General features: G+C 45.0%; 1 protein-coding gene and 1 pseudogene across 4 annotated transcripts; one reads left to right on the top strand and one right to left on the bottom strand.

Annotated features, from left to right (window-relative positions):
* Nucleotides 1-20,131: 20,131 nt before the first annotated feature.
* On the top strand, nt 20,132-52,820 carry LOC135378856 (zinc finger protein 1 homolog). Of its 4 annotated transcripts, none has more exons than XM_064611999.1 (7): nt 20,132-20,254; nt 20,760-20,814; nt 23,998-24,229; nt 25,705-25,840; nt 31,687-31,810; nt 36,985-37,107; nt 48,714-52,820. In XM_064611999.1, the coding sequence occupies exons 6-7, from the start codon at nt 36,993-36,995 to the stop codon at nt 49,574-49,576; spliced, it is 978 nt and encodes a 325-aa protein (XP_064468069.1). In that variant the 5' UTR covers nt 20,132-20,254; nt 20,760-20,814; nt 23,998-24,229; nt 25,705-25,840; nt 31,687-31,810; nt 36,985-36,992; the 3' UTR covers nt 49,577-52,820. The 4 variants fall into 4 exon arrangements, with proteins under 4 accessions (XP_064468069.1, XP_064468072.1, XP_064468070.1 ...); XM_064612000.1 differs by lacking the exon at nt 20,132-20,254 and adding an exon at nt 20,565-20,669; XM_064612001.1 differs by lacking the exon at nt 20,132-20,254 and adding an exon at nt 20,572-20,685.
* Nucleotides 29,262-29,951, bottom strand: LOC135391473 (tigger transposable element-derived protein 6-like; annotated as a pseudogene).
* Nucleotides 52,821-54,230: the final 1,410 nt, after the last annotated feature.

The following is a 54,230-nucleotide window of genomic DNA, read 5'->3' as shown; positions in this document are numbered from 1 at the left end:
AAATTGCGTGTGATAGGATTGGTGGAATAATCAAGCACCATGCTACGACACCTAACTTGCGTTCACTCGAGCAATACGTCATCTTAGTCACAAGATATGATAACGTGCTTGCCAAAACACCTAACGCGCGTCCCTTTACTCCATGTACGAGCTGAGGACGTGCCTTCTTTTAGAATGCAAAAGAAAAAGGAATGGGTAAACGTATACCGCATCAAAGTGGCATACAAGGTTCGCATGCGTGGAAAAGCAAGACATCGGAAAGTCGAGGTCGAGAAACATTCATAGCTAGTATCATGGACAGTAAATGCAGAAGAGTGACGTTTTCATAGGGAGTGAAATCATTTGTCGCTGTCATTGCAAAATACTGCTTTTTCGCAGTCTTGTAAATATATCGACATAAACTACCACTTTTGATTACACAAAGTTGTCCCTTTCTTGTACGACATCGACAGGAGGCCTGCCATCCCGCGGTACCGGCAGCCGGAGACTAGGGCCGCGTTTTAACGCGATAATCGCCAGTGTACGCCTTTTGAAGCCTGCAAACACGGCAAAACTGAAACACTCGAATTCAGGGCCGGATTTTCTCCGACTTTTTTATTTTGTATTTTTTGCGCGAAAACTATTCCGTAGAAATTATTCATTTTACCGCTATTGGTCTATGAGCTTCTAAATATAAAAAATAATGAAAATCCAGGAGGTCGATGGAACCTCCCTGCCTGAAGTGACATGAAACCGGTCACTAATATACATACATACTATTCGCGTTCAGTGCACTTATTTTGCAGGTGTTGTATAGCATAAACCGAGCAGTGACATAAACAGGCAAACTGGCGCGCAATGTACACCCATATAGTGCCGAGTCCGACTAATCCAGGAGGCGTGTTCGGACTTGTGTAATCGGACTGTCTAGTTATCACCTGTTTTATCTTAACACCCAAGTTGGAATATGAGTAACATCCGGCATGGTTCCGACAACTATCAGTGATCCTTAGTTACGCTTTATGATTCCTGTTATTTTGTACTTGTGCTTTTATTAAGAATTATCATGCTGTATTCTTAACTGGGGCAACAAAATTACGAAACACACGAGAATTGTGTCAAAACTGAGGACATTGCTTATTTTGAGTGATTTCAGATTATCAAGCACACAATAAATCATTTTACAGGTGGGTCATTTTGATTTTGATGTGGGTGTTTTTACATTTACACAGGTGGGTCATTCTATGTGATAGTTGTCTACTGCCAGTTCACACGTTTTGGGTAATGGCTCAGGTGAAACGCTTTACAACAATGGATGCTCTCCTGCATTCTGACTTTTCAACTGAAGACCATATCCTACATTTTGAGCTTGGTCTGGGGGATATTACAGCACCCCACCCCACCCCAGGCCATAGTCATGATTTAGTTGTTGTTGTTGTTGTTGTTACAGCAGGTAAATATATCTAAGTGTGCATACATACATACACATAACCAATAATAATACCCTTAGTAACCTTACTCAATAAACATTATTATTATTATTATAACACACATAAATGCCAATTTGTAAATCCTATATAAAGTGCTCTGACCTGAGAAATCTCGTAGAAAAAAGAATGGTGTTGATATCCTGCCAGTAAGAAGTAAGCTTGGCACTCACTGCACTAGGCAGGTTATACTTTATTCTGTGTGTTTATTTCTCTCCAGTACCAGGTGTCGGAGCGAACCGAAAACCAGAACCGAAAACCGAAAAAAAACCGCTATTTTGGTACGAACCGGAACGGAATCGAAACCGTATACGTTTTTTCGCTCAGGAGGGAAACCGAAAAATTTATTTAACGGTTTTCGGTCAAAGAAAAACTTCGCCGGTTTGGACTACGAATAGGCAATGAAACTGACGTCGTGTGTTCTGAAGTCATGTCATGGATACTTTACGAGGGATACGGTTGCGGTGGAATGTACGTCTGTGTACTATGACCCTTAGGCTCCCTTTGTAACGTTTTATCATTCGCGCACATAGACTTAGAGGTACACACGTGACCGGTTGTGACTCTACCAACGTGCTGTAGTGTTCGTTTTAATTTCATCCGCCCAAACTCTCCTCAACTAAAAAGCGACCCAGGGGGGCTGCGTATAACGGCTTCTCTATCGGTAATGTCGCGCAACGAATCCCTTGTTTGAGAGCAGCGAAGTTGAATACATTTACGTATCCGCGAGGGCAAGCGCGTGCGAAGTGGCGCCTCTATTGTGGACAGGACACGAAGAAAAGAAAAAGAAGTCGTCGAGCGAAGGCACGGTCCTTTGATACTCTCTCTGGTCACGAAACTCCGCCGGAAAGTTAGCCTAGGGACCAGAGCTGCCGCGCGGCGGCGCGCGCATAAGCAGCAGGTTAGTGCACTAGTGCTCTACAGCAGGTGGTGACGGTCGCGTCTGACGCATCGTAGCCATATGTTCGCGCGTGGGCTGAGCTGGCCGTTTTGGGTGGTTTTGAGCACAACAAACCAAATAATGTTGTTCAACGTATTTGGATTTTGTTTTATTTTACACGTGCACGGGTGTGCAGCGATATATAGCTCTCTGAGCAGTATAATCGGCTGCGGACGGAGGAGAACTTTCAGCGAGAAATGGCTTTCACATACCGACGTCCAAATGGGGCTGATCGCTAATTTGCAGCGGCACCTTGTCACTTAAAAACGCTGTGTTTAGGCAGTTATCTCATCGCTACGCTTTACTGTAAGTGTTTCGATCGCGTTTGATGTCTGAAAAAATGAAGACTCCAGCAATGAACCCAATCATCATTTATTGCAGATTTACTATTTTAGGTAGCAGAACTCCACAATACTGCTATTGCAGCGTGTTTCCCACACCATGGAGGTTTTAATTAACTACATTTTATGATTGTATTATACATTTTATGATTCGCGAAACAACAGTGATCACAATTAGTGGCATTGGCAATGAGGACTTCATATCACAGAACATCAATGGCCGTGAGTGACATGGCTTTACATAATCAATTATGATAATCGGCAAAAACAATGTTCCAGGGCAACTCGTGAAATGACCAAATGCCTTACGGCCTTCGATGGCCAGACTTATTTGCACCGTTCACCGACAGTGGTGAATCTTTCTTGCCACCTGCAGCAGGGCGTGATCTGGGTGTAGCCAGGTTAAGCTTCTTGTTTTTCTTTCCTTTCTTTTTTCCGGTTTTCTCTTTCTTTTTTTTTGCGGGAAAAGAAGTGCAGCCGACATCTAAAAAGAAATTAAGCTCTTCAGCTGTTTACTGGATTTAGTGCGCACTGCATCCAACGCTAGGACCCGGACATATGACATATATGTGAGGTACATGTGACACCTTGAAGGTTGCACGGACATGTGCCAACTTTCTCAGCAGGGTGTACTGCTTCTATTGGTGTGTCCCACAGCCTCCGCTTTATTCGGTCAAGTTCTGCTTTTATGCAGACATGTGAATCAGTCCGACAGGAATTGTTGCAAGTTTTACTGCGGGCTAGAAAAGATAAATTAATTAATGCGTGTTATTATGGCCTCGTGTTGGCTGCATTGCAGTCATATGTTACAACAGACAAGTTTCAAAGGGCTTCTACGAATATTAACGCACATTCTACTCTGATGCGCAAAGCTGTCTGTCTTGAACGCAGGGTTCTCCTGTTCCAACGTCGATGAGAGGCGCCGAGCTTCTACCACCACTACTCATCCGTTTTCTTTTCGAGGACGGTTTCGCTGCTGGCAGCCTCGTCGTTGCGCGACTTTTAGGCTTTGGGGTGCTCAAATATTGCGGACACCCGTCAAAAATTCGTGGCACGGCCTCAGGACGCAGCCTTGACCTGTCGCGAGGCATGGTGACCTTCTCTTTGCTTGCGGTGTCATTCAGAGCTTCGCGTGTCACGAGGAATTCGTCCGCTCTGACACTGTCGGATGCGTCAAAGTGCTTCTCGCACACACGTGTCCACTTTGACTCAAAGCTGAAACGCGTGTCCTCTTTCTGAGGTATCGAACGCTTCCACTTGTCTCGCTTGATGGCATCAGTCGGCAACGCGAAAAACGATACCTTTTCAGCAGAATTATCATATCCCTAGCGACACGCTGGGATACAACACGTCTGCGGCATGCATAGATTAGCCGAAATCTATTCACAGTCTAAGGATGCACGTGGATTTCAGGAAGAAGCGTCTACACTGGTCAAAACGCAGGCAAAAGAAGAGGCATTTACCCGTATCAGGTGGCGTTTTCTCCCCAAGTAGCGACGCGCGCGTCTCCGCGCGGCGGCGGTTCTCCCTAGGCAAACCTGACCTATTGTTCTCCGGCGGAGTTTCGTGACCAGAGAGAGTATCAATGAACCGTGGTGAAGGTGTTCGTCGATTTGCGTCGTACTCGTGCGGTGGTGCTTGCTGGCTAGAAAGCAGCAACAGACATTCGGATGGGACGCGGTCGCACCAATCCAGCAAGAAAGTACTTTACTTATGACATCACGACAAACAAGTCCGTCTGTATCACGCGCTTCAAGAAAGGAGGAAATCTATTTGAGCAAACAGTCACCTACAGGAACTAGCAGCTACCAACTTGACAGCTGCCTATTAACATTAAAAACAATGTATGCGGAATAAACGAGTTTACATTTCGCTACATTTATTTTTTTTTCTCGGAATGAACTACGTCCACCAGAAGCGGAACTGGTTAAAACCGGTATGAACTGTTATTTTTTTTGCTCCGGAACAGAACCGGTACCGGACCGTTTATGATAGAACCGGAACGAAAACCGGAACGAAAAACGTTTCGGTTCGACACCCTGTCCAGTACTGAGTACTCTCCTGCAATATAACGAGACAACTGCCCCCGTGGCGGCGCCCCTGATTCACGGTATTGTTTTTTTATGCTGCAGCGGATACTTGTTACCATCAAACTACTAGCATCAGTTTGCATTGCACACATGAAGCCTTTGCAAGCTCAACAGTCTGTTACGCGTGGGTGTCGTCTATCTCACCGTACCTCATCGACATCCGCTGAACTTTATGCTATCTTGTTATTTTTGACATATGCGGAAGACTGTGAACCGCGGCACTGGGTAATTTACACAGACTCCAAAGCAGCTCTCCTGTGCATTAAAAACATGGGCATCCGCGGTTCCCTTGCCTCAGTGGTGATAGACATCCTGTGCGCCCTGAAGTCCTTACAAGATCGCTCCCACTACGTTGCCTTTCAGTGGGTTCCAGGGCATTGCGGAATAACTGGGAACCACGAGGCCGACGCTGCCGCTGCCGCTGCACACCAGCAACGACCTTCTATGCCCATTATACTCTCGAGAGGAGACAGAAGATCCCTCCTCAGGCATTTGTCCGATTCCTGGTCTACCCTACAGTGGCAACACGACATTCCAACTATGTCCTCTTTGGGGAATGTAGACCCAACGCTGTCATACCGACTGCCTGCAAAGCTTCCTCGCCCTCTGAAGTCACTCATCCACAGGCTACGTCTGAATGTGGCCTTCACTCCGTCCTATCGATACCAGCTAGGCTGTGAGGCTAGCCCTATGTGCAACGAGTGTGGCGTACTTGCCAACGTTGAGCACATAGTCCTCCGCTGCCGGACCTATGTCAACGAGAGGCGTGCACTGCAGTCGCAGCTTGCCACCCTTGGCTGCCGCCCCTTCAACTTGTCGACCATCCTCGGCCCTTGGGACACCGCGGCCGACTCCAGGGCGGCCTTACGTCACGTAGTTGACTTCTTTGAGGCGACAGGCCTAAAGGACTCACTATGACCCCAGCAGCGCCCTCGGACACTCCCACCACCACGATCACGTCCAGCATCGTCATCGTCACTTCGATCATTCCCGTCATCTCTCATCGTCATCACTGATCATTGTCACCACTCATATTAGACCCCTAGCTATGGGGTAGCGTTCCACTCCTAGAGTGGAAAACCTCTCCACTTCATCATCACAATATATATGTTGTTGTTGTTGTTGCAAGCTCAAAGCTGTTTTGTGTATTCTTGTGAATGATGTACCTTATGAAATGTACACCCTTCTAACAAGCATTAGCAAACACTTTATGGACGTATATAACGCGTAATTATTTAATTAGATTAAAGGAAAAATATATTACCATCACACCAGCCCAGTTGCCTTCTTTTGTTATTATCAAAAACATGGTGGCCGGGGTACATGACTCTCATCAACATTCTGATAATCTAATTCACATCCAATGCTCAGTCATTTTAAAAATTTTCATGCACATCAGAACACCTTGTATATTCAAGTTTGCTTCTATCTTGTCTCGTGCTAGTGTTTGCTATCAGTGTGGTAGCGAGAAAATATTTCGGGGGCAGGGGTTCTATGGGGACTTCACATGCGGAAGGAGGATTCTGCCCTCCTTTCCCTCCCAAATGCACAACCAAAGGACTTCCTGGGCGAGGGGTTGAACCGCCTAAACCCTCCGGCTACGCCCCTGTTGGCTATGCTATGCTAAACCTGCTGTGACACCACTGAACAAAAAATCCTTTGTCTCAACTAAGATGCACGGAGTTAACACGGGTGCAGCCATGTCAACAGAAATGCAAAGCAGCAGAAATGCAAATAAGGACAACATTTCTGGAACCTGATGTTTGAACAGCTACTGGAAATTCAGAAGATCATAGATATGTGAAAATAACTCGCACGATTACAAATGTTTGGATGCTCATGTGTCTTGCCTCGGTAACTGAGTTCCAATGTACGCTTGATGCATTTGTTTAGCATTTGTTACAAGAGGCGAAAGTCATCAAGATATTGCAAATCTGTATTGTAAATCTACTCAATACAGGCCAGTTAGATCACACAACCTTGCGTTTTATAAGGCGTTTCACACCTCAAGGAAATGTAGCTCTTCGGTAACCTCAGTGAACGAAAACTTGTGCAATCTCAAACAAATTGGTGAGTATTACCAGACTTGTATCTATGCTTCACTAGGAATGTTCTTATGCTCTGGCCACACGAACTCACTCGCTTATCACCTCTACGGTTTCTGGGCATTACGCTCCATGAAAATATCAGGTGGCAGCATCACACTCACTTCTTGAAAAGCAGAACTACGTCTGGTCTCTTCACACCTGCTAAGCTCAGGTGCTGTTAACGTTCTTACTGTGTACTACGCCCTATCCACTGAATATATCACATGTGTCCTCAAGATTTATGACCTCACATATACTAGCAACCTTAAAGGTACTATAAAGCAGTCGAGGTCGAACCTATGCAGTCAGCATGACGTGAGAGTGCTAGACTCAAAGGTTCAGCACAACAAGTAGTATGCGCAGGAGTTTACTCTAAGTATTTTTAATTGGTAAATAAAAACGCAGTGAAGAATGTCGGGGCGACGCCTGGTGTGGAAGAAGTCCTCAATTTGTCAAGCAACCCTGTAAACAAGGAGACCGATAAGCAGATGGCTTTCCTGTTGGGATTTGCAAATACTACCTTTTGAGAAAATGTAATTTGTGTGAATAAAAAAAAGCAGAATCTTGCACTCAGTAGCTAAACGTCTATACCTGGGCCTTGTTTCAGCACCGTGGCGCTGCCATCGTACGTCGCTCTATTTGGCCCAGAGTCATGCGCATGAGACATTTTCGCCGCCATACTTGGAGGAGTTGACGTTTCGTCGATCTGCTTCGCCACAGTGTTGCCGGTAGATTTAAATTTGCATTTTTTCGGGAGCTATAACGTCTATGTGAGAAACTTTTGCGGCATTTTACTCCTGAGGACGTACACAATTCAGGGCACACGAAACATGAGGTTGCACCTCGACTGCTTTATAGTACCTTTAGACTCCTTCTTCTGACCCAGAAGCACACACTGCAGATTCTCTTTTTAGATCCTGACTCAATCTCAATAGCTTTGGCAGTGCACTGAGCGCGCGCTCGCCGCTCGCGCAGGAAGCACAGCCAAGGCTATTGAGAATGAGTCGTGAGACTCATACTCAACTTTTTTGCAAATGGGCCCAGCTTGTGAGGTAAGCTCAGGTTATGTACCAGCTATTTTACACACCTTCTACTCAACTTCAGCTAGACATACACAACTACGCCACACACTATTCTCTCATGCATGAGAGCAATTAATTCTGGTTCCCTACTTACCACACTAATTTCGGTCCATTCTCCCTTTCGTCCTTGGGTAGTCAAATTTGGAACGACATTCCTCTACGCCAGTGTTTCTTAAACTTTCTCAGTACGTGGCCCCTTCGAATAGTACCAAACCTACCATGACTGCCCCACCTGTAGCTTCACCCTACCTTCCGAAAATTTACTTTTTTTCAATGATGCAGATACATTTAAATTGTAATTTATTTACAACATTAACCGCAGAGAGAGCTACCAAAAATGCTTATTAATGTTTTTAGAAGGATACATTTAATCATGTATCTTAATGAGAGGGATGTTTTTGCCTTCTTGATAGAAGCAAATTAATACGTCAGTCTGTGTGGCTCAAGGCATATCGCATATGTTTGCTTGTACCCTCCATGACCCCTCGAAAAAGGCTCATTTGGGCCGTCCTTTCTGGCTGACTTTTCCTGTGAAAATAAATAGATTCCCCCCCCCCCCCCCCCCGAGGGTCATGACTGTTTGAGAAACATTGCTCTACACGTTTGTTTCGACAATAATTTTGCATTCTTCAAGGTGAGAAGTAATTACTTTTTGATTACTTGCATTTCTCTGCTGTGCAATATCTTTGCTATTTTCTTTCTTGTAATTTACCTTTGTTCTTGGTATTTCTGTTCCCCAAAAAATATTGTAGACATTTGCATTGACTGTGTCTTGGACTGTTCAACTAGGCTTGCCCTCTCAGTCCTCTTATCACTAATCAGTCTACACTGTGATGGAATAGCAATAAAAATCTGAAAATAACAAAAAAAACACACATCTGAAACACATGACGCATTGCTGTTACGTATCACGTCACAGTAAACGTCATCGCACACGTGACTTTAAAGATGGCCGCGACCGTGATCGGAGGCAAATTCGTGTATGAATAAAGCGTTTACAGTTTGTGTGCGCCGTTTTGGACGTGTCTCGACTCTCCTCGAACGGGTGTCTCGACTCCGGTAAATATTTTTATCCGATAATCTCGCATTAAACGCGCAGTTTTGTACATGAGGCTTCGTACTGTGGAGGACTTTCAAAGATGCGATGACGGCCCGGTTTTATGACACACTGCGCCGATGCGACGAGAAATGAGCTACCATGTCACGGAAGCTGCACCGTGTAGTTTACGCTGGCAAAATACATTCGCTCTTGGCTTTATGCCGTCGGGAATATCATGGAAAGTGCTAGAAAGACATGTAAACAAAGTCACATACACATGTCAAAAATACACGCACACACACAAAGTCAACTTCTTCCTCGGGTTCCGGGGTAAAGAGTTGTGGTTGGACGACGCGAGTCCGGCCCGCGGAGAGAGCCAGGCCAGTCCAGGTCACAGCGGAAGATGTTCATTTACGTCTACATACAGCAAGACGATTTCCGACGAGAAAGTCCGAAAAAGATCCGATCAAAGACGTCTATAGATGGACGACGGGCCTTTTTGTTTAAAATCAGGGCGCCGCCCACAAATTGCACAAACAAAATCAAACATGCATATTTCTCACTTCTCAGCCCCAGGATTGGTCCGTTACCGAAAGTCTCCAAAATGTTTCAATCCTCAAGCCGGCACATTACAAGAGACCAGTTCCCGTAATAAGTGTCACAAATGAATAATGTTACAAATCTAAAACCCATTAGTGGCACAAAACGAGATGCATACAATTAGTATATGAAAGGGCTCACAGGAAGTGAGTTCCCCACAGGTGGCAAGTTTGGCCCCAATTCATGTTCCTGGAGTCCCCGAAGGGAGTTAAATGCTCGTATTCTGTGTGACACAATGCGCATTCATACGCAAGACATCTGTAGCTAATCCAGCTAATCCGCGACTATTCACAGAGGAATGTACCACAGAAAGTGACTCTAAACAAAATCCTCTGGTAAGAAAGAGGTGACCAAGTATACCAGCTCCGGTGGCGCAGCGGTAACGCGTGCGCTTGGAGACTGGGAGGTCCGCGGTTCGAATCCGCGGGCCGGCTGTGCCGTCTGGGGTTTTTCCTGGGTTTCCCTCAGATGTGTATGCCGGCACAGTTCCCCTGAAGTCGGCCCATGGACGCAGCTATCCTCCCCCCGAGCGGATTCCGCTCGGTCTTCCACTTCACCCTTTCCTCTCCTCCTCTCCACCACCTTTCCCTTCCCGAGAAACATGCCGCCTAATCAGTCAGGCAGGTTCCTCCCAACGACACTCCTCCTCCTCCTCTGACCAAGTATACATAGGGAGTGACTTTTTCGGGTTAAATGCCTTTCTCAGATCCGGGGGGTAAAAATCGGGCGCTATTTTTAAAGCTGTAATTCGGGGAGAAATCGGGCGATAATTGTGCCTTCGGGTATTATCGGGTGTTTTTGTTTCTCCTCTTGTCTATTAAGTCCTTTCCTAATCTCTCTTTTTTGTTCTTTTGTTGTTGTTTTTGCGAGATCGTGACCTTTCAGCGGTAATCACCGAAGGCATAGACAGTGTTGACACACCTGGGTGTATTGCTTGGAAAGTAAGTGACCCATTCTTACATGTGTTACACGTGACGACCTTTGTTCGTCTTCAGTGGAAACGTCGCTTGAGGATTTCATAGTGACTGGAATTCGGGGAGAAATCGGGTTTAACCCGAATTGGTCGGAGGTCAGTTCGGGGGGGAATAACCGGGCGGAATCGGGTTTAACCCGAAAAAGTCACTCCCTAAGTATACATAGGGTTCTTCGTTTCCGGGTTAAAGCCCGATTTTTCACGATAGTTCCACCCCGAACAAATTTTCAAGAATTCGGGTAAAACCCGATATCTACCCGAAATCCTTGCGGCCCTTCAAATTGTCGTTCTCGGTAAACCGGCGGTAAAATGGATCATAATATCAGCAAAGAGAGCTATTTGTGACAACCTATTTGTCCTCCTTTTATGATCCCCTCCTGCAGGAGTCAAAGACGAGCTTTTGTGGAGCTCGGGCAAGTGTTTGAATACCGCGGTCATTCACAGCCCCAGTTCCCCAAGCGGAAATATAACGATTCTTGTTTCTCGTTCCACTGTCACAGCAGTGGCTTGTTTCATATGCCTTTCTTTTCACCCGCGAATTTCCTGGTGACATATCCAACAGAAGTCATAGCGCCCGATTTCTGCCCGAATTCTCGTGTGTAAATAGCGCCCGATTTTCCCCTTCCGAATTTGAAAAATCATAAAACCCGAAAACGAAGAACCCTAAGTATACAGTTGTATACTGGCAAACAAATATAACGCAAACTAGAGTCCAAAAACGCTCCTTACTTAGTGACGGTAAAAGAAATTGAACACGGAGGTGCTCTGAATGCTCATAGAAACGTAACACACAAAGTCACATATATGTAAGCAAGGTCACATTTACAAGACCTGGACAAGTCGAACATCGTCTGAAAACTAGTCTGTCGCACCAAAAGAGAAGACATTTTAGCGGCCGCAAAAAAGAAACGTCCTATACAGCCGCAACGCTAGAACTAAAACTATCTAGCCCTATATTTATTAACGACCATCTTTGTCCTTATTACAAAACGTTTCTGGTACAAGCGATCCAAAAGAAACGACAATGTAACTGGAAGTATGTTTGGCTCAGCCGTGCCACAATTTTTGCAAGGAAGGTTGATAACTCGAGGGTAGTGACTATCGGAACTGAAGCCGACCTTGCACTGATAAGATAGACGGGTTGCTATGCATATTAAAAAAAAAAAAAGAAACGCACGTGAAGGCTGTATGACAGGCAAACTTTCATTGCTTCATGTCAGCAGACCTCTCCCTGTTTGTAAAAAATGACGTCATAGTGTTCGACAGCGCCACAAATTTGGTAGAGTCGAACTACGCTCGAAGCTAGAGTTGAACAAGGTCTGCCCGAAAGCCAGGGTCTTGAGGGGATTACGATGGTCCCTGAAAGGAACGCGACCTTCGGTCCTACTTTTCTTTCAATGGGAGGCAGTGAACAAGTGACAATTCGTGGAACCCAGCCCTCTCCTTCCGATTTGTTTGGGTTTCAGTCTGTCTACCAACGTCATGATGACGTTTCTCTGGTAGAGGTCCATATACGAAGCTTGAGGAAACATTTTGATTGCTGTAATGTTTTCCAAGCTGATCTTCTATGATATAGTGTGTTTATTCGAAACATGGCTATACGAGAACGAAATATGTCCAGTACCCGGATACGAATATGTTGGTGTTTGTCGGAAAACACGTGCAGCAGGGATGTACGTAAACTCGAACTACGACTTCCGCGTACGTACAGACTTGAATGTGATCATTGAATGTAGCTGCGAATCGTTATTTATTGAATTGAGCGGCCACATAATTGTTGGAGTTGTTCCAAAGTGTGTTCCTCACAAAATCGCATTGATATACGATGTCTGTCCAGAAAGTTTGTGCAGTGATCTGCGGAGCGATAGTAGGTGAACTGGTGGCACCCTTCTCCGGCTCTCCACATTCGACGATATGTATTTGACATTCGCTAGTGCTTTAGCGTCTCTAGGAGAAGACCTGGCTTTGTGCGTCCTCGTTTTGTAGAAACGGTTCTTGCTTATTGTCAAAATGAAGATAAACCCACAGCTCGAACTACGAGTTTCTTTTAAAGGAGTACAGAGGGCCTTCCAAAAATTTTCAGATTAAGACGTCTGATGAAAGTGTGTGTCATTTTACCGAATGGCGCTACAGGTTTTGATGTGTGCAGTTTGTTTACCAGAAAAAAAAATCACATAAACATAGGTCCGCGCCTTCACCCTTAACTCGCTACTCCCGGTATTACGAGGAGGAGAATACTGTTATATAACATGTTGGAAAGCAAGGGGGAAAGAGACTGAAAAGAGAAACTTTCCAAAAGGATATTCACTGAAAATATGTACATAGTTCGTCCCGGAAAGCACTCGCATTAACAATGTCTACAATGCGCTGTGGAAGACCATTCCAATCTGATATTGCAGATGGAACAAAAGAATGAAGAAAATTATTTGTGCGGCAAGGAACTTGTTTTATTTTTTTCGGAGTGGTCGATGCGGTTAGAAACATAGTCTGGGTTAAGAAACAACCCGTGAGAAAGTGTGGGATGGTGGTACATCTTGTGTATTAAGCGCAACCTAGCAATTCTACGTCTATTGCTGAGAAGTGGCACGTTGAAACTAGCTTTCAATGAGGACACACTGGTGGACCGTGAATATGAGGAAGAGATGAAGCGCACTGCCCTGTTCTGGATGGCTTCAATGGAGGATCCCCAAGAACACACACGGTCCTCAGGATGTCCCCACAGTGTCATCGTGTCTTCGTCCTTCGATGTCTGTCCCCAGAGCGTCATGAGGATGACACTCGCGGATTGTCCGTGAAGAGTCATTCAGGTACATTCTGTGCCCGCCCGTAGTGGACGCTAGACGGACGGGAATATTACTTTATTTTCAGTTTACCTGCTAAGACTCCCCAAATATTGAGTGACACATTTGTTTTGTTTTTCGGGCCAATCCTAGGGGTTGAATGACATTTTCCAGAAAAAGAAATGGAATGAAAACATTTGTCCACCAAAAAGGGTGACTGTCCATGACATGGAGCATTTATCGTGGAAAAGGCAAAAGCGCGATCCTGACGCATTGTTTCTGACTTTCGAATGCCATACCCCTATGCCTCAAACCAACAGCAGTAAAAAACATGGACTTCGCTGTAAGGTAGAGTTGATACTTCACGCAATTCCCCTCTTCAATATTGTTTGTTTCTGTAATCGAATTAAACTATGACAGCTCAGCGTTTGTGTTGAGTGCGAGGCTAGCAAGACTATCGGATTCACAGATGGTCGCGTAAAAAGTAATAAATAGTATCTGTTTTCTTTTCGGAAAGGAGCTTCGGTACCTTCCGAAGTGAATTTCTCGGACTTTGTGACTTGGTGTGCCTGGCAAGGTTTTTTGTTGATCTTTTATATTTCTTCTCTTGCTTTTTATTGAGCCCTGCACATTGTCCGTTGGGGAAAGACGAACAGCTATAGACATCATAGCGGCAGCTTATCACACTGATCTCTATAGTAATAGGCTGAATAGCGGATTGAGAGTGTAACCGTACGGTCACCGGCCGCCCCATCTTGGGAAGCTCAAAACTTTGCCGTCCGCGACTCAGCTGCATTATCTGCATGCGCCTTTGCCTAGCATTTTTGTAGTGTCATGCCCGCCTGCTGTGGTTATGGGTGTGGTGACCGTACTGGCAAGGCACCGGGGACGACATTTCACAAGTAAGTGACTTGGTTTTACAAATAAATGTGATTTATTAGTCCACGAGCGGGGTGACAAAACGTTGTTGTTGAAGCATGTGCGCGGCACTTTGTGAATCGTATCTCAAGATCTAAACGTTAAAGTTTAAGCCGTACGTTATCTGGATAGTCATTGTGATAGTCTAGACTTCCTGCAGTTCACGGATATGGTCTCGGCACGCAGCAGGCGTTGAAGTGCGCTTGTCAGGTGTGGTATCTACGGCTCAGTTTGTTGGTCACGGTATCGACAATTGCTTGCTTGGGTTAGCCTTGTCATCCCTTCCGTAATTGATGGCATAAATTGTTCAATGCAGGTTCCCTCACGGCCGCCCAGAACATTAAAAAAAAGTGTGCGGTAAATGTCAGGCGAAAGGACTGGACGCCGTCGACATCACTGGTCTGCAGCAAACATTTTAAAAACAAATGCTTCGACAGAACGGGCCAAACCGTTCGACTGAGGCCTGACGCTGTGCCCAACAAGTTCGACTTCCCTTAAGACCTCCAGAAAGTAATAATGCATGTGTCATATGTAGAGGCCGTATTTATATGCACTAAAAGCTGGTTGAACACACATGCATGAAAAATTCATTAATCTTGCTCAAAATATGCACCTCTAGGAATTCACTTGCATGCATTTAAAACACGCAACAAGTTCACTGGGGCAAGAGTATCTTACTTTATGTAGTGTACAAAAGGCATGCAGAGTTGAAAGCATAGATCGAGAAGTTGCCCGTCAAAAGGAACTCGTTACAAAGTTACCGTGTGAAAAATGTAACTAAGTTAATAACTAAGTTATTCAGCCCGAAACGTAGCTCGCAGTTACAGAGTTACTTAAACAAAAGAACGAGTTACTCCCAAGTTACTTTTACAAGAACGCTTTACATCTTATTGCCTGTGGGCACACGATGGTAAAGCTTCATTTCAATAGCAGCAGTTCTTACTTCCTGAACAGAATACTGTCATTGACTGGACATCACGTTTTATGACATAAAATGCCGTGGAAGAACCGTAGAGAAAGCAAGGAAATAAGTGGACGTGAGTGAAAAGCGAATTAAAAGTAACTTGGAACGCTTAAGTTACTTTGTTGTCACTAAGTTATTGAAAAAGGAGTTCCTCTGAAAGTTACCACGGCGCAAAAGTAGCGAGTTAAGTTATATAGTTACCAAGAAAAGGAACTTAGCTACAGTAACGAGTTACCTCGAACTCTGGTTGAAAGTGTGTATTTGCATGAAAATCTAGCCTCTAGAATCATGTTCCCTAGTTTCAAGCGATGGTTGATGATTGGAACCAGTACTGCACGAGGGGCACCTTAATGCTGCAGCTAGTCCAATATATGAAAACACTCCTGAATTATGCATTCATATGCAGTAAAAGCCACTCCATATTGGATAGGACAACACTAAGATGGGCAAAAGCATATAAAGAAAAAAGTATTGCATGAAAATTTTGCCTAACATACAAACTCGTATTAGTGGGACATACAAACACACCAGCCACATTTCTCTTTGGTGCGTTCCAGCATGTGTACTTTACTTAGAGACAATAAATAATTTTTCAACCTCGAATGTCTACTCTTAATTCTCCCTGCTTAAGTTTGCGACAATATATGTTTGAATGCAGCCCAAATGAAAACAATGTGATCCGTCTGATCAAAGAAGTTTCCCAGTGCTACAGCAGTATCGGACTGTACCACCTTGCCAAGGAATATACAGAGACGGTGACAGCCAGGCCTCATCTGCGAAAGAAATTGTCAAGGTTGATCATATTCAACAACCAGTAACGCACTCTGCCCGCCTGGTTGACTGCTTCAAACTTTGTGTTGCAACTGGACTTGTGATACTTTGATGTTGGAGCTTTCAGCACAAGATCTTGCTACTTAGCCTTTTTATGACTTATTCACTCTACCTCTAGTCATTTTGAACTGTCTTTGTCGCCATTTATTTCCCCAGTGCACATATTTCTAGTCGATATGTTTTTACCGTCATATAGCCTTTATATCACATATCAATTCTACAGATTTTCTCGCTCAATTTAATCCAATGGTCACTCAATTTAATCCTGTGGTCACTGAAATTAATCCCATGGTCACTGAATTTAATCCTATAGTCTATCAATTTAATCATATGGTCAACCAAATTAATCCAGTGGTCAGCCAATTTAATCCGACCCATATTATTGCACCTGCCGCCTTTGGAATCAGTATAACCCAGTAATTTATGACTACTGCTGCACGATAAGGAGATAAATTGCGAGTACTTGGTCATTTATTACATTGATATTGCGTCATGAGCTATACTATGCGGGACTTTATGAGCTTTTCATGACTATAACCGATATTATAGTCCATGACTGGACCGTTTCGGACCACCCTTGTCGGAAATGGTATAATGACATGAATTATGACTATGTGGGATTTTGAGCTTTTCATGACTATAACTAGACTATTTCGGAGTAACCTCATTGCAGAGAGTATAATACCATGATCTATGACTATGTGGGATTTTATGGGCTTTTAATGACTAAAACCTGCATTGTATACTATGACTGAACTATTTCGGGCTACCCTTGTTGGAAATTGAATAATGGCGTGGCTTATGACCATGCGGGGTTTTACGAGCTATATAACCTACATTATAGACTATGACTGAACTATTTCAGACTACCCCTGTCGGAAATGGTATAATGACATGAATTATGACCATGTGGAACTTTATGAGCTTTTCATGACTATAACCTACATTATAGACTATCACCGGATCAGTTCGGGCTCTCCTTGTTGGAAATGGTCTAATGCCATTGCCTATTGCTATTTGAGCATTTTATGAGCGTTTTATGACTATAATCTGTTATATGAGCGGACAATTTATCGGTGTATCGGTTATGATGAGGACAGTGCTATGCTCCGTTTAATGGACCATATACATCAAACTGTGAATACCCCAACAGTTACATGCCATATCATTGCACCATTTGCAGTTAGGGTAGTTCAAATTAGTCTTGTGGTAATCCATAACATAGGCTATGGTCATGAAAAGCTCATCAGATTCCAAGTAGTGATGTCATGACATTATACCATTTCCAAAAAGGGCAGTGCGAAACCCTCCACTCATAGCCCATATAGCAGATTATAGTCATAAAAAGCCCATAAAATGCTCAAATGCAATAGGTCATGGCATTACACTATTTCCAACAAGGGGAGCCCGAACTGATCCGGTGATAGTCATGAAAAGCTCATAGAATCTCCAAATAGTCACCAGTCATGACAGTATTCAATTTTCAACAAGAGTAGTCCGAAATAGTTCAGTCATAGTATACAATGCAGGTTTAAGTCATCAAAAGCTCGTGAAATCCCGCATAGTCATAGATCATGGTATTATACTCTCTGCAATGAGGTTACTCCGAAATAGTCCAGTTATAGTCTATAATTAGGTTATAGTCATGAAAAGCTCATGAAGTCTCGCATAGTTGTAATTCATGTCATTATACCATTTCCGACAAGGGTGGTTCGAAATAGTCCGGTCAGTCTATAATGTAGGTTATAGTCATAAAAAGCTCAAAATCCTGCATAGTCATAAGTCATGACATAATTCAATTTCCGACAAGAGTAGTCCAAAATAGTTCAGTCATAGTCTATAATGTAGGTTATGGTCATAAAAGCTTACAAAATCCCGCATAGTCATAAATCATGACATTCAATTTCCAACAAGAGTAGTCCAAAATAGTTCAGTCATAGTATATAATGCAGGTTTTAGTCATGAAAAGCCCATAAAATCCCACATAGTCATAGATCATGGTATTATACTCTCTGCAATGAGGTTACCCCGGAATAGTCCAGTTATAGTCTATAAGGTAGGTTATAGTCATGAAAACCTCATAAAATCCCGCATAGTCATTATTCATGTCATTATACCATTTCCGACAAGGGTGGTCGGAAATAATCGAGTCGTGGACTATAATATAGGTTACAGTCATGAAAAGCTCATAAAGTCTCGCATAGTCATAACTCATGACGCAATACCAATGTAAGAAATGACCAAGTACTCGCAATTTATCTACTTATCGTGCAGTAGTAGTCATAAGTTACTGGGTTATACTGATTCCAATGGCGACAGATGTAATGATATGGACGGATTAAATTGGCTGACCACTGAATTAATTTGGTTGACCATAGGATTAAATAGATTGACCATAGGATTAAATTCAGTGACCATTAGATTAATTTCAGTGACCATGGGATTAAAATGAGTGACCACAGGATTAAATTGAGTGACCATTGGATTAAATTGAGCGAGAAAACCTGTAGTCCTTTGGAAGTGCTTTAGTGCGGTTCGCCATTTCGTGTCATAACTAGTCATATCTTAACTTCCTGTGCAAAGCATAATGTTTATACCCAAGCATATTAAGGTGGTTACATAAACAAACGTGCCAAACATTCCCTGGCATTCCACACCCCCGAACAGAAAGGAAATGGGAGAAACACGAGAAGCAACACGCTGCACATGCTGACAGACGACAAAGGAAACGTAACACAACAAATACAACATCACACAAAACCAGCAAATCACATAATGGAAGTTCAAAGTACAAAATTGGAAGGACACGACCTCACACGAGTACAAAATAGACAGGAAATAACATGTATGTGACGGGATTTCACACAAAAAACGTAAGGAATCCAATCACGAGGGATTTCTGCAGCGATCCGTGGCAAAATTTTAGCGAAGCAGCAAGGGAAGCGCTCACAAACAGCAAAACGTGTCACAGCTTACATGCATTCCAATGGGCTGTAATGGCTTGAGAGAACTGATGTTCTGAGGCTGGAACAACATAGAAGGGACAAATACATACAAGGCCTCAATTTGCCTAAGAAATTAACGATGAAAGATGAAAGTCACTGAAAAGGTTAACCAGCTGGCGTACCCTTTCCTTCGATACCCTCACCCATCCGCTATCCAGCCTTTATACATAGAGATCGTGGCTTATCAAGACAAATGGACAGTAATAAGTGAAACAGAATGTAGTGGTCTCAGACAAAAACAAATAGGGTACAGTAAAAGGAATCTAGAGTTTGTCCCTGATGTGCCATCACACTGTCCTAAAATTGTCATTAAGGATGGCCTGTGAACATTCTGAGTATACAGTGGGGACGCGGTATAGCGCCAAATTGACACATTGAGGACGATTTGAGGATCAAATTTGACCCTCCTGAGGACGTCACCCCGTCCGTGAATGATGCGCTTAGGCTATCCCAAGGATGTCACTACATGTGTTCTTGGGGCAAATGGCGGAAGCATATTCAACCTTGGGTCTTACGAAAGTTTCGTAAGCCCGGAGGCGAACGTGAGGAGGACAAAGGCGCAGATTCCGTTTGATGTAGCCTAAGGCTCGGTTTTCTTTGACTGTCACGGAATTGTGCACCACGAATTCGCGCCTGGAAGCCAGACTGTGAATGCAGCTTTCTACGTGGAGGTATGAGTGAGAGACAGCGTGTACAGCGTGTCCTGAATTGTGGAAGGGGATGGATTCTCCACCACGACAACGCCCTCACCCACAATGCACTAGTTGCGTGTGAGTTTTTGGCTCGCAACTCCGGTTCTTGGGCACCCACCTTACTCCGCTGACTTAGCGCCCAACGACTTTTTCCCATTCCCCAAATGCAAAATGGTGCTACGAGGTCGCCACCTGGGATGTTCCCTAGTCTCAATCGTAATATCGTATGCATTATGTTTTACTTCGTATTTCTAAAATTGAATGGATAAAAGCATCCCATTCTGACGCCAAACCCGCAAAGGTGTTGGCTACCTTGTGCCAAAATGGCGAGCTGCATATGGAAGTAATTTTGCTTTTGTCTCCCTAAATAAACAATGGATAATGTAAAATAAATGAGATCAAAATAAATTTACATGCTGAATTCAATTAACGGTGTTCAAGGACTGGTAAGTACTGCGTTTCGTTGCAGTGCACGATGTTTGGGTATCATTTTTCGCTGCTTGTAACATTTCATTTCAATACATTTCAACGTTGTCGCGATGATTCACGAATACAGGAAAGCCTCATTCGCACTCGTAATAGTCTTAATACGTACCCCTCTTGTTTATTGTCGCAAAGACACAGTTCAGTTCAGCATCAGCGAACGAATACCTGTGATTTTCCCGCGTGACTTAGTTGTATCCTGATGGATCCATATAACACAAGCAACGTGTAATAAGCGGGGATGCGCTTGCGTGGAAGCAGATAAGGCCGCAACAGCATCTGTGACAGTTGTCTTCGTGCGAAAGGTTACAACGTAGTGGGTCGAGCACCAGTCTGCTTTTGCCGTCCACAAGCCACTTCTACGCTCGACATTATGAAGTTCAGTATGGGAAGGGTGCGGGCCATCGCTGGTCACTGTTCCTAAGTTACTTTCCTCTGTAATTTTCGTCTTAACTCGTTTCTTTTCAGTTCCAGCAACTTCTTGAGGAGCGCGTTCCTTCTCTAGGTAACTTTTTAACTTTGGGTAAGTTTCGCGTTTCTTTCCTTCAATTCTACCGCACAACGCAAAATGCGTCATTTCATTCTCGTGAGGTGCCAGCCACGTGCTCACCGCCTGTAGGTTCACTGCACCACCTTGCCTGCCTCTGCTCTGAATGTTGAAAATTCAGTAATTGTATTTGGAAACTTTGGTGGCACTCATCACAGCAACAACAACGTCTACGAAGTGCCTTGCAACCCTCGAAAACCCTGGAAGTTCGAAGTGTGCGATATCGGTGGTTATGTTATCAAAAGCTTTCGACGCACAGCTGCGTCAATTTAAAGCTAGATAAAATGCTCCTGTGCTCCCAACAAACACGCATGTTCAGCGGCGTTCTACTTGTGGCGATCTACTTCGTTTACGCGAATCCGAGCGGCAATTTCTGGAAACCTTGTTTCTAACGATACTCTGATATAACGATCAGATTTCGCGTTCCCGTCAATATCGTTATAAACGGGCTCGACTGTATCAGCTAACAGCCCTCCATTACGTGGAATTAGGTGTCTGACCTGGTCGGGCCGGACTCACGAAAACATGTTTGTTGGCCCCGGCCTCGCCTGGCCCAGAGCACAAGCCAATAACAAACCCGGCCCGCGGGCTGGGTCGGCGGGCCCGAGCGGGGCTCTAGCTCGGATATTCCTCTTGACTCCCCTGAGCAATTGACCTTCCCATGGCTGCCACACTGACCAGTGCTTGCCACACTCACAGTGCCAGTTTTCAGCATATTCATTATGCGCGCTGTCACATAGGTTTGACGAGCATCTCCTTAAAAGAGCAATGGGGTTACGTTTAATGTGGCTCATAACGTTGCCCCGTTCTGCGAGCCGTTCATCAGGAGTCACCGTGCACATTATTATTATGCACGACCTGCTAGATCATAGCGACCACGCCATCTCTTCCCAGCGCTGCATTTTTAGGCTAGTGGTGGCGCTACTCGTCGCTACCAATTATTGCTTCCTCAATTTCTACTGTACTTTGTACTTAGGGTTCTTCGTTTCCAGGTTAAACCCAATTTTTCACGATATCCTCCCTCCCCCTCGAACAAGTTTTCGAGGGTTTGGCTAAAACATGCCAGAAATCCTTGCAGTCCTTCAACTTTCTAAGCTTCAACTTCAAAAAGCTTATCATTTCAAGTGCTTAAAATGTCTATGGTACCAGGACTCTTCAGCATTTGGGAGTGCGCATTTGGAACCAGTTGCCGATAGAAGTAAGAAACACCCAGATGTTCTCAAAATCATTACAGGACTTCATTCTGTCGGAGGATCGAATACATATATGGTAAATCCGTAATATGCCGATTACAACGAATGGTCGCTCTATTTTACAGTGACTGTATTTTGTGGTTATGTGCTGTACTTTAGTGATTTTTCTAGACATTTCTGTCTTTCTTTTTTTGCTGTCACTGTTGCCAATGTCATTGACGGACGTCTTTAGTGGACCCATCACTAGCCTCTGCTAAGGGACCACTCAGTTTTTGTGACTTTTTACCTTGAAGAAAAGACCAAATAAAATCAAATCAAAATCAAACTTCTTGTTCTCGGTAAACCGTCGGAAAAGTGAATCCTAACATCAGCAAAGAGGGCTATTTGTGACAACTTATTTGTCCTCCTTTTGTGATCCCCGCCTGCAGGAGCCAAAGACGAGCTTTTTTTTGGAGCTCATGCAAGTGTTTGAACACTGCAGTCATTCACTGCCCCACTTCCGAGCGGAAATATAAATATTGTTTCTCGCCCCAGTGTCCCAGCAGTGGCTTGTCTCATGTGCCTTTCGTTTCACCCAAAAATTCCCCGTCGGCATATCAAACACAGGTCGTAGCAACCGATTTTTGACTCACGATTTTGAAAAATCATGAAGCCCGAAAACGAAGAACCCTATTTGTACTTTAGCTTATCTTAGTATTTTTGTACAAGCAGAGGAATGTCCCATGAGAGATGCTTCTTTCTAAATTTCATTATCACCATCATTCTACACTTTTTCCTAGGAGCTGGTCGTCTGCAAGGGCAGTCATGGAAACGCTTCTGTGCACTGATTTGCACTGTCCAATCATGATGTACATATCTGATGAGTGGTGCCCCCTAGTGGTCCACATAGGGCTAGCGGATGGTGGCGTGGTCACTATGACCTAGTACGCCATGATCATAACTGTGCAGCCAAATTTTGGAAAAAAAAAAAAGAATGACGATTAACCGGTTGGAAGCGTGAATAATTTAATTAGATGACATTCGTGCAGTAGTCTGCAGACCACTGCACGCAGATTATGCTCTTTGAATGGCATTGCTTATTGCTAAATATGCTGACTACGAGCAAAGGAATTACATCTTTGGATATTGTGAACCACACTCTCTCACAGGGCGTCATAATTGGGAAATGGTTGGCGTGCTGTTTAGTGCCCCTTTAAAGGAGTACAGAGGGCTATCCAAAAAAATTTCAGATTAAGACATCTGATGAAAGTGTGTGTGTCATTATACAGAATAGCGCAAAAGGTTTTGATGTGTGCAATTTGTTTCCCAGAAAAAAACTCACATAAACATAGCTCCGCGCCTTCACCCTTAACTCGCCACTCCAGCTATAACGAGGATGAGGAGGTATGATGCCAAGTCACCGATGACGGCATAAGGAGACTCGTTCTGGTTTGCCGGTCAGTGGGGGTCAGCACCTTGTCCCTTTGCCGCCGTCAACCTGTTTTGCCAGTTTTCCCAGAGAATTGGGGATAGAAGGAGCGGCCGAAGCATTACCGAGCAAGGAGAAAGGCTTTATCAGAACCCCGAACAGCCGAGTAGCAGACAACATTTCTCTAGGCCAATCAGCGAGCGTTCTCCTTATAGCGTCAGCGCGAGGTTCCAGGCAGATCACAGGCTGGTACTGCTCTTCATCACCGTTGCGCACGGTCGCTTTTTGCAGCATATTTTAAATTCAATTTCTGCGATAATTATGACTCTGGTGTAAATTACTTCGCATGGTGCATCTTACTAGCCTACTTAACAGTTTTATAGGAAGAAAACTGGGTGTTAAAAATGACTTGTGTGCCCCTTTAAAGTGCCACTGAGAAAACAGCGTTTTGTTTTATTTAGTCCATGAAAAGAAGGTGCCTGAAGGATTCCATACGCAAAATTTCAATCCTGTTTACGAACACTGTGCATTTCTGCAAATTTTTGAAAATCTGCTTAGCCTCCACAAGTTTCGATGACGCAACGAGCCAGTGACGTAACCATAAGGCCACAAACTACAACAGAGGACACTCGTCTCCTAGCAACGACGGCGGTGTCTGGGGAGGGTCACGTCCTGAAGAAGTCATGTGACCGAAAGAGGGGACTGATGTCTCTCCCTGCTTTGTGTTTTTGCCAAGGTCAGAGTGGTCAGATGGTACATCACGTGGGGCTCCACTAACAGAGTGCAAAAGGTGAGCCCCCCCGGGAGATGCGAAGGGCGACAGCGTTGCCAGATGAGAGTCGGGTGCCCCGTCCGAGCATGACATGACGTCACAGCTCTCAAAAATAAAAATTAATTGTCTTAGCTTTCGCATCACGTAGAGCATTTTGCAGGAATGTAGAATGAGACAAGGAGATTTCAGTGGCACAACTTCGGTAGGATTCTGAAAGCACGAGATTTAGTCCATAGTGTCACTTTAAAGAAGCAGTGAGGTAACCCCCCCCCCAAAAAAATTGTTTTAGTTTTTTGGTGCAGAGTGTTCTCCAAGGAATAAAACGAGTTCCGACGAAAAAAATTATCAGCGCAGGTGGCCTATAGAGCGAGCGGGAGGGCTCTGTTCTGCACGACTTTGAAAAATCCTTGTCCTTGCGAAAAAAGTGTGTCGCAGAACGAGAGGACGTCATGACGTATGCTACTCCGCTCACGTGACCAGTGACGTACAGCCCCACAGTTGAAGCACGTGTAAGCAACACGTGAGCCGCGAAGAAGAAACAAAGAAGCCAGCCACGGAACCTTTTTCGCATCACGAGAACATGCCGTCTCCGACTGATTTTTCTTTCTTTTCTTTTTTTTTTTGTAAATTCGATTGCTCAGCTATAGAAAATATTTTAGACTGTGACTCCCGGTAAATGGCTTGACAGATGAGGCAGGATTCCGAGCAACGTTAAGGAGGATTCACTTCCTCAGAAAGTCTTTGGGGAATTTTTGTTGGCGGGGTTTTTGTAAATCCCTCTAATTTCTACACGAAGCAGGTACAGGTGTGATCCCCTTGAGTTTGTGCAGGGAATGACATATTTTTGAAGCCCTGGTGCAATCCACTCATTTTTTGTGAATATAAAGTTTGTCAAATTTCCAGTGCATGGGAATCTGTGGGACACGGAACAAAATCGCTTCTCTCGGCATGCCCTACCGCGATGTTTGGGCCGAAATGATATGATTCCTTGCAGTAACAGTCGGGCAATTGATTGCAATCAACAGTTTTGACAAACATTATTTGTGTTTTCATTTCAAGCATTGTACGTGTTGTGCTTATTTTTGTATTATTTGCAGTTTTCCAAATCCCTGCGAACGAAAATAATGGCTTTGCCGTTTGCTAGCATGCTCTGCATTCTTGTGCAGAGTACATTACTTCCTTAAAGTGTGTCAGGAAAGCAAAGCGAAGAAAGCAATTTTGTGATGGTGCAGACAACTCTTTTTGGAAGCGAATGTTTACTTGAATGCATGAGACCGCCTTAAATATCACCTCATTTGGACTTTTGACCTTCGACAGTTTAGCTTGACCGTAGGTCAGAAATCAAAAGGATGAGGAGTTGATATGTTCTACATAGGTTCACATCATTTTCCACTTATCCCACACTATTTTAGTTAGAGGGCTGCAGATGCTTTGAGAGGAATGCGTGTTAAATCTTGGTTTGGGGAAACGTCTTATTTGTTATCTCCCTGCAGGACGTCTGGCACATCAATCTGAGGGTGCCTGGGGGTCTGGAAAGCCAGGAATTGTCAGGGGACCTTGATTCGATTGGACATGTCTGATCTGTTGGGGAATTCGTCAAAAATCAGCTGAAGTCGAGGAACATCACAGGCAAGTGCCACAATGATATGCGGCGAATCACAGGTGGGTAGTTTCATTTTAAATCGAACAACGTATGAAAGTCGTATTTTTTAATTCGCCCAGAAAAAATATATGTTAGAGGACAGTTCAAACGACGCAAATCGTGCCACGTGCGGTGCTCGTGCGTGTAGTATTTTCCGCGTAGGAGAGGGGGAAAGCCGGAGGCTCCTTGGGCGCGCTCTCTTCTGGACCGACTTTGACGGGATCTAGCACCGCTGACTTTATGCCTAGGAACTGGAGGATTTTTGTGATTATAGGCTGCACAATAGACACTGTCGACAGCCACCCACAGAACTCGGAACAGAGAGCCACAGATTTTCTGTTAAAAAATGCCAAACTTGGCGTAAACGTTCAAAAAGGCCAAACTTTGTTACCAATTTTCTTCATGACGGAACGTCTGAGAACATCGAACTTAGTGCCATTCGATAGGACGTTGAAAGAGCTTTCGTGCTGTTTAGAATTCATTTTTCTCAGCCCAGTTGTTTCTGCGTTATTAGCTTGAGAATCACACATGGTAGGCGAAAATTGCCAATGTTGCATCTCAATTTTCTCAAAAATGCCATCTTCGATTTCCTTGATTATTTTTCAAAAGGTGGCGTCATGTCTCTACTTTAGACGGCAAGTGAGACAATCTTTTATTTTTGCCTGAGAGACGCGCAGCGATTTTTTTTGGCAGGCAAGGTGCATGAGGCTGCGGCCTTGCGCGCCCCACCCACGAGGACGCGACCTTCAACTTCTTCTTTGCTACATGTGTCCCGCTGACGGAGAAATCAATGACCACACCACTGCGTGAGCTTGTTGTAGTGTCCCCGGAGCATCACTTTACGTTTACCCAATGGTCTCTCAGTTCCGTCAGGCTCATTCAAACCGTGGGAGAGTACATGAGTTGCCTGTGCGCCCTTGACGAGAAGCCCCAGTTCGACGAACATACCGACAAAGCAGTGAGAAGAAACGAAGCGCCTCGTAGAGATCTTTATCCACTGGTAACATCTTAGCTTTTGTTTCAGGTTGCTGCCAGTCCCCCAGGCAGTGTGAAAGGCACATCTTTTTCATTGGTAAAAGAACGAAAACCGAAAGTTTCGAAAAACGTAAAATGTGCCCATTGCAAGACCCCTGCAGGTGGTGGCTGCCACCATTGGATCCGATAGCTTTAGACATGACCTTTCACATGATATAAAGTGACTGGGTTCAAGCGCATTCTTTGTCCACCTAGTATCGCAAAACCACGAGTGGTACGCGAAAATTTTGCACGTTCGATCTTAATTATTTCTAAAAAGCCGGAATATTTTTCACGATTTATTCCACAGGGGCAGAATTATGCCGGTACTTTGCGCTGCTGGTAGCCGTACCTTAAACCCTCGGTGTGGTCTTCAGTAGTCCTTGTGGCATCCAAGCGCTTGAACCCATTCACTTTATATCATGTGAAAGGACATGTGTAAAGCTATCGGATGATGCTAATCCAATGGTGGCCGCCACAACCTGCAGGGGTCTCGCAATGGGCACATTTTACGTTTTTCGAAACTTCCGTTTTTCGTTCTTTTACCAATGAAAAGGATGTGACTTTCACACTTTCTGGGGGACTGGCGGCAGCCTGAAACAAAAGCTAAGATGTTACCAGTGGATAAAGATCTCTACGAAGCGCTTCTTTTCTTCTCACTGCTTTGTCGGCATGTTCGTCGAAGTGGGGCTTCTCGTCAAGGGCGCACAGGCAACTCATGTACTCTCCCACGGTTTGAATGAGCCTGACGGAACTGGGAGGCCATTGGGTAAACGTAAAGTGATGCTCTGGGGACACCACAACAAGCTCACGCAGTGGTGTGGTCATTGATTTCTCCGTCAGCGGGACACTTGTAGCAAAGAAGATGTTGAAGGTCGCGTGCTCGTGGATGGGGCGCGCAAGGCCGCAGCCTCGTGCTCCTTGCCTGACAAAAAAAATCGCTGCGCGTCTCTCAGGCAAAAATAAAAGATTGTCTCACTTGGCGTCTAAAGTAGAGACATGACGCCACCTTTTGAAAAATAATCAAGGAAATCGAAGATGGCATTTATGAGAAAACTAAGATGCAACATTGCAATTTTCGCCTACCATGTGTGATTCTCAAGCTAATAACACAGAAACAACTGGGCTGAGAAAAATGAGCTCTATACAACACGAAAGCTCTTTCAATGTCCTATCGAATGGCACTAAGCTCGATGTTCTCAAATGTTCTGTCATGAAGCAAATTGGTAACAAAGTTTGGCCTTTTTGAACGTTTATGCCAAGTTTGGCATTTTTTAACAGAAAATCTGTGGCCCTCAGAGTTCTGTGGGTGGCTGTCGACAGTGTCTATGGTGCAGCCTATAATCACAAAAAACCTCCAGTTCGTAGACATAAAATTAGCGGTGCTAGATCCCGTCAAAGTCGGTCCAGAAGAAAGCGTGCTCAAGCAGCATCAGACTTTCCCCCTCTCCTACGCGGAAACTACTACACGCACGAGCGTCGCACGTGGCGCAATTTGCGTCGTTTGAGCTGTCCTCTAACATATATTTTTTCTGAGCGAATTAAAAAATAAGACTATAAATTAATAAAATTATTAATTTATAAAATTAAAAATAAATAAAATAATATAATAATAATAATATAATAATAATAAAATAAAAAATATAAAAATAAAAATATTAATAAAATAAGATTAAAAAATAAGAAAAAATAAGAAAAATAAGACTAAAAAATAAGAAACAAAAAGTAGACTTTCACACGTTGTTCGATTTAAAATGAAACTACCCAGGTGGCGATTAGTGCAGTTCAGCAGCCTTGTTTGAGCAGAAAGTTTGTTTGGCCATTGCCACAAGTAACAGTTCGCCAATACAGCAAACTCGGAAGCAGGGAGCGGACTTGTGCACGTTATTACCTGAAAAGGTAATTGATTACTATTACTGTTAGTTAGGCTGTTACTATTACTTTTTGACAAAAGTAATTTCTTACCATTGCGTGTTACTCAACCGAAAATGTAATCAAGTAACAGCTAAAAAGTAAAGAGTTACTTCGATAATAATAACACGTGGTAAAAAAAAAAAGAAGTAAACTTTCACATACCGCTTAACACAGCATCCTTTGCCTCATGATTAGACCCTGATGTTTTAGGGTTAAACCCGATTTTCCCCCGAATTTGCACCCCGAATTGGGGTTCACCTATCTAGGGTTAAACCCGATTTCTACCTGCAAAACTGCACCTAGGCTAGGCACCTCAAGGCATCGACATACTAGTTTCTCACAAAATATGCGACTGTCCCTTACTTCTGGCACTCTGGATAAACGGTACCAGTGAACGTTTATTCTACAATAATGCCCGATTTCTCCCCGAACTCAGTCTGATGGTAATTTTTCTGCCCGAATTTGCATGAATTTTCGACATCAATTTATTGACCCGATTTCTACCCCCCGAATTTGGAAAAATATAAAACCCGAAAACTTCAGGGTCTGCTCATGATGTGGCACTGTCGGTCGTACAGTGTCCTCCATTTCATCATCATCGTCATCGTCGTCACTGGAGCTGCTGTCCTTATTCTGCACCCCTGCAATCAGTTCCTCCAGCGTCTCTTCCTGGCACGTGGCTAGGCTCGAATCCACCATTTCATATTCTTCTCGTGTGAAAGCGGTGGTGCCAGCAATTTCACTGAATACTGTGTCAGCATCAGAGTCATCATCATCACAAAGAGTGTTGTGTACTGGGCTCAAGTCTTGGAACAAAGCCTGCATGATGGAAGCAGTTCTGCACAGTTTGTGGTTTCACTTGTGCCTCACGCATTTGTCAGAATGTGAAGCGCTGAGAGCAAGTCAATGGCATAGTCTTTGTTATTATCTGCACACAGCAGAATCCGATGAAGAAGCTGTCGCCTGTAGAGGACCTTAAGGTTTTGAATGACACCTTGGGTCCATGGGCTGAACGACAGCCGTTGCATTCGCTGGCAGAAACTCAAGCTTTTTGGACTTGAGTCCACCCACCTGACCGTGGGCCGGACAGTTGTCCGCTATGAAGATTACCTTCATAGTGGACTTCATATCTTCTTCTCGCATCCAGGTCTCAAAGATTGTCTGTGTCATCCATGCTTTCGAATTTGAGCGGTATGTTATAGGCAACCAAGATATAGCTCGAAAGTAGCGTGGTGCTTTGCTTTTCCCACAACAGCAAGCTTCAACGTCTCACTACCGTCCATGTTTGCACCCACAAGCACAGTAATCCGCTCTCTGCTTCGTTTTCCTCCAATACACGGTTCACCTTTGTAAGTGAGAGTCTTATTTGGAAGTGCTTCATAGAATAATCCCGTTCCGTCCACGTTGAAAATGTCCTGTGGCTCTTGTAGAATTGCTTGAAGTCGGCCCTGTTGCCAATAGGCACAAAGGTCTCTGTCGACAGCAGCAGCTTCCCCGGAAAGCGTCTTGAACAGGAGGCCACGTTGCTTCTTAAAGCGACTCAGCCAGCCGTCACTCGCATTAAAGTTTTCGTCGACACCCAGCTGGGAAGCAATCTCCCTTGCCTTCTCTTCTAAAATGGGTCCACTGACTGGAAAATTCTTGAATGAAATTCGCTGACTGAAAAATTCGGATTGGATTGTGCTACGGCTCGCATCTAGCCACAGTTAGAGTCACTAGCCACAGGCTTCATTGTTGTGTGGCGGCCGGTGACAGTCTTCTTCGACGTTCATCGGGCGTCGTCGTTGAATTCAAAGTGACCGTTTAACCGAACTATGCAGAATTATATGTTACAATTACCCGGAGATTTTTACCATTGTGCATATAGGAAACCAACCAAAGCAGCCCGCGGTGTTCCGTTTAGCCGTGTTTCGTTTAGTGGGAGTCCACTTATAAAATTTCAGAATTTCTTCCAATTTTTTTTTTGTCGTATAGCCCCGGTGCTGTGCTTTCAACACAAAAAAAATCCAACCCCACCAATCGGGAAGTTGTAAAAATTAAACAAAATGAACATTTTTTACCGAAAAATGCGATCGGAGGAAGTCGGGATGATCAAGGTGTCATTCGATGCACCGTCTTCCTAGCAAGATGTAGCAAAAAAATCTCAGAGGTACTTTTTGTTAAACTCAAATAATAATTTTTTCATTGAAGGTAACTTCGCAAACGTGTATGCACGCTGCGGCACAGCGTACCGAACGTGCAACTGAGCGGGTGACCCACAAAACACTAGACGGAAAGAAAACACTAGGCAGTCGCGTTATTGAAGAGCAGATAACGGTTGCAAACGCGTGTCTGCCTCCTTCGAGACCAGATGGTTGTGCAGAGAGTGTTCATTACCGTGCAGCATATGAGAAGATGGCAGATGACAGGCAGACGGGAAAGCTAATTCACGTCAAGATAAAAGTAGAACAGGCTGGTGTAAATTCGAGCACACAAACATTTTCTTACGTTTTGGGGACAGCACTGTGCTGTCTACTTTTTTTTTGTGTGTGTGTCTTCCATCAAACTTGAGGAAAAATGTTACCTTATTTTACTCATTCACGTAGTTCTTTAATGCATACATTTTGTATGTCTGCCTTAAAAGCACGCAAATGTGCTTTAAGTACTGCTCGCGACACGGTTGCCTGGAATTAGTGTCCCACTTTTTTTCCCAACCTAAATCTCCATGTGTTGCAAGACCGTACGTTTCAAGTAATAAACACGTGCACCATGTGATCTACCTTTAAATACAATGTTGACACAACATTTCGGATGGCAACCAAGGAAGTGCGGACCGTACTTCATCTCCAACGGTTGTTTGTGCAACATGATTAGTGTACGACTAAGTGACAAGTAACTTGTAATTGTAACCAGTTATTTTTTGCAGTAACAAGGGTGTCTACAAACCTGGAAAACCCGAATTGTCGAGGAGCTTCGATGTGACTGGAAAAGACCCCCGGGGACTGTCAGGGAAGTTTCCAAAAAGCAGCTGAAGTCAGGGAAAATTGGAGGTAGGTACCATAACAACAGCCACACCACGGCAATGGGTGCATTAAATAGGCACCCCTGGGTGCGAGTGTTTGAGACCCCACTCATTTAACGCGACACAAGTGCTGCTCGTGCACCCGGGAGTGTGAGACTCTGAGCCTCTATTCGTGCTCCCGTTTCATTTCGGTGCATGGAAGCAGACGACATACATCCGGGAGCTTGAGATTATCCCGTGACACGGAAATATACGGACGTCCTGTGTTACCGAGTGCTCCGATTTCAGTAAACTGTAATATTTTTATAGCTGTTGTCACGCTTTTTATTATTGGATAACTTCCAAACAGATATCGGTACTTATTCGTGGGAAACGCAGTGTTCTAATGCAGTCACCTTCGCAGTAAATAGCCCCTATTGTGTGTTTTACAAATTCCCATCTTTTCCATTTCGTTCGCTGCTCTAAGGAAAAGTCTTCACAATCTCTGTCGTCTCTTCCAACATCTCCATCTGTGCACTGCATGAGCAGACAACAGAAAGTGACATCAGCGAGCGAGCAGTGTAGCGCTCCAGAGTTGCTTTTCACTGTTTACCAGGCTTTACGGCTTTACGGTTTACGGCTTTTCACTGTTTCACTGTGACCGCTCCAGGTGCCTCATACTCCCGATTAGGGTACGACAAAAAGAGGGGCGCCTACTTAACGCACCCGATGTTGCTGCAAGTAAGGGTTTGATAATAGAAGCCCAGAGGCAGAAAAGCAGAGCAGCATGAGTAATAAGTGTCATTAAGGTCATAAGGCAGGTACAGTACGAGGTCTCCCTACTATAGGAGAAGATTGGTTCTCTTAAACAGTACGGAGAAACATGCAGTAGAATCTCTTTAAGTGGAACTCCTAGAAAAGCAAGAATTGGTTCCACTTAATGAGAGTTCCACCTAACCGTCAGTGCATCTTTTTACATTTTATCACTCAACAGTTATTGTTCATTTTGAATTTCTGATAAATGCTGCCATAAGCGGTATAAGGAGTCATTACCTTTGCAACAATATGCAATGTAGGTGGTTGGATTGTGGTAAGTGGATGAGTACAAAAAAGAAACAACTACTTTCTGTTAACAGGATCTACTTACAAATCCTTAAAACAAATCCTTAAACAATATGCATTTTGGGAAGTAGCCTAGTTTATTTACATGTACACAACTATGCTGTTAGCTGCAGAAGAAATCATGCGAAGTGGTTTGCTTGGCTTTTAGAAAGCGTTTGGCCGTTACAAAGTCAGTCATCTGACATAACAATGACATGTACAATTCACAACCTACCTCTGATGCAAAAAACTTCCTTAGAGTATCAGCAGTTGTAAAAGAGCATCGAAGTGACCCCCAAAACATTTTTTGTTTTTCGCTACGACCTCTTCTGCAACGAATAAAATGAGCTCACCCTGTGGCTCACCATAGTGGCAAGCAGCTACGTTGTTGTCAACTTCTGTACAATCGGCCAGTGTCCCCCCTGTTGTACTGGGAAGCTTTAGCTCCAGTTTGTTATCTTCATCCACTGCTGTTGTCATTCTGTCCTCTTGGGAACAAAAGCCGGCATCCTTGAAGCAATTTACTATAGTAGTTTACTCCACATTTTTCCAGACATGACACAGAAGGTGCACAGCTCCAAGCAGGTCTATCTTGTAGCTCGAACCATTCTCCGTGCACAGAATGATCCTCTTGAGCAACATTTTTCTATACAAGGTCTTTACATTCTGTATTAACCCTTGATCAAATGGCTGGAGAAACACACATCGTGTTTGGGGGCAGAAACAGCAAGTTGATACTTTTAAGGCCTTCAACTGTTGGGTGGGCAGGGAAGTTGTCAACGATCAATAGCACTTGCCAATTTTTGCGTGTGAATTGCCTGTCCAGCAGATGCAGCCACTCTTCAAAAATTGAAGAAGTCATTCATGCCTTCGAATTTGCTCGATACAGTGCTGGAAAGCTCCTAATGGGTTTAAAAGCACTCGTTCTTTTAGATCTTCCAATCACCAGCGGCACAAGCTTGTCAGATCCGTCCATGTTGGTCCCGAGCGGAACAGTTATCCTGTCCCTGCTTAGCTTTCCTCCACAGCAAAGTTCTCCCTTGAAGTGAAATGTCTTGTCTGGCAAAACTTTGAAGAAGAACCCAGTTTTGTCGGCATTGTATACGTCTTGAGGTTGATACTGGTCAAGCAGCTCCAGCAAACGTCCACTTTGCCAGTCCTCGCAAACGTCACGGGGAACATCCGTGTTTTCGCCTACCACAGACTGATAAACGAGTCCGTGGCGATTCTTAAATCACCCACCCATCGCTAGCTGAGAAATCTGTGCAGCGGAGATGCAAAGCAATATCTGGCGCCTTCTCCTTAATTATGGCATCTATGAGTGGCAGCTTCGAGGCTCTGGCTTTCTTAAATTTATAGCAAAGGAGCTTCTTCCATGTTCACGTGCTGTGCTGCACACACACGCTTACACGACGGCTTAAAAGGATTTGCGTCTCGTGACGCCAGAATGGTATCCTCTGACGACAGCAGATGTGACAGTGTGCTTTTGGGAATGCCGTACCTCTTCATTGCTGCTGTCCCGGATAGCTTCCCACACATTGAACTATCTCTGATTTCTCGGCTAAAGCGAAAGTCCTCAGCTTTGCGTGGCTTCGACATTTGAATCTCGCGAGGGCCCTTACGGTGCAAGACAAATGGATACTAAACACCACCTTTCCACTGCCTCCAAGGGTGGAGGATCACATGGCCAGAAATCAAAAACCCACTTAAGCGGCGCTTGGCACGAAATCCAGTTCCGCTAAAAGGTACATGCAGTACCTTGCGTCTGTGGGAGGCAAATTTAATTTTCTTCAATTCTTCCACTTATCCAAGTTCCTCTTAAAGGGATTTACTGTAGTTGCTAGTGCAGTGTGCATTCGTCTCCGCCAACTCCTCTTCTCTGCGTGCTTACCTCTGGTTACCTTGCACCTACACTGTTTTAAGGCTGGTGAAATAACACACGATTTTCGAAATAACATAAAACCCAAACACTCAAGGCCCTATTCATCATTTTATTTATTTATTTATCTATTCAAGATACCCCAAAGGTCAAGAGACAGTACTGATACCAGAATAACATAAGCAATTGGTGTACACTTACACACACAATCCTAGCATAAAGAACACCAATCACAATATATTTGGAAACAAGAGAAGTGCATGATACTGGTGCAGCAAAAAGAAAACGTCTCCAAAAAACACATCAATGTGAAAACAATACAGTTGAACCTCTATATAACGAATTTGTAAATGCTGGCTCTTTGTTTCGTTAAATCGAGATATTCGTTAAATGGAACACGCCAAGTTAAACAAAGATGGCCGCCACACTACCAGCGCCGCGCGTACCGCAAAACGTCATTTGTCATAAAACAGGTACTAAGGTAAGAAGGGCACAAAATATCAAGCTTTATTCATTACATAACGCTAGGTAACGCGTAATTTGTGCACAATATCGTTCTGAGCATTCATAACCTTCGTAACTCCGGATGACCTCGACTGCTTTCTCCTACGCGATCGCGTATCGAAGTTTCTTGGTTGGTTCACTTGCACTCATGACGTCCGGAAAGAACAACCGTACACCGCCGAAAAGAACGAGAAACGGGTACATGTCACGTAAACGTCTGCGCCGATGGAACCTTGAACGGCAGCGGCATCATGCCCATTTTACCACCGTCAGCATCAGCGGCGCGAACAAAAACAAGTAATGAAAAGGCACAAAACCGCAACGTACTGTCGTCTTCATCAACACAAGCAAATTAGACTTCGCGAGATGTCAGCAATGCGTGTTTTCTGGTCCGAAAACAGGTGCGAAGAGACCCTCACGCCGGTTTCGAAACAGCGTCGGCGCAATGATTACCGGCGGCGGAGACGCACATGTCGGCACGCTCGTGCCTACAGCACGTGACAACTGAAGTAACCAACGAAAACTCGCATAAGGACAGCAGAGAGGGAAGGTTTCTCCTCCTTTTCTTCGTGGTGAAGGGGAAAGACACGCGCAGAAGCAGCATTGCGCAGAATTTCGTTAAATAGAGGTGACCAAACGAATGTATTTCGTTAAATCGAATGCAAAAATACATTGGCGTCTATAGGGATGCGTTCGTGCAACGAAAATTTTTCGTTAAACAGAGGATTTCGTTAAATCGACGTTCGTTATTGAGAGGTTCAACTGTATAAACATATCTTGGCTACAACAGTCTCCAAACTCGCATATATTGATGAAACTTGATCGATGCTTATGAAGTCAAATATGCGATTACGGAAGGATATGAGGGAAGATACGAGGCAATAGTTGCAGAACAATGATTTAGAAAACATGTTTGTCCGACAATGGAAGCGTTGTAGTTTCAGTTGATGTTCAAACTGTGGAAAAATTACAGTAGTGCGAGTTATAGGAGAAATACCAGGGGGAACATTACAAATAAACTTGTGAAAGAGTGATATCCTAGCAAGCAAATGCCGTTTATCGAGATCGGGAAGCTCAACTTCTTGTTTAATTACGGTAACTGAAGACGAACGTGAGAAATCACCAACTATAAACCTGGCGGCTCTGTTTTGAACAGCCTGCATATTAGCGGGTAAGTACAGTTGAGGTGGACCCACCAAGGCTGAGGTATATCCTAATTTTGGACAGACTAGGAACGTGTACACTAACTTTTTTACGTGCTGTGGGGCCATTTTAAAAAGGGGAAATGAACAGGTATGCAAAGTGCACTTTTTTTTAATGCAGTGTGATTCGTTTCCCCTAGTGACATTTAGCAAAGATGGCAAAGCCAGGCCCGTCATTGGCTAGGAATCCGAAACCTTTATCGAGTTACATGTTTATCTTTATCGAGTTACACGTGCGAGATGTGTGACGTAGGTGCTCTCCGAGTGGGAAGGAGAGACTCACGCCGATTATGCCCTCTGAATGGTATCGTTTCATGGTAAAGACGCTCGCTAGAAGCAAAAGAATTTCATATTTGGATATCGTGAGCTACGTTCTTTCATGGAGCATAATAATTGGAGAGCTGTCTAGAGAGGTATGCAATTCGTAGAGCTGTCTAGTGCGCCTTAAAGGTTACATCTGATCTGATTCTCCTGGATTCAGGATGTGAGTTTTCCATGCAGTGTCTGTTTCTGAGGCCACATGCTCTCATTCCCCAGATCCATTAATGGCTGCAAGTGCGAGCTATGTCTTGATTGAGCTAGTGCCTCTGGACAGCAACTTCGTTTTGCTGCTGCAGGACAATGGGAACAAGGATGAAGTTATAACGAACAACATTCCAGGTGAGGATCTTCTCGATACTTGAGACATTTACTTGAGCTTGAGGACACCTATTGACAGAACATACAGATGCAACAAGGTGTTTAAAGGAGAATGGAAGCGCTCGAAAAAGAAAAAAAGATCTCGAAATAGAAATTAGGTTAACATGCCCTGGGGTAGATGTTCACGTAGAATTCGACATACATATTCTCTCAAATCTAGAGGCTTGATCTCATAACGAGCGACAGGCGACAAAAATGATGTGCGACCCCTGTCCATCGACAGGAAAGCTCTATCGCAGCTACAAAATCGTGTACAGTGTAGACCGCTTTAACGTATGTCGCAGATGCATCGAAAATCAGCACTATAACTAGGGCCTGACTTTTTAGGGTTAAACACGTATCCGCCCGATATTTACCCCTGGAACAAAATCTGTAAAATTGGGGTTTAACCCGAATCTACTCAAAGACATCCGGGTCGCGTGGCGCACTCATAAGCTGCATTAAAATAAAGTTTGATAACATTGCTAAACATTAGTTCCATGTTAAGACAAATTTTTATTAAACAAAAAAAAATCACCCGAATGCACCTGAATTCCTGACGACAGAATATGCCGTAACGGGATTTAACCCGAATACACCCGAATTTTCAAATGAAAAATATCACCCGATATTTACCACCCGAATTTGGCCAAAAATAAAACCCGAAGAAGTCAGGCCCTAACTATAACCAGTACCGCATTATAACCAAAACATTAATTTTTTAAAAACAAATGTGCATCCCTCATTGAAATCCCCCACCTTTCAAGCACGTCACACTAAATGACACTAAATAACACGAAAAGTTGATGCTAGATGGGCATTTACTATGCTGTCAACCAGAGTGGAAGAATGTGGTTAGTTTCGATTGCTGCAACCCCGCAATGGTTCTCTGGACCACGATGTCATCGACAATGAACAGACGCTTGAGCACCTCATCCTTTAGGCGGTTCTGAGCACAATAATCCATAGATTGAGAAGTTACCCGCCAAAAAGAACTCATTACAAGTTAAGTTCCCGTGTGAAAAATGTAACTAAGTTAATAACGAAGTTCTTCAGCCTGAAATGTAACTCGCAGTTACTTAAAAAAAAGAACGAGTTACTTCCAAGTTACTTCGGACACAAAATAGCATTACGCAGGTGCAGCGCGCGTGAGCAGTTGTGTTAGACCTTGAGTTGCCTGCGGAGAAGTGCAACACGCTTAGATCATTTTCGTTTATGTCCAACAATAGACCTCTCCCGGTTTGTAAACAAATGACGTCATAGTGTTCGACAGCGCCACAAATTTGGTAGAATTGAACTACGCTCGAAGCTAGAGGTGCACAAGGTCGCGCCCGAAAGCCACGGTCTTGAGGGGATTACGATATGGTCCCTTAAAGGGACTCGACCCTCGTTCCTGCTTTTCTTTCAATGGGAGGCAGCGAACAAATGCCCGTTCCTGGAATCCAGCCCTCTCCTTCTGGTTTGTTTCGGTTTCAGTCTGTCTACCAACGTCATGATGATGTTTCTCTGGTGGAAGTCTATTTGAACGCTTTGCATCTTACTCCCTGTGGGCGCACAGTGGTTCAGCTTCATTTCAATGGCAGCGGTTCTTACTTCCTGAATAAAATACTGTCATTGATTGAATATCACGTTTTATGGCAAAAAATGCCATGAAGGAACCGGAGAGAAAGCATGTGGGCGTGAGTGAAAAGCGAGTTAAGATTAACTTGGAACTTAACTTAAGTTACTTTGGCAAAGTTACCTGAAAAAGGAACGAGTTCCCCTGAAAGTTACCACGGCGCTAAAGTACCGAGTTAAGTTACAAGTTACCAAAAAAAGGAACTTAGTTACTTGTAACGAGTTACCTCGAACTCTGCAATAATCCTTCAGCTTGCTCACGCATTCCAACGCATGTTTGTATGACACTTCTAATGGCGTTCCGTCGTCGTCGGAGTCGTCCTCTGGTGAGCACTCCTCCTCAGTACCACGCACCGCTGCTACGATCTGTTCGTCCATAGTTGCTGCTTCACAGACATTGATCTCATCGCCTTCTTCATTGAGGAAGTCCATGAAAGTGTGTGCTGCTGAAACACCGTGCTTTCAGATGAGGTCACGCCAGACGTCTTCAACGTTCACATCCTCATGGTCTGCTGTGTCGATGTCTGGCATGGTACGGTCATTGTGCACGAATCCAGCCTTTCAAAAACTCTTGCTTATGGTCGTGGTATCACTTGCCACCAAGAGGCGGTTATGATTTCGATAGCAGCCTTCAAATCCACCTTAAGCAGTTCATGTCGCTGCAGGTTCAGGATGACTTTCTCACAGATGCGCTTCTTTTAGTGTGCCTTTACAGTTGCTATGACATAGGTTGGCTCTTGGTGGCAGTGTTCACTGACAGGAACTTCAAGTTGATAGCAGTTAGCCTTGGCTGCACGTTGTGGGCTGTGCAGTTGTCTAGAATTAGCACCTCCCACCGTTTTTCTGTGACTATGTGGTCGTCAAACTTCTGTAACCAACTGGTAAAAGCTCCTGTGTCATCCAAGCTTTTTTGTTTGCTCGGTACACTAGAGGCAGGCATTCTTGCTTCCTGAAGCAGCGCGGCCGCACAGATTTGCCAATAACGAGCAAACTGTGCTTTTCTGAACTGTCTACGTTAGCACAAATCTGTGACATGCTGTCTTGATGCCTTGCGGCTGGAGCACAGCTCGCTTCTGACCACGAGGGTTCGATTTGGAAGAAGATTGTAAAACATGCCTGCCTCGTCGGCGTTATAAATGTCCCGATCTGCGTATGTGGCAAGCATTGTCTCTAGGTCTGCCAGCATTCAGCCAGGTCTGGATAGTGCTGTCGTCGACTTCTCCACTTTTGACAAAAATCACTCTGCAGCTGCAGCTGGTCCTTAAAACGCTGGATCTATCCATTCAGTGGGTTGAACTCATCATGTCCCAGAAGATGAGCAAAAGACCTGGATTTCACTTGAAGTATAGGGCCACTTACTGGTACTCTTTGTGAGCCTATCTCCCGATACCACCTAAACAAGGCGGCGTCCACGTCTTCGTACTTTGGCACACCGATCCGCTTTCTTGCAAGTGACATAGAATCTTCTTGAAGCTGCTTTCTCACCTTGTCCAGATTTCTTCCAAATCACCAAATCACACACACACGAAAAAGAGTCACTAAATAAGCTTCGCATCATACTAGCGACAGATACAAGGGCAAACAGGAGCGCCATCTTGTTTCCGAACCACATCAGAAGTTGAGGATCTAAGACGGCTAATGTATTGCTCTTCATGGGAAAGGGGAAGTGTGTGTGATTGTTGTGCGATAATCTATGTATTGTTCACAGCAGCATTCCCAAGGATGTCGAGGTGAGCTCAAGGCTGTCAACCTTGATAAACTGATGGAACTGGAACTTACTCGATGAAATGATACTGATGAGCTCTTTGCAACAGAAAGCAACATTTCTTACATGCACGATACATGGCATCATGACGCTAGCGTGGTGCAGAAACACGATGGCGCCTGCTCTCCTTCACAACTGATGAGCTCTTTGCAACAGAAAGCAACATTTCTTACACGCACGATACATGGCATTGTGACACTAGCGTGGTGCAGAAACAAGATGGCGCCTGCTCTCCTTCAGAACTGATGAGCTCTTTGCAACAGAAAGCAACATTTCTTACACGCACGATTCATGGGATCGTGACACTAGCGTGGTGCAGAAAGAAGATTGCTCCTGCTCTCCTTTAGAACTGATGAGCTCTTTGCAACAGAAAGCAACATTTCTTTCACGCACGATACTTGGGATCGTGACACTAGCGTGGTGCAGAAAGAAGATGGCTCCTGCTCTCCTTCAGAAATGATGAGCTCTTTGCAACAGAAAGCAACATTTCTTACATGCACGATACATGGCATCGTGATGCTAGCGTGGTGCAGAAAGAAGATGGCTCCTGCTCTCCTTCAGAACTGATGAGCTCTTTGCAACAGAAAGCAACATTTCTTACATGCACGATACATGGGATCGTGACACTAGCGTGGTGCAGAAACAAAATGGAGCCTGCTTACCCTGAGAACTGAATGTCACTACTCCGAAGCAAAGCTTATTTAGTGACTCCATAGGCAGCGTGTGAGCTGAGAAGAAAGAAACAAAGAAGTAACACACAAGAACTTTTAGATGGCACGCAAGGATTGTGTCGACTGCCCGCGGCTGCGACCTTTGACTGTTTTTGGAAATTTGATTGTGTAGTGACACTACACCGCACAACGAAAGTATCTTGCATGGTGACTTGTGATGGACAGCTTGAAAGATGAGGCAGGGTTTTGAGCGACATTTAAAGATATCATCCGGTGAAATTTCATTCAGAATCTCCAGCAACACTGTGTCGCACCTGGTCTGACGGTCCTAAAATGTGTCAACTTTTTTGTGTGTGCGCGATTATGACTGGAGAGTTTCATTGCCAGAGGAAATACTCTTCCCCTTTGCTGGTGGTGATGTGGTGAAGTGGTCCACAGTGGGGACCAAACTCCTATGGTGTTCAAAAAATGCGATTTTGATGACAGAGCAATTTTGACAAAATGAGGGGGCAAAGGTAACATAAATTATCCACATCTATTGTCTACAATTACCTGAGTAATTACCGTATCACTGTAGAGCTCACCTGCTTGTGAGTTAGATGGGGCTCTACAAGTACGGTTTTACCATGGTGACCATGGCCTCCATAGCTGTTGTGCCAGGAAACCAGTCACCATCATCACCCGCAAAGTAACATTCTTTTCATCACGAAAAGTGTGAAGAGGATGGGGCGTAAGGGATTAACAGAGGACAAGGTCAATTAAGTGCATCAGCTGCACTTAATTGTGGACACTCAACAGTTATTAACCATTGCAGGTGACTTAATACTAGCTGGTTAACAATCTAGCAAGACCACTTCACTTGCCGTTTCCTTTACGCTTTTCATGATGTACGTTACTCAACTAGCCCTACTTTCAATAGTCTTGTAACATTTTTTTTTCCAGGTTTTGAGCATTTGCATTGTTGTGGTTTGGCATCGTTTGGTTTGTACACCAGAAGCAAAGGGTCTTTTGGCCATTCATAGCTCATATTGAATGACCACTTTAAAAAAACTGCCGCGCTTTCCAAATTCCTTTTCTTGTACAAATGCCTTTGAGTTGAGATGCAATTTTGAAGTATAAATATGTATAATAGATGTCCTCAATGATGAGGTGCTAAAACCTTGGATAGCTTTTTTTTTTCATGCTTTCTTACCACACCACGTGTTTTGAGCAGAAATAACTAGGGGTGTGCGAATCCGAATATTTTAAGTCGAATCGAATATCGAATCGAATTGGGAAAAAAATTCTGAATACCGAATCCAATATCGAATATTTGTGCAGAATTTACAATACCGTATTTTCTCGATTCTAAGGACCCCCTTTTTTTCAAAATGGGGCATCTCAAAGTGGGGAGGGGTCCTTACAATCGAGGATGACGGGGGTCTTTACAATTGAGCATCCTCGCGGAGGAGGGGGCGGTGCATGATGGCTCGCGCTCGCACGAACGCCGCGCTAGTATAACAACGATAAGCAATTTTTGTGCACCACACAAGAGACAACACAGTTTATTGCTATCTATATACAACTTTCTTTACTATCACTGCCGATGGAGTCATTTGAGTCGGAGTGCGAGCTGCCCTCTGTGTCGTCGGCATCCCACAGGATGTCGTCCTCGGTTCCATCCAAGGCATTGCTGATGGCACATTTCTTGAATGATCTCACCACAATTTCTGGCTGTACTGCCTTCCAAGCATTTGACACCCACTGCGCTATGGCCGCCGCGGACGCCTTCCTTATTTTTCCGGTTGGTGTCATTTCCCGGTTGTTGGCCCGGATCCAGTCCTCGTACTCCGCACGGAGGTTTGCCTTGAACGGCTTATTAACAGAAACATCAAGAGGCTGCAACACTGACGTGAGGCCTCCAGGGATGACGACCAAGTCTGTGTTCTGTCCTTTACACGTTGCCTTCACTTCGTCTGTGAAATGGCCACGGAACGCATCCAACACTAACATCGATGGCGTACGAAAAAGTGCGCCAGGTCGCCGCTGCCACACAGTCTTCACCCAGTCAACCATCAGGTCAGACGTCATCCAGCCCTGTTGCTGGCAACGCACAATAACATCCTTTGGGAACACCTCGTTTTTAGGTAGAGTTTTCCTCTTCAGGATGATATATCGCGGCAGTTTCCTTCCATTAGCTGTTATGCACAACGTCACCGTGACGCGAAGCTTCTCGTGGCCTGTTGTGCATACTGTTACTTGCTTCGCTCCGATCTCGTTGACCGTCGTTGCCCGTGGCATATCAAGGTACACCGCAGTTTCGTCAGCATTACCAATCTGTCCCATAAGGTATTCCTTGCTCTTTCGTAGCTCGGTGACATACCGCTGGAAGGCCGTGATCTTGTCCTCCATGTCTTGTGACAGCTTCTGACAGATTGTGGTCCTTCGTCAAACGGAAAACCCTTGGCTTCGCATGAAGCGTTCAACCCATCCGCGGCTGGCTCTGAACACATGGCGTGGAATATTCAACCTCTTCGCGATTTCCCTGGCTTTCTCACGAATGCCGTCGGCGGTCACAGCAAGGCTGTCTCTCCTTTCTTTTCTTACGTGCTCCGCAACTTCGGCTTCGAGCTCTGGATGCCTGCCTTCCTTTGGTCCCGAGAACTTCTTCCTCGTCGACGTGCAGCTGAAGATGGCGTCCCGCTGCTGGCGCCAGCGAATAACACATGTCCTTCCTAGGCTGAATTCCTCTGCTGCTTGATGACTGCTATGCGATTCCGCGTACAAAATCATCTTGCGCTTGAACTGGGCAGAGTATGATGCCCTCTTCGAACTCATCATGCGTGGGTAGCTGAACAAACCGGAAAATGGATGCCGAACCTCCAGATAACTTTAGACTCCGAGCGCGCGGTGGGAAAGAGAGAAAGGAGGCAAAGTCAAGGGCAATGAGGTCGCTCGTGGCCATGTGGATGAGCACGTGAGGGAATGACTCAGGGACGCGGCACCATCTTGTTTCCGTACCACATCAGCAGTTGAGGATCTAAGGCGGCTAATGTATTGCTCCTCATGGGAAAGGGGAAGCGTGTGTGATTGTTGTGCGATAATCTACACTCTTAAAAATGAACTTCACCACATAGCACGCTCCTAGCCAACCATCATCCCGAATGACAACGTTCTCGCCTGCGATTTGTTGAAAACGAGAGGCGGAGCCGATTTCGTGCCGTACATAATCGGCGCAAAATAGGCTCCACCTCTCGTTTTCAACAAATCGGGGGCGAGAACGTTGTCATTCGGGATGATGGTTGGCTAGGAGCGTGCTATGTGGTGAAGTTCTTTTTTAAGAGTGTATGTATTGTTCACTGCAGCATCCCGAGGATGTCGAGGTGAGCTCAAGACTGTCAACTTTGATAAACTGATGGAACTGGAACTGACTCGATGAAATGGAACTGACTCTGAACTGATGAGCTGTTTGCAACAGAAAGCAACATTTCTTACACGCACGATACATGGCATCGTGACGCTAGTGTGTTGCAGAAACAAGATGGCGCCTGCTTGCCCTCGGAACTGAATGTCACAACTCCGGAGCAAAGCTTATTTAGTGACTCTATAGGCAGCATGTGAGCTGAAAAGAAAGAAAAGAAAGAAGTAAGACACAAGAAGTTTTACATGGCACGCAAGGATCGTGTCGACTGCCCGCGGCTGTGTCCTCTGACTGTTTTGGGAAATTTGATTGTGTAGTGATACTACACCGCACGACGAAAATATCTTGCGTGGTGGCTTGTGATGGACTGCTTGACAGATGAGGCAGGGTTTTGAGCGACATTTAAAGATATAATCCGGTGAAATTTCATTCAGAATCTCCAGCAACACTGTGTCGCACCTGGTCTGACGGTCCTAAAATGTGACAACTTTTTTTTGTGTGCGCGATTATGACTGGAGAGTTTCATTGCCAGAGGAAATACTCTTCCCCTTTGCTGGTGGTGATGTGGTGAAATGGTCCACAGTGGGGACCAAACTCCTATGGTGTCCAAAAAATGTGTGCTTTGATGATAGAACAATTTTGACAAAACGAGGGGGGCAAGGGTAACATAAATTATCCACATCTATTGTCTACAATTACCTGAGCAATTACCATATCACTGCAGAGCTCACCTGCTTGTGAGTTAGATGGGGCTCTACAAGTACAGTTTCATCATGGTGACCATGGCTTCCGTAGCTGTTGTGCCAGGAAACCAGTCACCATCATCACCCGCAAAGTAATATTCTTTTCATCAAAAAAAACGTGAAGAGGATGGGACGTAAGGGATTAACAGAGGACAAGGTCAATTAAGTGCATCAGCTGCACTTAATTGTGGACACTCAACAGTTATTAACCATTGCAGGTGACTTAATACTAGCTGGTTAACAATCTAGCAAGGCCACTTCACTTTGCCGTTTCCTTTACGCTTTTCATGATGTACGTTACTCAACTAGCCCTACTTTCAATAGTCTTGTAACATTTTTTTTTCCAGGTTTTGAGCATTTGCATTGTTGTGGTTTGGCATTGTTTGGTTAGTACACCAGAAGCAAAGGGTCTTTTGGCCATTCATAGCTCATATTGATTGACCACTTTAAAAAAACTGCCGCGCTTTCCAAATTCCTTTTCTTGTACAAATGCCTTTGAGTTGAGATGCAATTTTGAAGTATAAATATGTATAATAGATGTCCTCAATGATGAGGTGCTAAAACCTTGGATAGCTTTTTTTTTTTCATGCTTTCTTACCACACCACGTGTTTTGAGCAGAAATAACTAGGGGTGTGCGAATCCGAATATTTTAAGTCGAATCGAATATCGAATCGAATTGGGGAAAAAATTCTGAATACCGAATCCAATATCGAATATTTGTGCAGTATTTACAATACCGTATTTTCTCGATTCTAAGGACCCCCTTTTTTTCAAAATGGGGCATCTCAAAGTGGGGAGGGGTCCTTACAATCGAGGATGACAGGGGTCCTTACAATTGAGCATCCGCGCGGAGGAGGGGGCGGTGCATGATGGCTCGCGCTCGCACGAACGCCGCGCTAGTATAACAACGATAAGCAATTTTTGTGCACCACACAAGAGACAACACAGTTTATTGCGATCTATATACAACTTTCTTCACTATCACTGCCGATGGAGTCATTTGAGTCGGAGTGCGAGCTGCCCTCTGTGTCGTCAGCGTCCCACAGGATGTCGTCCTCGGTTCCATCCAAGGCATTGCTGATGGCACATTTCTTGAATGATCTCACCACAATTTCTGGCTGTACTGCCTTCCAAGCATTTGACACCCCCTGTTCTATGGCCGCCGCGGACGCCTTCCTTATTTTTCCGGTTGGTGTCATTTCCCGGTTGTTGGCCCGGATCCAGTCCTCGTACTCCGCACGGAGGTTTGCCTTGAACGGCTTATTAACAGAAACATCAAGAGGCTGCCACACTGACGTGAGGCCTCCAGGGATGACGACCAAGTCTGTGTTCTGTCCTTTACACGTTGCCTTCACTTCGTCTGTGAAATGGCCACGGAACGCATCCAACACTAACATCGATGGCGTACGAAAAAGTGCGCCAGGTCGCCGCTGCCACACAGTCTTCACCCAGTCAACCATCAGGTCAGACGTCATCCAGCCCTGTTGCTGGCAACGCACAATAACATCCTTTGGGAACACCTCGTTTTTAGGTAGAGTTTTCCTCTTCAGGATGATATATGGCGGCAGTTTCCTTTCATCAGCTGTTATGCACAACCTCACCGTGACGCGAAGCTTCTCGTGGCGTTGTTGTGCGTACTGTTACTTGCTTCGCTCCGATCTCGTTGACCGTCGTTGCCCATGGCATATCAAGGTACACCGCAGTTTCGTCAGCATTACCAATCTGTCCCATAAGGTATTCCTTGCTCTTTCGTAGCTCGGTGACATACCGCTGGAAGGCCGTGATCTTGTCCTCCATGTCTTGTGGCAGCTTCTGACAGATTGTGGTCCTTCGTCAAACGTAAAACCCTTGGCGTCGCATGAAGCGTTCAACCCATCCGGGCTGGCTCTGAACACATGGCGTGGAATATTCAACCTCTTCGCGATTTCCCTGGCTTTCTCACGAATGCCGTCGGCGGTCACAGCAAGGCCCTCTCTACTTTCTTTTCTTACGTGCTCCGCAACTTCGGCTTCGAGCTCTGGATGCCTGCCTTCCTTTGGTCCCGAGAACTTCTTCCTCGTCGACGTGCAGCTGAAGATGGCGTCCCGCTGCTGGCGCCAGCGAATAACACATGTCCTTCCCAAGCTGAATTCCTCTGCTGCTTGATGACTGCTATGCGACTCCGCGTACAAAATCACCTTGCGCTTGAACTGGGCAGAGTATGATGCCCTCTTCGAACTCATCATGCGTGGGTAGCTGAACAAACCGGAAAATGGATGCCGAACCTCCAGATAACTTTAGACTCCGAGCGCGCGGTGGGAAAGAGAGAAAGGAGGCCAAGTCAAGGCCAATGAGGTCGCTCGTGGTCATGTGGATGAGCACGTGAGGGAATGACTCAGGGACGCGGCTGCTACGGAGGAGTAGTGTGAAGGTGGGGTCCTTATATTCGCAGGCAAACTTTTTTTCAAAACTAGGTTGCCCAAACTCGGGGGGGGGGGGTCCTTACAATCGGGGGGTCCTTAAATTTGCGAAAATACGGTATGTGACTTTCGCACTAAAAGTTTCCATTTTGTGGCCCATGGCTTTAGTGTAATTTTTCTGGCATTAACTGTCACAAGAGAGACATGCAATTCTTCCGTTTAAAGCCCCTACTCATTTATTTTACATCAGAGTGCTTCCTGCTTTTCAGGTGAGCCTACACTTACTGAAGTACTAGAGTGGTTACCTTCATTTCAAAATTTTATGTCAGGCAGTAGCATGTTATACGGATGAGGCTGTAATTGTTTCAGACCAACCACAGGCCATTTATGAAACAAACGAATTGGAATCCTGCCTCAGCTTTGTCATGAACACCATTTAGTTTCTCTGCTCTCACCTGAGGAAGCTGCACTGCTGAAATTTTAGACATAAAGGACATCTTTAAAACACCCTTCTTGTTTGTGGACTGTAGTCATTACTCAAGAGTCCTAATTTTTTAAAGGCAACCTCACAAACATCAAATTAAGGTCCCTCGTCGTCACCGCTGAACTGTGTGTGGGAGGGGCGCCATCCCTTCCACAGACGGTGTCTACAAAACTAAGTTTGGATAACGTTATCTTATACTAAACACCGTCCGGCCTGTGTTGGTCCTGCAGCAAGGGCAATTTCGTAAAGCGGGCTTCACCTCATGCACGGAAGCATCAGGTGAAGCCCACTTTCGGGTTGTGTCATTCATATTCGTGGAATAGTCGAATATTTGAAACATCGAATATTGGATATTCGATTCGCGAATCGAATAGTTCGAGCATTTGATACTCGATTTGATTTCGAGAAGTCGAATATTCGCGCACACCCCTAGAAATAACTAAAAAATTCGCGTCTTGTTCTTATCAGTCTGAAATTACAAATAATGTTCTTTCCCTTTGAATTCCAGAAACAAGAGCAGCCATTGGACTTTGCCCCAACAAAGAGGGGCCTCCAGGCTTCTCCGAATCATGGCGTCCAAGCCAGGGCTCTTCGGGGCCTCAATTCATGGTGATTTCAGGTATCAACAATCACCTAACAGACGCAAAGCTGCAGTCAAGTGAGCCGTCAGCCCTGCGGAAGCAAGGCGAAATCCACCACAGCTGCGGCGGCGAGGGGCCGCCATCTCGGGAGTCTGCCATCGCAACGCGGAACGTCGTCGACCGTGCGGAACACGAGATGTTCACGTGCAACGTGTGTTCCGCCTCTTTCCATCTGAGCAGTCACCTGAAAGCCCACCAGGTCATCCACATCGGCAGGGAGGTGTTCACGTGCGGCGTCTGTTCCGCGTCCTTCACAAAGCAGCGCTTCCTGACGAGGCACCTGAAGACGTACGCCGGGGGACTGTGCGCGCCGCAACCCCCTCCCGCCGCAGTGGACTCCGCGGCGGGAGCCCCGGCGCGCGTCGAGGAGAGGCCGCACCGGTGCGACGTCTGCCCCGCCGCCTTCACTCAGCTGAGGCAGCTGAAAGTGCACAGGCTCATACACACGGGGGAGAAGCAGCACGAGTGCGAGTACTGCCCCGCGTCCTTCCTGAAGCTCTCCAGTCTCAAGTGCCACGTGCGGACGCACACCGGCGAGAAGCCGTACGAGTGCCGGCTGTGCCCGGCCCAGTTTGCAGAGCCGGGGAAGCTGGGGCGCCACATGCGGACGCACACCGGGGAGAAGCCGCACAAGTGCCCGCATTGCCCGGACGCTTTCGTGCAGAAGGGCAACCTCAAGATCCACATGAAGACCCACATACAGACGCTGAAGCTGAAGACGGGACAGTGAAGCCTAGCACGCTATGTGATGTGATGTCATGCAGGTGTGGACACTTCTGTGCCGACTCTCAAAACGTTACACAGTGTTCAGTGTTTGTACAAGCAGCACAAAACATACAAAACAGACGTGTAAAGAAAAGACACAGTGCATCTGCCGCACTCATAACCAGTGAAACGTTTATTGGACCTGCAGCTTGTTTTAAAATGAAGCAAGGTTATCTGGTTACTTAAATGCTCCGTGTTGGCCTATGTCAGACAGTCTTGTTTGACTGGAAGCAGTCTGATTGATAGTACGCCAGTGCATTGCTGATCTCTTCCATTTACAGTGCTGGAGAAAAGTTTACGGAACACGCTTTGACGCATTCCTTCCTCAGAGTGACAGTCTACAGCGAATCTGACCGTACGGAGTTACTTGCACAATTTTGCGCACTTTTTTTTTACCAAAGAATGCTGCAAAGTTTGGGGGTGCACAAATTACATGAGGCATTAACAAGACGGCTTGAAAAACATGTGCCCAATCTGTTTTAAAGATTGCCCTTCAGGTGACTAGTACCTTTATTACTCGATGACTTTATGATCCGTCCTCACTGCACACGCAATAAAGCATGTGATTCTCATTCACTTGAAACTGCCGTGCTACTGCCCTGTTGCCCTCTTCCTGTGCAAGTTCTGTGACCCGCAACTTGAACTTGCCCGTATAATTGTCATGGCCCATTCTGGTTACAGAACTTCGAAGGAATCTGCCAGTGACACGTTGTGCAACTGAGTACAGTCCGAATGACAAACAGTAACCATGTGACCAAGTCATCAAGTGATCTCCAAAACCTGTAGTTGCCGTGATGACTAATACAGCAGCGCTGTCATTGGCCGTGGAGTTTACACATGCAAGGGGTGTGGCGAACAGGGCCAGGAACAGGGGTCGCGGGACAACGCGATGATGTCGCGCACAAACTTAGAAGTGTGCAAATTACGCCGATTTTTATTTTCAAAAACTTGTAGAGCTGAGCGAATAGCAAAATTTCCAGTGCGAATCGAATACGAATGTTTTTGACACAGTGCGAATACATTTAGAATATTTATTTGCATGTGCGAATCGAATTCGAATATTTACTGGTGGCAGTTCGAATATATTTCGAATAGCAAATTTTTGTTACAAGTGTGACCAGCAGTGGATTGCTACTACGTAGGCGTGGTTTTTCCGTCTGAATAATATTCAAAGAAAGGCTCCCCTATCCCAGGCATCCAAACGTGCGTTATGTTGCTGGAATGAATTGCTTTAAGTGGCATGGTGCTGCAGTGCACACCCCTAGTTTCAAAACTTCCTTTGACAAGCAAAACTACTCGTACAAATGTGTCCCTGTGTTACTGAAGACAGTTTTGGGGTCTGCTACCACGTTTATTGAGGATTGCAACATACATTATATGCTGGTAGCTACAATAGCATAGTAATGGATATATGTAGTCACTTGTATGTTGGAGCTCTGTACCTACAGACGTAGGTAGGAACGCACTTGAGCATTACAAATTATCATGCAGAGAAGCTAGCTGCTGGACATGTTGTGGACTGAGTGAAGTTCTTCGAGAATGAACAATGTTTCCAGACAGCGAGAACAGACGCTCACTTGATGCAGATGTGGCCGGCACTGCTAAATATTTAGTTGCCAGTTGTGCTAGTTATGGGTACCTGTGCTGACCGGTCCTGTACCACCATTCGCAAGGGTTCTCATCACGGTGGAGGGGCTTCTTGCTTGTGTAGTTTGCCACCTCAGTATGTGGATCAAGTTCTGTGTCCTCTTGATGTCTTACAAGGACATCAAAGCTGTGCCAGAAAGATGTGCTCTTCACTGGAGAGCCTTGGCTTTGGGGCAGTAGTGTTGAAGTGGGCCCTTTCAAATTTCCCAGCTCGCTCATTACCAAGTTCCGTAACCACATCTCCATGGCATGGTCTTCCTTGTATATATAACAGACCTGTACCTTGGGTCTACAAACATAGCCGTGCTAGCAGTCTCGTCCAGTTGGTAATCCGGAAATCGTGTCTTGAGACTTTTGATTAGGTTTTGAGGAAATGCAGATTTTTCCTTTTCGGCAACACATTTTGGGTGTGCAAAAATGCGATACAAGATAGGTATCTGAGAGGACAAGGTAGGATACAGGTTACCTTCAACAGTTCTTGTAGCCTCGGCTAAGGGTTCAAGGGCATCAACATACCCTTTCACATGCTTCCACTCTGAGTTTGAGAGTTCATTCATTGGCATATCATGGGAAGCAAAGTCAACACTTATTGCTGCTCTAAGCTCACGCAGACGGTGAAGCATTAGGTACTCTCTGCTCCATCTTGTTTCCACATCTTGCTTTAAATGCAGTCGCACACTGCTATTTTGTTTTTGATAGTCATCTAATCGTGCCTGGGCCTGTGTACTATGCTTGTAGTGGCCCACTATAGACCTTGCTTTCTTGCAGATCTCAAATCCTACCGTGCTTTGCTTTGCATCACTGATCACTAGCTGCAGGCTGTGTGCCATGCATGACCTTTCATGCCAGGTCAGAAGAAAAGACAGACACACAAAGCCTTAAGTGCCTAAGAACAATGAAAGGAACAAATTCGTGTGTTCGTCCTTTCTTCTGTGTTCCAGCCTCAGAACACCGATTTCCGTCGTGTTAAATGGATGTCGCCCGCATCCTTGGTAGAGTCCTGGACCAGTAATCCAGAAGATGTGGGTTCGAATCCTGCAGTTGGCCAACCTTTTCAGTGACTCCTTCTTTTCTTCGTTCAAAGTATTTAAGTTAAGTTACTGAGTACCGAGTGAATAAAGTAACTGAGTCGAATACCAAATGCCCAGTCTTGAAAAGTATTTAAATGCATATAGACAGAGTATTAAATACTCTTAAAGGTACTTGTTACGTTCAAGATACTTTGATGTCAGAGCTGGAATTCACGATCCAAAAAATATGGAGAGCGTGAAGTTCAAAATGACACCACCAAAAAGCTTTATTACGTCGCGGGAACGATGGCCTTTCAAAATTACGAGCCAATAAATACCCCGACCCATATTTTTTTTAGACACGTTAACTCCAATGCTGAGCAGGAGCTCCACAGATGCGAACAAATGCTCTACAGGAACAACAGAATTTACAGTGTTTTTTTTCTTCTTATTGTTGCTTTAAAGGAGCATTTAAGTGGTATGCAACATTGGCGAAAACTGTTACCATCTTATAAAGCAGTGTATGAAAATAATAAATATTTCAAATATTTCTACTAAGTTTTTTTTCTCGCTGCGGTACAGTTACATTTACAAAATCGCTGCTGCTGGGAGAGGTTCGAGCACCTCAACTGCGACCACAGCCATCCGTTAGTAGAAAAAAATTCCGAGCTGGGACGAATCCAGAATTTTCCGAATCTGAATTCAAGGAAGGTTCTGCGAATCTACGAATCTCGAATCCCAACGTCGATAAACAAGTCTGTGAACGTTGAATGTAATGTAGCGAAATCACGCTTTTTCATACTGAAAGTACACGAAAACAACGTTTTGTTGGTATTTTCAAAATACAACAGCAAACTAAGTGCTTTGGATATTTTTTTGAGTGGCGTCTGACTTTTTGGATGCAGACGACACGGTGCGATGCCGCATGCAGTGGTTCGAGGGTGTAACTACAAACGTAGCACTTGTACACATGGGATAAAAAGCGAAGCAAAGTGCAAAAACGCCAGAAAAAAAAAAAAAAGGATGGCAATATTAAGTCGGGTAAAAAGCATTTTATTTCGAATTGAATTAAATGTGCTAAATCCTGTTTATGGTGTGCTTAGAAACGTGGCTTGGGCAGTTTCGATGGAATGCCGTAGACTGTCTTGCAGGAACGCCGTTGCCCTTCTACCTCAGTTTTGTCGCAAAGGCCTTATTGCTGACCGTCTGGCAAGAAGTTAATGACAGTATGCATTTACGGCCGTGACCGTTAAGGCCGTATATGTGCCCGTCTGACAGGGGTATTACTTCGGCGCTAATCAGCAAACGTCGCTTCAGCTCGTGCGTATAGGCGTGTTTAGTCCATGCTGCGCGTGCACGTGCGTGCCACGCCATGGAACAGTCCCGGTGAAAAACATAGTGCACGTTGCGAAGTGGACTGGCGTCGCTGTCCGAAGGATGTGAAGATAAATGTTGTCAGTGGAACATTTGCGAGAACTGTTGTTGGCTACAATTGAGTGAGTCTGTCGAAAAATACGACAGCGCGCATCATGCCGCGCATATACGAAACTCGATCGGACCCATAGGCGCCGACTGCGGGGGGGCGCGGGGGCCCTTGCCCCCCCGGAACATGAACTAGGGGGGGCGCCGCCTCCCCCGGGAAGTCAGAGACTGACACCAACCTTTGGGGCTCGGAGCGCCCGGGTCAAAAGTGCGAAGAGGCACCAACCCCAAAAATGCATCTTGCAATTTGTAAAATATGTATCCGCCCACCATACTCATTATCACAGTAGAAGGTGAGGCGAAGAACAGAGAGGATGACACAACACACTGCATGAATTTTGCCCAAAGCAATCAGATCAATGAAACGAAAGCAGTCGAAAAGGTACCTGCAGCTGCCAGTGAGATGCAACGGTGGAATCTTCGGAACGCATATCCGTTGGGAGCTGGTTCAACTCCCGCTGGTCCATTTCATTGACCATA

The sequence above is a fragment of the Ornithodoros turicata genome, chromosome 1, assembly GCF_037126465.1.
Source record: "Ornithodoros turicata isolate Travis chromosome 1, ASM3712646v1, whole genome shotgun sequence".
In the NCBI taxonomy this organism is placed as follows: Eukaryota; Metazoa; Arthropoda; class Arachnida; order Ixodida; family Argasidae; genus Ornithodoros; species Ornithodoros turicata.
Note: the sequence above shows the minus strand (reverse complement) of the source record. Positions and strands in the feature narration are given on the sequence as shown.

Coding starts and splice junctions, on each gene's coding strand:
- LOC135378856 (XM_064612002.1), top strand. CDS start 36,993: ATGGCTGCAAGTGCGAGCTATGTCTTGATTGAGCTAGTGCCTCTGGAC. Junction 37,108..48,713: donor TATAACGAACAACATTCCAG/GTGAGGATCTTC, acceptor TTTGAATTCCAG/AAACAAGAGCAGCCATTGGA.